At 37.6% G+C, this 72,089-nt stretch overlaps 1 protein-coding gene, 1 non-coding gene and 1 pseudogene across 2 annotated transcripts; all 3 read left to right on the top strand.

Moving 5' to 3' along the window:
• The first annotated feature begins 13,340 nt into the window (after window positions 1-13,340).
• Window positions 13,341-13,447, top strand: LOC133827794 (small nucleolar RNA R71). Its single transcript, XR_009890445.1, has one exon. It is a non-coding gene; the product is annotated as a small nucleolar RNA R71 (small nucleolar RNA).
• A 12,992-nt stretch (window positions 13,448-26,439) lies between these two features.
• LOC133825505 (amino acid transporter ANT1-like) lies at window positions 26,440-29,657 on the top strand (annotated as a pseudogene).
• A 336-nt stretch (window positions 29,658-29,993) lies between these two features.
• LOC133825504 (proteasome subunit alpha type-7-like) lies at window positions 29,994-53,867 on the top strand. Its single transcript, XM_062258435.1, has 6 exons — window positions 29,994-30,080; window positions 30,182-30,190; window positions 31,659-31,688; window positions 31,839-31,952; window positions 52,743-52,813; window positions 53,411-53,867. Exons 1-6 carry the CDS (start codon window positions 29,994-29,996, stop codon window positions 53,865-53,867), a joined length of 768 nt encoding a protein of 255 aa, XP_062114419.1.
• Window positions 53,868-72,089: the final 18,222 nt, after the last annotated feature.

Genomic DNA, 72,089 nt, shown 5'->3' with positions numbered 1-72,089 from the left:
TTAAACCTTAACTCTTGACATTAACCTTACTTACACGTTTATAACCAAATGACTTGATTAGCAAGTCTGAAACTATTTAAAATACACAGTGTAATGGTATTGGATTAGGATGACATTACAAAAACGTATTTAGTGCCAAGGACGACTTACTCACACTACAAACTGACTGGTTAGCAAGTGTTTACCGAGTTTTTCAAAAACTTGAATTATCAAAGATAAGAGAGCAAAAAGAAAAGATTTAAAGAGAATCACACAAGGGTTTTTACGTGGTTGGGGCGTTAAAGAGGCTTACTCCATGAGTCTGTTGTGTTAGAGCTTAGAGAGATTTAGAAATAGAGTCTTCTGCAAGCTTGAGCAGAGTATATGCTTACAAAAGACAACTCGGATCCTCTCTATAGTGCACAACTGGCCCTATTTATAGGCAGTTGGATGTACTGGACTTGGGCCGGACTAATCCGGGCCCAATACGGATGTAATTAGGATTTTCTCACTAACGGAAGCTTAATACAAAGGGTTCTATCAAATAAAATACACTAATCAAGGCCCATTGGGCCAGCTCAAGCATAACCATGCTGTATGACTGACAATAGTATGCAGCTTTAGTCTGGTCCGTGTGGGCTTCTAAGGAGATCCTGGCAATAGGATCCATCGGAGTAGTGGCAGTATTGTTTTGAATAACGGCGTACATTCTGTATGTAACCTCTTCTGTAGGTTAGTTGAGGAGACAAAACATTGTGTTTCTTCGGGTGATGTCAGTGTTGGGAACAGTCTATCATACCTAACCCGAACGCCTAATCAAGGTTCATTTATCAACGTCCTGGTCCATTTACTAGGACCCTGGTTTATTTACCAGAGCTCGGGTTCATCTTCTATCATCCCAGTCCATTTTTAAACTTGGAAACACCCTCCTTATTCACACCTGGACGATGCCTTATATTGGGTCCGGGAAGATGAACTGTGCCTTAGTCATGGTCCCGGATTCCTCGGTGCGAGGATGTCCAGTGAATAATGTTGGCCTTGCTGATATTTGGGTCACCAGGATTCATTCCTTCCCCATCCATTGGGCTCAGTCTGGGCCTCGGATCCCTTCAGGATAGACCATGGACCTAGTGTATCATGCCACCTGTGTAGGGAGGAAACGGGGGTCGAATTTACACCCCATGCCTTTATTTGTCTTCGCACAGTGGAGGCTTGCTTCATTTCCCAGATCAATTTTTTAGTATCCCGGTTTTTTCCCTGGGAAATGGATCCATTTTCGTGGGGGACCGCTTGATGTAAACTCGCATGAAAAGTGTTTGCGCCAATATCCCTGATCAAATCCCAACGGCCTGGTTCGTTTACCAGGAGGTGGGTTCATTTACTTCAAGGGCGCATGGGTGACCCCTGACCTTTCAACTTCATCATGCTACACGTACGTGTTACCCTGTGTAATCAATTTTTCAGTATCCCGGTTTTTTCCCTGGGAAATGGATCATTTTCGTGAGGGACTGCTTGATGTAAACTCGCATGAAAAGTGTTTGCGCCAATATCCCTGATCAAATCCCAACGGCCCGGTTCGTTTACCAGGAGGCGGGTTCATTTACTTCAAGGACGCTTGGGTGACCCCTGACCTTTCAACTTCATCATGCTACACGTACGTGTTACCCTATAATTGGTGCGTCCGTATCACTGCGCCTGATAGATTTGGAGAGACTCTCTTGAATATCGAGTCGGCAGACAGGTGTTAGCATAAATTCTGAGGCGTCCTATCTGTACGAGTGATGCTGATAGGGTAATCAAGTTGATCATTTAATATTTCTGCCTTAATTGGGACCGTCGGATGGGAAAATTTCTGAAATTTCCTTTTTTGGACCGTTGGATCGGGATGGCGCGAATCGCGACTTGGCGAATCCGTGATCCGATACTCGAGTGGGCTAATTAAAGCCCATGCGTCATCCAGGACCGTTAAATGAGGGAAGTCATCCTGAACCGTCGGATCAAGAAATGTGCTTTTGGCTCTATACCCCTAGATTTTCATTTGCAAGTTTACACATTCTGAACAATCAGAGTTATAAAGAGAGCCTTTTATGTCCGAATTCGCCGATGAACTTCTCCGATGACTACTCTATTTTAGTCACCGCTTCTTTCAAACACGCTCTATTTCTGTGCCATCATCTAACAGTGCGATCTCGGTTCGACAATTAGACGAGGTCTTTTGTTGCCTCCACCTGTTCAAAAGCGAGATCTTGGTGACCTTATCACTGAAAATATTACAACCTCCACAACTAGTACTTGACAGTATGTTCTTTGAACCTTTATTTATGTTTCTTCATATTTTTCGTTTTGTAGTATTACATCTGTGGCTATAGGGTTATTAGAGCCAGGGCCACCGTTTAGGGTGGTTTTGTGCATAATAGATTTGTAGAACAAGCAGCCTAGGTCGTTCCGGATCTTCTCAGGGCATTCTAGACTGACTTGGGAAAACTGAGAAAAAACTTTTTCTTCCTAGTTCCCAATCAAAATTCTGGGGATCTCCAGTGATCCCGCATCTAGTCCGGAGGGGACTCCTCCAAGTAGTTTTCAGGAGAGCCACCGTACCTTAACCAATCCTTTTGGGTTCTGGTGCTAATTGCCTGGTTGTTTGCTTCCTTTGTTGTTCCTAGATCATCGACCATGAGCCTTGGTGTTACTCACCACCCGGAGGAATATGTCCAGTCAGCCCCCATCGTCCTGGAAGGACGCAAACCTCCCAGTGGCAACACATGGGAGATGGACGTGGAGAAAAATGAATTTCGGAACTACCAGATGTTGGATGCTTTGGAGAAGCACCTAGGAGTGGAATCGACTCCCTGGCTCTTCTATAATCGTCTGGATAGGAGGGAGGAGAAGGCCCATATCAGCTTAAGCGAGTTCGGGGCATGGAGCATGGGCCACATTAGTGTGGGAGCCACTCTCCCGCTCCATGACTATTTCGCACGATTCCTGAAATTCATGGGGATCGTGCCTTTCCAGCTCCTGCCCCAGGCCTATAAGTTTCTCAAGGGATGGCACATTTTTTGTGTGGCGAAGGACATTTTGGGGCCTACCCCGGTGGAGGTGCTATACTTCTACAAGTTGGAGCCGCAGCTCAACTCCAAGGATAAGACCTGAGACGACTTCTATAGACTAAAGCCCCGTGGCAATTATCTTGCCCCTTACAGCTCCTGGAAGCACCCCACGGATGTCAAACTCTACTGGTTCATGACCTCCAGGTTCCTTTTGGAGCAGAATCCCACGTTGGTGCTGGACTTCTAGTGCATGGGTAAGTTGTCTTCCCCCTTGATCCTCTTCGCTCTTCTTTTTGTTGTCTGCTTCCCACTCACATTCCTGGATAACAGGACCATACACCCAGACTCCTCTCTCCAAGTTGATCCTGGACCGGAAGAATTAATATGCCACTATGAGCGCGGAGGAGCTGGACGTGGGGGACTATATAAACACCGAGAATTTGTGATTGGTTTGGATGTTAGTAGCCAACTAGACGATTGTGGCCCCTAGCCTCTGGGGGTTGCAATGTGAGAGGGACCCCGCCCCGAGGGAGGAGCTGCCCTTCATCCACATCGAGGCCATTGAGGCCGCGACCAGAGCAGATGTGGCGAAGAAGAAAAATGAGTAGGCCCGCCAGACGGAGAAGGTCACATCTGACGAGGCCCAGCCGAACACAGGGGCTCCCAAGGCCAGTATATCAGGGCAAGGTATTTCGATTTTGCTTTCAACTTATGCTCCTCATTTCAAGGACTTAGTTAGGGATAGGCAAATATACCAAGGCTACTTGTTCGGGGCCGTCAGAGAAATGGGGCTTCCACCCCCCATTCTCTTAGACTCGCTGACTCTCATGTACTCGTCTGGGTTCCTTCAATACAGTAATTTCTTGGACTTGGAGGACATGGGGGACCGCATCCATTCCTTCACCTTAGGGTAGTTGAGTCGAGCCCGAATTCTAGATAAGGGTTCGTCCCGGAGGACCTTAGACTAGCTTTTTTTTTTGTCACCACTCGTATATCTTGCTGACCGTTTTCTGTTTGTCTATTTCAGATGACTCTGATATGTCTAACCCTGTGGCCAAGATGAAACAGGTGATGGAGGCCTGGGCGGCCGTGGCGAAAGCATCAGCAAAAAGGCTGCCAAGGGCTTGCCCAAGAGTAAAGTGCTAAAGTTGGTCCTTGGGGACTCGAGGCCAGAGTATGAGGTTGTCAAGAGGACTCCAGCCGCGATTACCACTCCGGCGGTACGCATTGAAGTCATCATGTCTCCGCCTGCTCATCCCCTGATCATTTATTTGGAGCAGGAGCTCCTAGCGAGTCGGGGGTCGGAGAAAAGAGTCGCGGACTCGGCTACTGAGGTGTCTGGGAATCAGGAAAAGAGGGCTAAGACTAAAGATCTTGCCTTGGCTGAGGAGAACTCTTCTGGGGAGAGATTGATCGTCACCCGGGAGATCTTGGAGGTTCCCATGCTTCCTGTCAATCCGGCCCTTCCCTAGGAGGGGGACATGGTCCTCCAGGAGGAGAGGTTGAGGATGGTATCCCAAGCCTGGGAAGATGGCTAGGATAGACTGGAGGAGGTCTACCGGGCCTTAACTGTCCGGTGAAAAGTGGAGTTCGCCGAGCGCCCGACTGCCCTTAGTGCTCCGCAACCGATCATGGACCGGCTCATTGCTGAAACTGGGTTTCGTCCCAAATTAGGGTAGGACACGACCCTGCTTGCCACTGCTCTGTTGGCTTAGGTCGGGATGACCATGTCTACTCTCCAACTGAAATGGTACGCCACCATGGCCAATTGGAACGCCTTGTTCATCTCCCAGGCCATTCGTCACCAAGCCACCGCTGTAAGTTATATGTCCTCATGATCTTTTGCTTTCCATACTTTTTACCCGTATTTTTTCTAACTTTGATTTGTTCCAGGATGCCTTCCTGGCCCACAGGAATGCTGACTTGGTGCCAGAGATGGCAATGAAGCTAGAGATGGCCCAACTGGAGTTGGAGGGGGTCATGAACCAGCGGGAAGCCGTTAGGGAGGCCCTAGTCAAGGAAGATGCTCGAGCAGAGGCCCTGGCCAAGGAAGTTTATCGAGTGGAGGGCCTAGTCAAGGAAACTACTCGGGCTCAGGCTGACTGCAAGGAGGCCGCCCGGGTTCAGTTCCAACTTGAAGAAACTTTGTCCAGGAAGGAAGCCGACCACAAAAAGTTGGTGGATAGCTTGGAGGAGGGGCTTCTTCGTGTTCGAAGATCCGAGGCATCATCTAAGGCCCTCCTGGAGGCAGCTGAAGCCCAATCTTGCCAGGATTGGGAGAAGGTCACTGCTCTTGAATTTCGGATCCAGGCCCTAAACGACCTGCTTCAGCTAGAGGTGAAACGACATGAGGAGGTTCGCCAAGAGAAAGAGCAGGTGGATGCTTTACTGGAGGCCACCTTCGATGAGGCCATCTACATGGCCTGACACAAGGAAAAAAATATGAACCTTCTGGTCCTTCCCGACACCCCCACGAAGAAAGCTGAGTTCGAGGCTAAGGAGAACGCTGACGTGGAGCTTATGGATGGGGAAGAGTCAGATGAAGTCGCTCCAGAGGCATCGGGGCAGGGCGAAGCCTAGGCTTGGGCCTTTAAATTGTACTTGTGGCTTTTTTTGTATCACTTTTATGGACGCGGGTGTGTCCGAGACCAATTTTTCTTATCTGTCTTTCTTTTTTATATATATATATATTTACTTTGTCTCTTGCACAAAATTTTCCCTTTTTCATTCGTTTGTTTTTTCCTCAAAATTTCACTAAGTGTTTTACAAACTTGCATGAACATGAGTCGAATGTTTGGTACTGGTTCCAACGGTCGGGACCATTAGGGAAAAGTTGCAGAGAACATTTGGCTCGTCGGGGGACTCGTGTTCGAGTCCCAACGACCTGGACCACTTTGGACTTGCCAACATAACTTAGCCTTTTTTATCCCGATTTTATAGTTCAAGCTCCAATGGCCTAGAACATCAAAGATTTCTTTTAGGTATGATTTAACTAGTTGACTCGCTTTAATCCTGATGTCCAGGTTCCAACAGCCTGGACCATTAGTTAGCTAATAATTATCATCACATTTATTTGTCCTGATTCTGGTGTTCAGGTTCCAACGGCCTGGGCCATCAGAGATTTGTTGACTAGCTTATTTTGAACCTAGGGGTTAGGTTCCAACATCCTGGGCCATTTATAAGACTAATTTAAAAAAAAAATTAAACCTAAGACTCACGTTCCAATGGTTCCGAGCCATTATGGAGGAAACATGGACATGTAATTTGAGACCACATCAGGTCAACAGATTTTTAGGTATTTCATATTCTCAGACCATGCATATCCGAGTTAGGATTGGGCCTGAGCCGTATTTCCTACTGGGTATTATACCTCCGGACCATGTTTGTCCGAGTTAGGATTACGCCTAGGCCTTACCTCCTTATGGGTTTTTTACCCTCCGGACTATGTACATCCGGGTTGGGACTAGACCTGGGCCTTATGTCCTATTGGGTTTATGTACTCCCAGACCATGTGTGTCCGATTTAGGACTGGGCTTGAGCCTTGCATCATATTGGGTTTTGTAACCCTTGGATCATGTGCGTCTGGGTTAGGACTGGGCCTAAGCCTTTCATCCTATTTTGTTAGGAGTTGGGTTTTTCACCCCCAGTCTATACGGTCTAGACTAGGACTAAACTCTGCGTTTTGCATCCTGTTTTTGTTTTATTTTTATTCTTAGACTTGTTCGTATAGAAGGTCATTGATATCGCCCAATAACTCCTAGGCGGTCGCAGTATTAATCAGACTATGTCGTATCCACAGAGAGGTAAAATACAAGTAAAAAGAAATATTAGTAAATTAGAAATAATAAACTTTGAAATAATGTAACTTTGAAAAAGAATATATATTTTTTAAACATTAGATAAACAAAATCAAGGAATTAGAATCAGAAAGAAAATATGGAAGACATAAGTTTCATTCATGCAAACATATATATATTTTAAAAAAATTGATTCATTCTACTCAACTGTGACAGTCAATATCCTGTGATCCGTGGGGGGAAAGACTGAGTAAAACTGTGCAATCCCTCATTGCTTGGGGAAGGTCAAGTGTGATGATTCTAAGACTGTGTAGGTATGGGACTACACAATTGAAGAGGGCTTAAATGGATTGATGTGTACTACCTATATCAACAAGATGCATCTTCTTTTCGGTAGCCCATCACTTGAGAACTCCAAAGTTAAGTGTGCTTGACCTGGAGTAATCTCAAGATGGGTGACCTCCTGGGAAGTTTTCCCAGGAAGCGTGCGAGTGAGGACAAAGCACGCTGGAAAGACTCGTGTTGTTTTGTAGGGCCATTCGTCATTCCAGGAAACATCCATAATGACGTGGGGCGTTACAAATGGTATCAGAGCCTTGACCCAGCCGGAAGTGTGGCCGACGGGGACGTCGGACTCCTAAGGGGGGGGGGTGATTGTGATAGTCAGTATCGCGTGATCCGTGGGGGGAAAGACCGGGTAAAGCTATGCAATCCCACATTGCCTACGGAAGGTCAAGTGTGATGATTCTAAGACTGTGTAGGTATGTGACTACACAGTTGAAGAGGGCTTAAATGGATTGATGGGTACTACCTATATCAAAAGGATGCATCTTCTTTTCGGTAGCCCATCACTTGAGAACTCCAAAGTTAAGCGTGCTTCACCTAGAGTAATCTCAAGATGGGTGACCTCCTGGAAAGTTTTCCTAGGAAGCGTGTGAGTGAGGACAGAAAGAAAATATTAAATAAATATGGAAGAAACATTAAATAAACAAAATCGAGGAATTAGAATAAGAAAGAAAATATGGAAGGCTTAAGTTTCATTCATGCAGACATATATATTTTAATAAAATTGATTCATTCTACTCAACTATAATTCTACACCATTAATTATAGTTGGAAAATATATATAATAAAGATCACCTTAAAATATGTTCTTAATTAAATTATACTAACTTCTAATTTTAAAAACCTATCATATTATATACCTTATATCGACAAAATACCAACAACAGAATGTAGTAAAAAGCATATAATATAACAAATATCCTAAATTAAACCAAGAGCCTAAATTACATAAGTAGAGCATGACTAGACTTATGTAAAAGACACTAATAAATTTATAATAAAAATTAGAAGAAAATAAATTTAATTATAACAAAGATATAGAAATGAAGAACAAAATAATAAATCAATATATTAAAAATATAATGTAAATCATGACTTTCACTCTAGCATTTCCACAAGAGAATTTAGCCCAAAATAGGCATTGTTTTCACTCAAAGAAATATAAAAAAAATTAAAGAAAAATAGGGAAAATAATGTTTTTCTCTCTAATTATACTCTCCACTTTAATTCTACAATCTGATCATTTTTTTCTCCATTTGGCTCTTTATTTATAATGGAAATAGGACCCAAAATGTGTTAAATCGTGTAGAAAATAGTGGGAAAGTGGCTACAACAACGGATGAAAGTGGGGCAAGTGATGTTGGGTCATGGGGGACAGAAAGGTGACGTGGCAGGAGCTGATTGGCTCGGCTTTAGGCGTGGGAGGAGCATGGGGGACAGCCACTAGGCAGTGGGACGCATGGCGTCTCTTAGTTGGCTCGTCAGGGAGGCGCGTCAGGCAGATGGGACAGCGTCAGATCATGGCAGGTGCGCGTTAGGCGGCAGGTGTGGCAGGCGCAGGGACACGTGGCAGCTGCTGGAGGAATGGTTCGGCTTACTGGCTCGCGTGGCTTTGGGGCAACTGCTGTACACTTGGGCCTGGGCTCGGTTTTGGGCCAAATTTTGTCAAAAATGCCATTTTTTCATGATTTCTTCAATTTTAATTCTTTCTTTCTTCTTTCTTTTTCTTTGTGTTAAAATAGATTTTATTTCCTGAAAATTAAACAAAAAATAAAATTAAAATTAATATTTTCAAATATAAAATATATGACAATAGATCCATGAAAATATTAATTAAAACTTAATTAATTTTAAACTTTAAGACTAATAAAATGATACTTTTGAACACTAATCACAACCTCCAACCAACTTATTGCTAGTCTCTAGCAATTTAAGTGAAATAATAAATGTCAACATGATATATTTTAGGTCAAAAATTATAAAAGAACTTAAGTATTAACACAAAATGTTAGTAACAAGTCAACAAGAGTTATCAAGATTACTTTGAATAAATCTAGAGTTCTGAGTGTGTGCAACCTTATGAATTACACCATATTTTTGCATTAAGATCTCGAAAGAATAGTTGCAAAAATGGGTGCATTGATCACTTATGATAGCACGTGGTGTGCCAAACCTAGATAACACATTTTTCTTTAAGAATTTCACAACAGTTGTGTTATCATTATTTCGACAAGGCACAACTACCACCCATTTTGAGACATAGTCTATGGCGAGGAGAATGTAAAGGTAGCCAGAAGTAGGTGGAAATGGTCCCATAAAGTATATCCCCCAACAATCGAATATTTCTATTACAAGAATTGGTTTTAATGGCATCATATGTCCCCTGGACAAAGCACCTAATTTCTGACACCTTTCTCATGATCGACATAAATTGTTAGTATCTTTGAACAAAGTGGGCTAATAAAGACCACAGTGTAAGATTTTTACAGTAGTCTTTTTCATAGAAAAATGACCACCACAAGCTTCATTATGACAAAAGATCAGGACACTAAAAATTTCATCATCTGGAATGCAACGTCTCATAATTTGGTCGGGGCAATACTTGAAAAGATATGGATCATCCCAATAGAAGTTACGAACCTCGACCAGAAATTTACATTTATCTTGTGCACTCCATGCAGTTGGAAGTTCGCCAGTCACTAAGTAATTAACAATATGAGCGTACCATGGCAACTTAGTGACTGCGAAGAGATGTTCATCAGGGAAATCATCTCGAATGGTTGAGCCATCAGCGGAATCAGAAAATTCAAGACGAGATAAGTGGTTCATACCATGTTTTCAACTCCTTTCTTGTCCTTTATGCTCAGATCAAATTCCTGTAACAGAAGGATCCACCTAATTAAACGCGCCTTAGCATCCTTTTCGGAAAGGATGTATTTTAAGGAGGAATGGTTCGTAAAGATTGTGATAGGTGAACCAGTCAGGTAGGAACAAAACTTGTCAAGTGCGAATACTACACCAAGTAACTCTTTTTCAGTAGTAGAATAGTTCATCTGAGCACTATTAAGAGTTCTACTTGCGTAATAGACAATGAAGGGCTTCCCTTCCCTTCTTTGACCTAAGACAGCCCCTATAGCATAATTGCTAGCATCACACATGACTTTGAACGGTAAGTTCCAATCTGGGGGCTGAATGATAGGGGCAGAAGTGAGTTTTGCAATGAGCGTTCGGAAAGATTTCTCACACTCTGGTGTCCAACTGAACACAACATCTTTTGCTAGGAGGTTTGACAAAGGGCGAGCAATTGTCGATAAATTTTGTATGAACCTCCTATAGAATCCTGTATGCCCAAGAAAAGATCGAATGTCTTTAACAGTCTTGGGGGTGGGCAGCTTTGATATGAGTTCAATCTTTTGTTGATCAACCTCAATTCCTTGTTCTGACACGACATGCCCCAAGACTATGCCTGATGGCACCATGAAATGACACTTTTCCCAGTTAAGTACCAAGCCTTTCTCTTTGCAACGTTTAAGCACAGACTCTAAATTGAGAAGGCTTGATTCAAAGGAATCTCTAAAGACTGTCAAATCATCCATGAATACTTCCATACATTTCTCGATCATATCACTAAATATGCTCATCATGCATCGCTGGAGCATTACACAGGCCAAATGGCATACGCCGGAAGGCTAAAGTAACAAAAGGACAAGAGAATGTGGTATTATCCTAATCTTCTAAGGTAATCTTGATTTGGTAATACCCTGAATAACCATCGCGAAAACTATAGAAAGGATGACCTGCCACACGTAACAATATTTGATCAATGAATGGAAGTGGAAAATGGTCTTTGCGGGTGGCTGCATTTAATTTTCTATAATCCATGAACATGCGCCATCCAGTTGTGACCTTGGTAGGAACAAGTTCCCCTTTTTCATTTTGTACCACTGTTACCCCTGATTTCTTGGGAACAACCTAAGTTGGGCTGACCCATTTACTGTCAGCAACAGGATAGATTATTCCAGAATCAAGAAGTTTCAAGACCTCAGTCTTAACTACTTCCTTCATCGTTGGGTTCAATATTCTTTGAGGGTCACGACGTGGTATAGCCCCGTCTTCCAATTGAATGTGATGGGAGCAAATTAAAGGACTAATACCTTTGATGTCAGCTATCGTCCATCCTAATGCATCTCTTCTATCTTGCAGCACATTGATGAGTTGGCGCTCTTGTGTGGCATTGATCTTGGAAGATATTATGATAGGAAAAGTGTTGTCAGCTCCCAGGAAACACATGCTTAAGACCCTCAGGAAGTTGTGCCAACTTTGGTTGAGGAGCCTGTTCAATGAAGGGGTTTGGTGTTTCTTGATCTTGAGGGAGTTCCTCAAAGATTGGATTCCAAATCATGGTTCTTCTAGCCTGTGAGTGTTTGAAGATTTCAGGGTTGATTTTAGACTCATCGGGCTCAGAACTTTCTGAAATTTAAATGAGGTGATTAAAATGATTAGACGTGTATTTCGCTTTGACCTCTTCCAAAATAAGTGTATCGATCATATATGATTGGAAACACTCATCATTGTTTGGTGGTTGTTTGCCGATGTGGAAAACATTCACTTCTAGAGTCATGTTCCCGAAAGATATTTTCATGAGACCATTCCTACAGTTAATGAGTGCATTTGCTGTTGCGAGAAAAGGTCTACTGAGAATGATGGGAATTTTGGACTCTATACTAACTTCAAATTGAGTGTCCAAGATGAGAAAATCAACAAGGTAATAGAAATTTTCAATTTGAATTAGAACGTCTTCTACTATTCCCCGAGGTTTCTTAACTGATTGATCGGCCAATTGTAGCACCACAGATGTGGGCTTGAGTTATCATAGACCTAATTACAAGTATATTGAATATGTCATGAGATTTACACTTGCTCCTAAGTTTAGAAGGGCTTGACCAAATTTCTGTTCCCCAATTTGGCAGGAAATTGTGGGACAGCCAGGATCTTTGTACTTAGGCGGTGTCTTGTAGTCAATTATCGCGCTAGCTTGTTCTGCCAAGAATGCAGTTTTCTTGACATGGTGCTTTCTTTTAACGGTGCAAAAATCCTTGATAACCTTGGCATAAGCCGACACTTTTTTTTATCACAGGCAACAATGGCAAGTTGATCTTCACTTGTGTTAAAAGGTCTAGGATTTCACAATGACTTTCTAGTGGATTTCAAAGCTTGAGGAAAGGGTGCCTTTACTAGAATGCTTATTGGCACGTCATCATCTGGAACAGGTATTGACGTACTCGTTGTCTTAGTTAATGGTGAAACCGTACTTTGACCACTTCGAGTAGAGATGGCATTAACCTTTTTAAAATTTGTATCTGGAGAGGAGGAGGTTTGTGCCATGTGTTGCCCTTTTTGATGGATTAAAGATTGAGTGAGAAGTCTACCATGCTCTTGAATCGCCAAAGTAGTGTTTAGCTTTGTCATTTGGATTTTTATGTCTTTCATTTCCTCTATCATTTGTGTGAAACAAGATTTGAGCTCTTGAGTTGATGCTATTTGTGTTTGCACAAGCATTTGCAAAGTATTCTCAAGATAATTACTTGACTGCATGTTATTTTGAGGAGTAATGTATGCTTTTGGTGGTTGTTGCTGCTCAGGCCTCCATTGGCTTCCAGATGCTTGGTTTGAATCCTTCCAGCTGAAATTTGGATGGTTGCGCCAACCGGGATTGTAAGTGTTTGAGAAAGGGTTATAAGGCTTCTTGTAATCCCCTAAAGCGTTGCATTGTTCCTCATTTCCTCCTCTTAACTCACCAAGAGTTGGGCACTCTTGCGGTTGATGTTCCGTCCCTCCACAAATGAAGCATGGATCTCGTGTCTCTACCTTTGCAGCCATGTGGATTCCTCTATCTTCTTGAGATTTGAAAGCCTCGAATTGATGTCTCAATGATTAAATTTGGCTTCTGACAATGTCATCTTCCCGTAATTGGTAGATTCCAGTTGATCGTGGTTTGTCCATAGGACTCGATCCATTCCATGTTTGGGAATTTTCAGCGAGATCGCCGAGGTACTCGAAAGCTTCATCGGGATCTTCTTGAACGAATTCGACATTGCACATCATTTGTACGAATTGTCTTTGTCCGGTTGTGAGACCGTCATAGAAATAGATGATTAGATGCCAACTTTCGTATCCATGATGTGGGCATTGATTTATCAAATCTCTAAATCTCTCCCAGACCTGATGGAGAGTTTCATGGTCTTTCTGGATGAAGGTAGAGATTTGCCTCTTAAGGCTACTAGTCTTATGGGGCGGAAAATATTTGGCAAAGACTGCTTTTGTCATTTCGTCCCATGTTTCGATAGATCTAGGCGTTAAGGAATACAACCAGCTTTTTGCTTTGTCTTTGAGAGAGAAAGGAAAAAAATTCAATCTCACAATGTTGGTGACATCAGCTCGGTTGTTGAATGTAGCCACCACCTCTTCAAATTCCCGTATATGCACGTACGGGCTCTCTTTTTCAAACCCATGGAAGATTGGTAAGAGGTTAATCATGCCGGGTTTCAAATCGAAATTTGGCATATTGTTGGGATACATTATGCATGAAGGTGTGGCCGTACGCATAGGATGTAAATAATCCTGTAGTGTTCTTTGTTTGACTTCATCTTGATGAGCCATCATGGGTGGTTCATGAAGTCTCGGTGAATCGGGAGAATTTGAACGAATGGAAGAAAATGACGAACTAGGAGAGTTTTCTAAAGCACAAGTGTGTAATAGTGTAATAAGTATACACCAAAAATGTTCCCAGACCATTTGGGAAGGCTGCCAAGGTACAACTTTAGGCCCAAGAGCTTTTCTAGAACTCCTCGAGGTTCTTAGAAAAGATTGGAGGGTAACGCTAACACAGACCTTATTTAAGAACCAATTTTTCTAAGATAGAACAAGTTTGGTTTTTACTAATTTCCAAAATTACACAAATGTTCTCAATACTTTTTTTAAAAAATTATATGATTTAAAATTTTATGCTTTTATTTTTCGAAAAAAAAACTAAATCTAGAAAATAAATTCTAAACCTAAAACTAAAATAAATAAAATAAAACAATAACAAAAAAAAAATTACTAAGGAAAAATAAAATAAAAGACAAATAAACAAAAAAGTATACTACTTTTTTTTAAATAGAGAAAAAAAATTAATTTACTATGCAAACCTTTAATTGTAGAACTACCTCCCAAGCAACGACACCACAAATTGGTATCGCCCAATAACTCCTAAGCAGTTGCAGTAGTAATCAGGCTATGTCGTATCCACAGAGAGGCAAAATATAAGTAAAAAGAAAGATTAGTAAATTAGAAATAAGAAACTTTGAAATAATGTAACTTTGAAAAAGAATATATTTTTTTAAAACATTAAAGAAATAAAATCAAGGAATTAGAATCAGAAAGAAAATATGGAAGGCATAAATTTCATTCATGCAAACATATATATTTTAATAAAATTGATTCATTCTACTCAACTATAATTCTACACCATTAATTACAGTTGGAAAATATATATAATAAAGATCACCTTAAAATATGTTTTTAATTAAATTATACTAACTTCTAATTTTAAAAACCTATCATATTATATACCTTAGAGCGACAAAATACCAATGACAGAATGCAGTAAAAAGCATATAATATAACAAATATCCTAAATTAAACCAAGAGCCTAAATTACATAAGAAGAGCATGACTAGACTTATGTAAAAGACACTAATAAATTTAGAATAAAAATTAGAAGAAAATAAATTTAATTTTAACAAAGATATAGAAATGAAGAACAAAATAAAGAATCAATATATTAAAAATATAATGTGAAACATGAACTTCACTCTAGCCTTTCCACAAGAGAATTTAGCCCAAAATAGGCATTGTTTTCACTCAAAGAAATGTAAAAGAAATTAAAGAAAAATAGGGAAAAGAATGTTTTTCTCTCTAATTGTACTCTCCACCTTAATTCTACAATCTGATCATTTTTTTCTCCATTTGGCTCTCTATTTATAATGGAAATAGGACCCAAAATTGTAAAATCGTGTAAAAAATAGTGGGAAAGTGGCTACAACAACTGATGAAAGTGGGGCAAGTGATGTTGGGTCGTGGGGGACAGCCAGGCGACGTGGCAGGAGCTGATTGGCTCGGCTTCAAGCATGGCAGGAGCATGGGGGACATCCGCTAGGCAGTGGGATGCGTGGCGTCTCTTGGTTGGCTCGTCAGGGAGGTGCGTCAGGCAGATGGGACAGCGTCAATCGTGGCAGGCGCGCGTCAGGCGGCAGGTGTGGCAGGCGCAGGCGTCTGGAGGAATGGCTCGGCTTGCTGGCTCACGTGGCTCAAGGGCGGCTGCTGTAGACTTGGGCTTGGGCTCGGTTTTTGGCCAAATTTTGTCAAAAATGCCACTTTGTTCATGATTTCTTAAATTTTAGTTCTTTCTTTCTTCTTTCTTTTTCTTTGTGTCAAAATACATTTTATTTCCTGAAAATTAAACACAAATTAAATTAAAATTAATATTTTCAAATATACAATATATGACAATAAATCCATGAAAATATTAATTAAAACTTAATTAATTTTAAACTTTAAGACTAATAAAATGATACTTTTGAACACTAATCAGTCACACCCCCCCAAGTGAGCGAAGACTGTAGTCTTGGGTCACTTGTTCATAAAAAAGGTGAAGACGGATGCGAACTTTATTTCTTTACAATATTTCTCTATGATGTCTTGTACACATCATTTTTATTAAATAAGAAATCACCCTGGGGCATACATTGTTTACAAGAAAAACTAAGAACAGAACCATGCCCTTCTGACTACTGATAGTACTGGTGGAGGTGTTCTGCATTCCAGGCCCTTGGGACCTCTGATCTATCTAGTCGCCTTAAGCGATACGTTCTCGGACACACTTCATTTTGGATTTCATAAGGTCCTTCCTAGTTTGGTCCTCAAACCCCCACTCTTGGGTCTTGGGTTGTAGGGAAGACTCTTCTCAGGATTAGATCAATGCTTTCAAACTTTTGACTTTTAACTTTAGAGTTAAAGTGCCTGGCAATCTTTCCTTGATACATCTTCAGCTGAACTTGGGATTCTTCCCTGATCTCTTCAATGAGGTTGAAAGATTTCTGGAGGAAGGCGTGTTTTGGGCAGGATCATATGTGTCTCGTCTATGAGATGGGACGGCCGTTTCCACTAGGAAGACCGTTTCACATCCGTACACCATTGAGTAGGGAGTGTGTCTTGTAGAACTTCTTTCTATGGTCTGGTATGCCCATAAGACGCGGGGCAGTTCTTCCGGACACTTGCTCTTCTAGGATTGAAGGCTTTTCTTTAGTGTCCCCTTCAAAATCTTGTTTACTGCTTTTGTTTGCCCGTTTTCTTGAGGCTTGGTGACTGCAGAGAAGCTTCTAACAATGCCATGTCTTTCACATAAATCAGTGAAGTGGATGCTATCAAATTGCTTCCGTTGTCAGACACGATTTTGTGAGGGAGGCCATATCGACCACGATGGCATACTTTACCCAACCTTTCCTAGTCGCAAGCGATCCTACCAAGTCGATTCCCCACACTGCAAAGGGCCAGGGACTAGTCATCAAGGTTATCTCCGTCGGAGGGGCTCGCAAGATCTTCGCATACCTTTGGAGCTATTTTCACTTGCGGACATAATCAACACAGTCCTTCTTCATTGTTGGCCAGAAATAGCCCTACCTTAGGATTTTCTTTATAGACTGAATCCAGTTATGTGATCTCCAGAGAAACCTTCTTGTACTTCGTGCATGATTGCACTCATTTCCATCCCGAACACGCACCAGAGGTATCGCATGGTCAACCCATGGCGATAGAGTTTGCCATCCACCATGACGTATCTGGGAGCCTGGTATTGAAGCTTCCTAGTTGTCGCCCTGTCTGCAGGCAACCCCCCTGTGGTTAGGTAGTGGATGAGAGGACCCATCCAGGATGTGGAATAGTCTATGGCGTTGATTGCGGGAGCTTGAATACTTGGTGCGGAAAGGTGGTTGATCGGGACAAGCCTAGAGAGCTCAGCTTCAACATCTGTGGCCAGCTTAGCTAATGTGTCTGCAAACACATTCCTTTCCCTAGGGGTTTGGCAGATGAAACATTTCTTGAAAGATTGGAGTAGCTCCCGGGCTTGTGTCACATAAGCGACCATCCTTTACCCCTTCGTTTGGTATTCCCCCGAGATTTGTCTGACCACCAATTTGGACTTGCTGTAGACTTCTAGAATTATTGCGCCTACCTCCCGGGCCAAACATAGTCCGGCTAGCATGGCCTCGTGCTCGGCCTCGTTATTTGATGCTTCGAACTGGAAAGGTAGGGCGCTCTACAACTGATGTCCTTGAGGGGATATTAAGATGATCCCAGCCCCAACCCCATTTTCATTTGAAGCTCCGTCCACAAAGACCTTCCATAGAGACGCGCCGGGGTCGACGGGATCTTCATCTTCAGTGATCCCGGTACATTCTGCAATGAACTCGGCCAGGGCCTGCCCCTTGATTGCAATCCCGGGGACATATGCAAAGTCGAATTGACTGAGTTATATGGCCCACTTAAGTAGTCTTCCCGATGACTCGGGTTTCTACAACACTTGCCGTAGGGGATGATTCGTTAGTACCTTTATGGCGTGGGCCTGAAAGTAAGGCCTCAGCTTCCGGGACGCAATCAGTAAGAAAAATATTAATTTCTCAATTAGTGAGTATCTAGACTCCGCGCCCAATAACCTTTTGCTCACGTAACAAACCGGGAGTTGGACTTTTCCCTCCTCCCGTACCAGTGCGGTGCTAATGGCGTGTTCGGACACGACCAAGTAAAGGAATAACGACTCCTCATCTACTGGCTTTGCCAAAATTGGTGCCCAAGCCAAATGTTCCTTCAGCTTTGGGAAGGCCTCTTCACATTCGGCCGACCATTCAAACCTTTGCCTTTCGCGAAGGATGTTGAAGAATGGGATGCACTTGTCTGTGGACTTTGAGACAAAGCGACTCAGGGCTGCTATTCTTCCTGTTAGGCTCTGCACATCTTTGTGCTTCTGTGGCGAGGGCATTTTGATCACTGCTCTGATCTTGTCCAGGTTGGTTTCTATCCCTTGTGAGCTTACTATGAAGCCCAGGAACTTCCCGGATGCCACGCCAAAATTGCACTTCTTGGGGTGCAGCTTCATCCCATACTTCCGAATGATTACAAACGCCTCTGCCAGATAATCAGTGTGTCGCTTGGAGGTCTTAGACTTGACCAGCATGTCGTCTATGTAGACCTTCATGTTCCTTCCCAGCTAGGCCAGGAACATTCTATTGACTAGCCTCTGATAAGTGGCTCTAGCCTTCTTGAGCCCGAAGGGCATGACAATGTAGCAGTACACACCCTTGTCTGTCTGGAAACTGGTGTGTTCTTGGTCCGCTATGTGCATTGAGATTTGGTTATAGCTAGAGTAGGCATCCATGAAATTCAACATCTCATACCCGGATGTTGCATCTACCATCTGATCGACCTGGGCAAAGGGAAACAATCTTTGGAGCAGGCCTTGTTAAGGTCAGTGAAGTCGATGCAAGTTCTCCACGCTCGTTTGGCTTTGGCACCAACACCGGATTGGCTAACCAAATAGGATACAATGCCCTGGATGAAGTTGATCGAAGATAACTTTTCAACTTCTTATTTGAGGGCTTTGACCTTCTTTGCCCCTAGAGGTCTCCATTTCTGCTAGACCAGAGTTACAATCTCATCAATGTTCAAGGCGTGAAATATAATGTTGCGGTCAATCCTGGTCATATCTGAATGAGACCAGGCCAGGATGTCCTAGTTTTCTTTCACTTAGGCGACGATGGTAGCCCTGACCTCTGGGTTTAGGTTTTTCCTGACCTGGATCACTTTGGTCAGATCGCTATCACTGATGTACACCTCTTTAATCTCTTCCATGGGTTCTAGTGCCTAGTCCTCTCCTATTCGCAGATCCAATTCATCTTCTTCCCAGACCATCCTCCACACCTGGGGAGGGGGCGGGATTGGATCAACATTCTCCTCCTCAAGAGGTTCTTTGTGGACCATGTAAATTGGTCGGGCAGAGATGTGATAACACTTCTGAGCACTCTTCTGGTCTCCCCGGACAGTTCTTACCCTTCCATTAGTCGCAGGGGAATTTTATACAAAGGTGGCGGATACAGGTGATGGCACCGAAATCGACCAGTGCGGGCCGACAGAAAATAACGTTGTAAGCGGCGGGGTAGTCCACCACTACTAACGTACAGAACTTGAACGAGCCCTGAATCTCATTCCCCAACGTTACCAGCAACTGGATTTTCCCCATTGGGAGTATTGAATCCTCATTGAAGTCATAGATCTGTGTTGAGCATGAGGCCAGATCTGCCTCAGTCAAGCCAATTGCACTGAAGGCCGACTTGAACAGCACATTGATGGAACTTCCGTCATCTACTAACACTCTGGACACCATTTTTTTGGTGATTTGGGCATCGATGACCAGAGTATCATGATGCGGTAAGTGTACGTTCCAGGCTCTTCTTCTGTGAAAGTGATGGGTAAATTCATCAACTTTGGGCGTTGAGCCAGAGTCTGGAACAAGGCGCATACCTCGCGGTTGTGATCGAGTTCGCTGAGGTACTGTTTCTGATCATTCCGGGATGGTCCCCCTAGGTGTGGCCACGTGACCATCTATCCGCGGGGGCACAATTCCCGAGGGAAATGGCATTCTGAGTCTGGGTGCCTGCACAATTGGGGCCCCCTGAGGGGCTTGTGCTCCCGGGCCCGCAGAGTACCATCCCTGGGGAGGTCGTGACGGTCCAGGCACACCCGGGACCGCGAGTTGTCTGAGATCTGTTGGCAGTCCCGGAACTCCCCATTGGTGGAGATGGCCCAGCTTGATCAGATTTTTGATTTCATCCTTTAGCTGAAGACACTCCTTCGTCGTATGACCCACATCTTTGTGGTAGGCACACGTCTTGCTTGTTTCCCTTGATTTCTTTCACCCTTTGAACATAGGGGTGGGTTTCCTATAATGGACCGTACTTCCCGTGGCCAAGTATATGTTCTCTCTGGTGTCCACTAGGTTGGTGTATTTTGTGTATTGGGGCTCGTAGCCCCTCTTGCACTTCTTGGAGGGCTCAGATCAATTTTCTCCTTTCCCTGATCTTTTCCCCTGGGAGGGGTTCACGCTTACCTCTGTTTCCCCCATTAGAGACGGCAGGGCTCCACCGGGTGCAACACTGTATTCGACCGACGGCATACCGTATCCGAAGAATGGGGTGGATTGAGCTGGAACATATCCCGAGGAAGTTGGATCGTAGACCGTTGGGGCTGTGAAGGTGATTCCGTGAGTGCTAGTTGATCCTGGCGTCACCGGCGATTTCAAATAATGGTTTGCAGGGTATTGCATTCCATATTTGGGAAAGGTCTGTGCATTTGGCTGGGGGGCCAGCTTAGCCATCCGAATGCTTGGATCTGGGCTTCTTCCTAGTTGATAAAGCCTTGCGCCCTCCTTATGAATTCTTCGAGGGTGGCCACCTTGCTACGCTGCATGTCATCCCAAAGAGAGGACACAGCTTGAATCCCAGACTGGAGAGTTACTAGGCGCTGTCCATCGTCCACCTTGGTTTATGAGGCTTCCTCCATGAAGTGCTAAATGTAGGCCCTCAGGGTCTCCATGGGGAGCTGCTTGATATTAGCGAGGGCACTGATTTGCATATCCATTCTCATGGCAGCAACGAATTGTTTGCGGAACGCCGATTGTAATCTAGACCAGGATTGGATTAATCCTGGCTTGAGTCTCTTCCACCACTCCTCCGCGCGCCCGTCCAGAGTGATTGAGTAGCATAGGCACTTGCCGTTGTCACAGACGTGGGTTATGATCATCAGCCGATTGTAGCGGGACAAGTGGTCCCTGGGGTCTGTGTTCCTAGTGTAGGCAAACAGGTTTGACATTTTAAACCCCTTTGGTAGCACCACATCCAAGATGTGTTTGGTGCGTGGTTCTTTTTCCTCCTCCTCGAAATCAAAACCTCATCCCTCTTGTTTCCGGACCAGACAGTGTATGATCTTCTATAATGCAGCCAACTGTTCCATGAACTTTCTGGCCATTCCGTCGTCCAAGGAAACCCTTTCGTTTCTCCGGTCGCTGAGGTTATTCCTCAGACCTCCCCCTCGGGGGCAGATCTTTTCCTTGCGGATCTGTTCTTTTCGAGCATTCAAACCATCATGAATGTTCACAAAGGCACTGGGATGGAGACGTTGCTCCCGTCTGGTCTGTCCAGGGACAGTCTGGGGCTTGTCACCCTGCGGGCGCTTCCCTTGCGGATCGATTGGATGATCCCGTCCTGGGATGGGACGCATCTGCTCCTTCCTAGGGAGCTTCCCTGGGTTGGCCCCGGTTTTTGGGATGGGATGAGTTTTCCTCCAGGGGTTCGCTTTTCACACAGGGTTAGCCATCTTGGCTTTCCCTTTTTCTTGAGCCGGGTTTGATGGGCCTTCTTTGGGATGGGGTCCCGAAGGAGGGATCGGTCTTGTGTTTTCAGGGGCGTCGGCCCTAACTAGTGGGGTCGGTGGTTGTGTTCCTGGAGGTGGAACGGTTGGAGGATTGGCTGCCAATCCTTGGGCAGCAATGAAGGCCTGAAGGGCCAGGAGGGATTCTTGCATCTGGCGGGTGGCCTCCTTCTGTTCAGCTACCCTGGCCTCTTGATTCATCTGACCACCTCTGGGTCCTCCTGTTCGGTCTGACCACCTATGGGTCCTCCTGTTCGGGATTCTTCTCTTCTTCAGGGATAGTAGAATCTTCAACATCGTGATTCTGGTATCCCCCTTCATTTTCTTCGTCTTCCACATAGTAACCATCCTCGTAGTCTGCTCCGTCCTTAAAATTCTGGGAATCATCAGGCTTAGGCATTTGATAGGGTGTGTCCTCGGGTTGGTCCTGAGGGAACGGTTGATTGGGCAATGGCTCCCCATTGCCTTGTTGTTATTGGTGAGCAAGATCGAACACAGTGTGTTTGGTGTTCACCATTGTTGTAGATTTTCAAGAATTCTCTCAAGCTTTCTTCGGGCTCTCAATGAAAGCACGAAAATTTTTACCGAGTTTTTCGGAAACTAGAATTATCAAATAAAAGAGAGCAAAAAGAAAAGATTTAAAGAGAATCACACAAGGGTTTTTACGTGGTTGGGGCGTTAAAGAGTTTTAGTCCACGAGTCTATTGTATTGGAGATTCATGAGCTTTAGCAATGGAATTTTCTGCAAGTTTGAGCATAGTATATGCTTACAAAAGAAAACTCGGATCCTCTCTACAATGCACAACTGGCCCTATTTATAGGCAGTTGGATGCACTGGACTTGGGCCAGACTAATCCGGGCCCAATACTAGGACTTGCTCACTAATAGAGGCTTAATACAATAGGTTCTATCAAATAAAATACACTAATCAAGGCCCATTGGGCCAGCTCAAGCATAACCACGATGTACAACTGACAATAGTACGCAACTTTAGTCTGGTCCGCGTGGGTTTCTAAGGAGATCCTGGGTACAGGATCCGTCAGAGTAGTGGCAGTACAGTTCTGAATAACGACGTACATTCCGTATGTAACCTAATCTATAGGTTAGGTTAGGAGACAAAACTCCATGTTTCTCGGGGTGATGTCAGCGTCGGGGACAGTCTATCATACCCAGCCCGAACGCCTAATCCGAGTTCATTTACCAACGTCCCGACCCATTTCCTAGGACCTTGGTTCGTTTACCAGAGCTCGGGTTCATCTGCTATCGTCTCGGTCCATTTTTAGACTTGGAAACACCCTCCTTATTCGCACCCCGGGTGATGCCTTATACTGGGTTCAGGAAGACGAACCGTGCCCAAGTCATGGTCCTGGCTTCCTCGGCGCGGGGATGTCCAGTGGATAATGTTGGGCTTCGTGATATTTGGGCTACCAGGATTCATTCCTTCCCCGTCCATTGGGCTCAGTCTGGGCCTCAGATCCTTTTACGATAGCCCATGGACCTAGTGTGTCGTGCCACGTGTGCGGGGAGGAAACAGGGATAACAATAAGATTGATGCCATTTATGTATAAAATCTAATTTTTCTTATGTGTAACTTACTAGCTTGATTCGTATGTTTATATTAATTTTTCTTATGTATTTATATTGACTACTTATGTATATATATAAATGACATCTTTTAATTAGTAATGATATGTGAATATTTTTCTTAATTTTGATCTATACATTATGTTTATTTAGATAATAATTTATAATATTATGTATATAAGAATATATTATATTATTAAATAAATATAATTTTGTATTGAATATAACCACTTTTAACCACTTTTTCACTTTTATTTTTAAATATAATTTTGTATTGAATATAATAATTTTTAACCACTTTTTCACTTTTATTAGTGAATATATATACATATATGAGAATTTTCTTATAGGGGTTTCACTTTAAGCCTTACCGGTGGAACTCTCAATGTTCTCGACCCGTCAACAGTTTTCGGCGTGATTTTTTTTATGACTATGTATATTGTAGCTATTTAGAGCATCCTGCAAATTTTTCAAAAAATTCTGAATAGTTTACAGTACCGAAAACTAAGTTCAAACATGTTGTTGCACGTGTGACTAATTTTTTTTATGCGCGTGGAAATTAATGTGTTTGAACCTAGTTTTCGGTACTGTAAACTATTCGAAATTTTCTGAAAATTTGCAGAATGCTCTAAATAGCTACAATATACACGGTCATTAAAAAAAATCGTACCGAAAACTGTTCACAGGTCGAGAAACACTGAGAGTTCCACCGGTAGGGCTTAAAGTGAAGCCCCTATAAGAGAATTCTCATTTATATATATATATATCCTTATTTTTATTTTGTCTACCCCATTATTGCGTATACTCAATCCACAATAATATTACATAAAGAAATGGCCCCAAAAAAATCGCCATTAGGTGTATTATTGAATGTTGCCAGAATTTGTTGTTTTTATTTTGTTTCTGACAATTTCATGAAAAGAGAATATTTAACAATATATCAAGTGATTCCAATTGCAACACAATAATTTTGTATAACCACGTCACTACTTATCCCGCTTTGAATCCCTCCTTATCCTTCACGTAGAAGCAATAAAAAACACATGATTGATTTTTACACAAAATTATAATGTTAATATAAAAGAAGAGAAATTGGTAAATATATATATATATACATAAAAGATATATATATATATTTATATTTATATATATATATTTGGAGTCTTATTCCATGTTATATGTCAATTTAGGTATTAAAGAAATAGAATTATTCATTCTTTCTTTAAAATATCTGCTACTTTTACTTTTAATGTATACTAATTAAACAATATTGCTCAATTTATATGAGGTTAGTTTAATAACTGAAATAAATTTAAGTTTTGTTGACATAAATGGTTTACACAATATGCTGAGAAAAAAAGAATGTTGATGTTATCCCGGAAACAAAATAGCCATATATAGTTAAGAGCTTACGCTTACTTTTGCTAAATTAGACAATCTATTTTTAGCTCTTGAAAACTATAATTAAAGCCATGATATTCCCTAAATTTCTAATTTATAGTTAATTCTTCATGAGTTAAAAAAATAAAGCATAAATAAGACAATTATCTATTCAAAATTAAATTCAGTATATAATTATGTGAATATAAAATTGAAATCAATACAACAATTATTCAGTGTGATACTTATTTATAATACCTCTTATAATGCAATTATGGTTTGAGTTTATACATTTTTGGACCATGTGTTTTGTAAAATTGTTCAAATATGTCTCTAAACCTAATTTTGATGTACAAAAAAATTGAATATAACAATGTAGTTCTTAGGCAGAATGGTTGTGTTTTTGTTATGAGTTGTTAGTTTGATAAATTATTGTGATTTTATTTCAAAAAACTCTGATCAAAATTGAATTTATGAGTCTATTTGAATCATTTTACAAAATACATGATCGAAAAAGTAATTTGTTAAAATAAATTATCCAAACATGTAATGAGACAAAATATATGGTCCAAAAAAATACAAACCAGTGTTTTATATAAATAATTATTTTTACGCCCAAATTTAATACGATTAATTATAATGGCCAAAATATAATACCAAGATGTACCATTTAGCCTGATGTGATTTTGAAATTTTTGTGCATTTGCATAAGTTGTTAATATGATATTTGTACGTAATTTTCTTTGTTTATTTGTATGAATAATATATGTTAATCTATTTATGTTTACGGCAAGTTCAACTCTTGCAATATGTTCATAAATCTGAAGGGGAGTTATATTTTTGTCTGGCCAATTTGTACTTTTAATGGTTGTTAAGTTATTTAAATTTTGATTATGTTTAAATAATATGATATTAAAATTTGTGTTTTGATAAAAAAAAACATATATATTACTTTTTTATTTATTTATTGTGTTAGTTGTAATCGGATGTAAAAAGCTTTGCTATGATTTTGGTAAACGAATTGGTGACTTCTGATTTATCACGTAATAGTTATCAAATGAATAATTGTAGAAGTTACATATTATTTGTAAATATGTTAAAATTCGCATATATAAATATTTAATATTATAAATATAATTAAAAATCCAATTTACAATCTACTAAATGTTGTGTCTTGTCTTATTCTCGAAAAATAAAAAAGTTCCTTCATGAAATTTATTTATTTATTTATTAATACAATTGAGGAAAAAATGTGAATACGAAGAGTGAAAAAAATACACTAATGGGGAGTTTAAAAATGATTTTAAATTATTAAAACCACAAATAAATAAAATAAAATAACAACAATTATTGAATTTGTGATTTTGGATATCGAAATCCACCCATATCACAAATAGAAGAAATTATAGAGCAAATAAACTTATAAAGGTGGCCTGATCTGGCTTATTGTTTGAGTGTTGGGTGTTCCCATGTGTCTCGTGTTGGATGCCCGGCCATACCATATTGATTTATGTAACCTCCCTAACTGCAATCTCTTAGCATATAATTCCAAGTACTCTACTCAATCTTCTTGTTTTATTTATTATTATTTTTGTGTAAACAAACAAAACCAAACTATTGAACCCATATTTTAGGTCAGGATGCATTGGCTAAGATATTATAATATACAAGAATTGTACATAACATTCTCACATACATCCATGTCTAGTAGTACACACTACTGCTCTGCTTCACATTTTACTACTGACACAGAGCTCTAGTACTACAAAAGATCGAGATAAGAAAGTATGGAGGGTGGACTACTCAAAACGACGTCATTTCCATTGTTGGAACCGTCGACGACAAGTACTTGGGGAAGAACGTCGGGAACAGCTTCCAAGGTTCAAACGCTGGCTAACATTGTCGTTTCGATTGTTGGGACCGGCGTTTTGGCTCTCCCTTTTGCTTTTCGTGTCGCAGGTTGGCTTGCAGGATTGCTTGCTATTCTCGTTGGTGCCCTCTCCAACTACTATTGCATGCTTCTCCTTGTAAGTATTATTCTTTTTTTACTACGTACGTGTGTATATTAGTAAGGAATAGATACGATATCATATAAGTTTATACCTAACATAATTTATGTAATTATAATGATTGTGTATTAATGTCAATAATCTTACATCTTTCAATTTAACAATTTAAAACAAAATTTTAACTTGTGGTGGATGGGATGGACAGGTCAAGTGTAGGGAGAAGTTGGCATTAGAAGTAGAAGAAGAAGAAGATAAAGATTCAACAAGCAAAAGAACATACGGTGATTTAGGTTATGAGTGTATGGGGACGACGGGTCGTTTTATAGTTGAATCCTTCCTTCTCATATCTTATTGTGGAAGTTGCGTGGCGAATCTTGTATTCATTGGACAGAATCTTTCATCGGTAATCAAAGGCCATCTAAACTCCTCATTCTACATACTTTTTCTAGTCCCACTAGAAATCGGGTTGTCATGGATTAGGAGCTTGTCTTCTATAGCACCGTTTAGCATATTTGCTAATATTTGCAATATACTGGCTATGGGAATTGTGGTTAAGGAAGATGTGGAACAAGTTTTTAAGGGTGAGTTTTCCTTTGATGAAAGAACGACTATAACATCCTATTTGGGGGGTTTGGCCTTTGCTGGAGGCGTGGCACTGTTTTGCTTTGAAGGGTTTGGAATGACATTGTCTATAGAAGCTTCAATGAGAGACAAAACGACTTTCCCAAAAGTGCTTGCTCATGCGTTTAATGGGATAGCATTTTTGTATGCATTGTTTGGATTCATTGGTTACATGGCTTATGGTGATCAAACAAAAGACATAATTACTCTTAATCTCACTCATAATTGGTGGGCTATAGCGGTTAAGGTACTATTTTCCAACTTTGATAAACATCTATTTATATATATATATATATAAATGAGAGATATAGAAAGGTATTGTGATATATGGTTTATCTATTTGACTGGTTTTTTCTATTCTTTTTTATTTAATAAAAAAATTAATTGACAATTTAATAAATGCCCATATACTTTTAGCCTATAAATAAAGTACCCCTCATTCCTCAATAGTTATATTTTTTTTAGTTCATCAAATTTATATTAATATTTACCATATTATTTATATTTCTATATTTGATTTTATAGTATATATTTTTATATTATTTCAATTTGTAAATTATATATTATATATTGAAAAAATGACAAATATATATATTGTAACAAGAATCTATATATATATAAATATATATATTGTAACACAATTTAAAAAAAAAAATGCACTGACAATCTTATCTTTAAAGAGACATTAAAAGATTATATATGATGTGCTGATAGTGAGTTTATTTGGAAGAAAAAAAGTATAGACGCCCTAACATGCTAATAAGTTCAAGACACTCAAGGAAATTAAGACCATCTAATATTAATTTATTTTTGTTGTATTATATTTATCTTTTGTGCTTATCATATTTGATAAGAAAGTAAAACAAAATTATAATACTACATATAATTTCTCATATTTTTTAATATAAGAAATAGAAAAGGTATTAACAAATTGAAAAAAATAAGTTATGAGACAATTTTAAGTGATGATTTAATATATGTGTAAGTATATATAATTTTGAGTGAATTACACAACAATATATAACATTAAATAAAAGTAAAAGAATTAGTAATGTATACAAAAATTATAGTTTTTTATCATAAAAAAAATATAGTTTCCTTACTTATATTATATTCTTTTTTATAAAAATTATAAAATAACTAAATAAATATAATATTTTAAAAATATATATATAATTTTTTAATAAAATCCCGCTATATTTCCTAGTTAGTAATATAATAAAGTAAAAGTTATTATTATTTATATTTTGAGTATTATTTTTCATTTCGCTTTTTAATATATGAAACTACTTATATACACATTTTTATTCTTTAAACATTGTGTAATGCAAAATTGCTGTGAAAACATATCTTCTCTCGTTAGAAATTGCTAAAATATTATCTATACTATTATTATTCCAATCACATATATTTATAAATACCATGCTACATTCAAATAATTATTAAAATATAGGACCCCTAAAAATATATCTATAATACTATTAGAAGTGTGCATAAAGTTTTGGGTATCTCCCATTTTTTTCATTCTAACTTTTGTCTTTTCTTCCTTTTTTCATTCTAATTATTGTCTTCGTATGACTATGAAGGCATATGTCTGAGATAATTTGTTTAAGTAATGATACGTGCACCTAAAATATGCACCAAAACAATATATACAGTGGTGTGTCACTGTTTTTTAAAACAGTAGGTTCTAGTTTTAATAAATGTGATTGGCTAGATTAAACTGCCACATCACTGTGTGTAATGTTTGTATGTATATTTTTGGTGCGCATATCATTACTCAATTTGTTTACCCTATTGAAATTAGGGTTAATAAACTTTGGGCTCAATCTAAATTATGTTGGTAGTTTCGTTAATTATGTAATAAAAACTTTCTCAAAAAATCTGTCAACATGAGGTTATATACACGGTTATATACACGTATCATATATATTATTGTAATAAAAAATGTAGTAAAGAGTCTAGATCTAGGTTCATAATTAATTGTGTACTAATGAAAATTGAATGTTTTGGCTGAATGGGTACAGATGGGCATGTGCTTCGGCCTCATATTCACATTTCCCACAATGGTTCATCCCATCAATGAGATCATAGAGGGAAGGTTGAAGAAGAACAAATGGTTTGAAAAGGTGGACGACAACGATTGTCATTCGTGCCTGAGTTTGATGCATTCGTCTCCTTTTTAGGGAGTACAATCTGTGCTCTTATTTCATTTGTTTTACCTGCCATTTTGCACCTAAAGTTGTTAGGTTCTTCTCTGAATTTCTCCCAAAAAGCCTTAGATTTATTTATTTTGACCTCTGGTATGCTTCTTGCCATCTATGGAATATATAATGCTAACGTTGGTGTATGATTCTTGATCTGGACTGGACACCTTAATTGCGTGATTCGTTCTTGTGATTGTGATTGATCATGATTCACAACATATACCCTATGTATTGAAGAAAGAAAAATGAATGCAAAAAATTGTATTTGTGCTGAAATTCTCTTTGTTCACATGTCTACACAGCTCTATGTCGTATAAAGGGTCGTGTACTAGAAACTGAAGGTGCTTCAGTTGCTAATTCAAAATAATTAACTTACCTTCAACGTTTTTATAATCGTGTATTTTGCTTTATTTGGAGAATGAATCACTTTTTAAATGGGCAATAAAGAAGGGGATATAAAGGGGATAACTGAGGTGGCAAATGTTGATTGAGGATTAGGTACAAATGAGCGGCCATGGAAGGGTGAACTGGTTTTATGGAGCATATGAGGAGGATGGAAGAGTTTTGACCCATGGTAGACGAACTGAAATTGTAAGTTAGTGCCCAGCAAAGGACAGGCCTATGGAGAGAGAATTTGTTGTGGTTCGTGAATGAATAAGTTTTTTCATTTTTTGAAATTGTTCTTAATGAAGGTATTAGAAGTATTGTGGGAGGGGCTGTTGTGTACTACCGGGATTGGAATTACTAAATCTTCCAGGGACAACAACTAATCGATCACGAAACCCAACTGCTTACCTTTTCAATAATTGACGTTAGTGAATTTAGAAGAAATTTGTTTGGGGTGTCCCTATTCTTCATCTTGCTCTATTGAGCTTGGTCCCTGTTATGCGATAGTACTTCATAATCTTTGTTTTTGTTTTAAAAGGACATTGCTGTGTGTTTATATAGGATGCGATAATTGGTTACAATTATGTAATTATTTTTTTTAAATTAACTTTGATAACTAATATATTAATTTTAGAATTAAAATCGAGAATTTATACTTTGTTGTTGTAAAAGATGTTTTAAAGATAATGAAATGAAGAATTTATTTTGTGTATTTTGTTATCCCCAAAAATTGGAGTTCGATGACATGGCAATCAGAAGTGACAAGTGGAAATACATGGTCTGTAAACGACACATTAATAGTCAATAAATGTATTGGCTCTTCGGAGTTGTGATAAAGTGATCTGACCGACCTGGTAGAGTTTCTGTCAGACGGATAAGGATTTTTGACTGACTAGTCAGGAGTCATGACCGACTAGTCAAGTGTTTGTCCGAATAGTCAGGTGTCATGACCGACCAGTCAGATGTTTGTCCGACCAGTCAGGTGTTTGTCCGACCAGTCAGTCATTTTGGCCGACCAGTCAGTCCGTTTTGCTAGACCAGAAATGTGTTTTGCTAGACCAGAGATGTGTCATGTTAGACCAGAAGTGTGCTAGAGGTGTGCTTTGCCAACGAGAGGTGTTTGCTTATGTCCTCAGTAACAGCCTCAACTCGAATCATTCTCAACTGCCGCGGGAATCTCTCAGATATCCCGGAATAATAGTCATATTGTTGTAATATTAGATTTATTTATATTTTATTAATTAAAGTCTGTTGGAAGAACAAATGACCCGGTAAAAGGGAGATATTTATGTACGATCCATGAGCCTATAAATAAATGGCTCATGGCATCATTTGGGGGGATCTGATCTTTTTAGACTGAGAAAACTCTCTCGTTTTGAGATTTTGGAGACTGTTACTTGGGGCATTCTTGGGGCATTTTCTGAGAGGTTAGAGAGATAAAGCCTGTATTCTCTAGAGAGAGAAACTCTATATTTTTCTACTTGCACTTAAGAAACTCAGTTGGCTCAAGTTCATCTGATCTTAAGTGTAGGCTAAATAAATCACAACTCCTAGTGGATTAGGCTATTACCAACACATTGGGGCTGAACCACTATAAAAATTGTCTGTGTCATATTTTTCTCTTGAAGGTTTATTGTCGTTTTGACGTCTACACGTCGTTGGCCAAAAACGCGGTCAACATATTTTAATATTTTTTTGTCGTTTACTGTCATTAATTACTGAAATTTTATTATAAGTGTGAATTTTGTTTTGGTTTAATTTTTTAATTGTGTTTTTATATAGGATGATGTAACTGGTTACAAGTTTGTGATTGTGAGTTTTATAAATTAAATTTAAACAGTAACTAACTTCAGAATCATTTATTTGAATATTTATATTTATGATGTTATAGGTATTTGAATGCATGAGAGAGTAAGGTCGCAAGTTATGAAGTTGAACATGGTTGTGGAAGCAATTAATCAGAGTGACGAGGAGTGGAGAGAATCCACTAAGGAACTAATGGGAATAATGTTGAGAGCCCTTGATTATGTGAGGGGGGTTGTATCTGAATCTCTTGCCACTTGTTTGGAAAAGGAGGTGAGGATTGAAAAGATGAGTGTACAAGATGATTTTTTTAGAAGGAGATAAAGGGGATCATCTAGGTACAAGAGGAGCAAATGTTGTGGTAGAGGAATATGAAGGGGAACATGTAAATATGAGAGTAGTAGATGCTGTGGTACAGGGAGATAAAGGGGAACATTTCAGTACGAGTCAAGAAGATGTCGAGGTAGACGGATATAAAGGGGAACATGCTAGTATGTGTGATTACTATTCCAATGTTCATTGTAGTATTGATATGTACAGTGTTTGGGGTGAGGAGTTGAAGCGGTTGCCTATAGATAATAAGGCTTAGGGCCTTGATTAGGGGGGCGGGATGACAATATATGGAGTTATATGTTTATTTGATATATTTGATTGTGATTATGTGAGTTATATGATAATAAAACTAATTGCGCATGTTTAGGGGTATTAAATATGCTGTGGGCCCGTTTTTTTTATTAGAATGGAAACTTTCGTAATTTGGCCCGTTATGGGCATAAATGTATATATATATATATATATGTGTGTGTGCATATATGTGATATATATGTGTGACCACATTATTCTGTTGGTTTATTTGAGTTACTCGGCACGAGACGATCTCTGAGAGCAGGTTAGCGGGAAAGTCATAACGGGACCCAATACCCGACTTGGGGCAAGTCAAGGGGTATTTTGAGTGTCTGTCATTTAATTGGGTTATTAGGTAATGAGAATGAATAATTGGGGATATATTGGGAGTTAATGAGTTTAGGAGGGAATACTGGAAAGTTTGACCATTTTACCCTCGGGGACTTTTTCGTACCTCGAGCCTCGGGGACGTTTTTGGTACCCCGAGCCTCGGGATTAGCTTAAGTCACTTAAGCCTTAGGAAACAAAAAGAAAGAAACAAAACGTTAAGACTCTTTCTGAATCGACTCCCTCTCTCATCTCACTTTCTTTTTCTCTCTAAGCTTCCTTAAGCTAGTTGTTGAAGAACTAAAGGGATTTTGGCTAGAAACCAATGAATTGAAGGCTAGGGATTTGAATTTGGATAGCTTGTGGCTAGGGGATCATCATTCACAGCTGAGGTAACATTTTAGTCTCTGTGTTTAACTGAATTATGTTAGAAATCATAGTTGTTCTTGAGGTGTTCTTGAACCTTTTAGCTCAAGAATTGAAATTGGTGTTTTGTAGAGTTTTATAACTAGATTCTTGTTGGCTTTTTCTACTGGGAAGATGTTAGAACTGTTGTGGTGATTGAATTATGGTTTTGGGGTGAAATTGGGATATTTTAGGTTGGATTTAGCTATTGGAAAATGAGGAAAATCTGGATTTGCAGGGGCAAGTCGTGGCTTTGTTCTTGAGGGGTCGCAACTCAGCCGAACTTAAGGCCCTGAGAGGCCTCTGTTTGGGAGGTGCGTTGTGACCCTCTTGGGCAGGTCGTGGCCCACATCCCTTTGGCAGAGGGAGGGGGCCTTGGATTAGAGGGGCGCACTGTGACCCTCAAGGGCAGGTCGCAACCTGCCTGCCATTTTTGGCCTTGGGGAGTTTTTAATAACGGGAACCTTTTTCTTAGGGCTTGGGATTGATTCTACTACCCGGTTTAGTGGAATCCCAGGCCTCAGAGGCTAGGACTCAGTTGGAAAGCCTTTATTTGCTCGTTATTGATGGAATCCTATGTTATTGCTAGGGGCTTGGAACCAGGATCGTGCTCGAGGGTCGTCCTTAATTTACGCTACACTTGGACCTGAGGTAAGAAAAATGCACCAAATACGTGTTATATGTGATCAGGGCTTGGCCTGACTGTTATCAATAATTATGATTAGGGCTTGGGCCCCCTGAGAACGTTTATTTTTAAGCTATTGTTTCACCATGTTGATTGATCCTACTTTAATATTCTATACCTGCTTAAGTGTTTCATGTTTTTTGCATGAATTTCGTGGTTAGGGCCATAGGCCCCGTTAAATAGGCATGAGTAGAATTATGAGTTCAGTTACTCGGTGGTGTTATGTGATTAACATACATGCATGCGCATTTTGTTGGGATATGCCTACTCATATCAATTTCTGCATTGAAGTTTGAATACCTAGATCAGGGCTTGACTTATAAGTCAAGGACAACAGAAGCGCGTTGGTCGAAAGGCTTAGGCCTTAATCAGCAACGTACTATTACGTTAGTTGACTCTATGGTCGTTGGAAAACAAAACGTGTTTGGCTAGCTCTATGGCTAGTTACCCAGAGCTAAGGGCGAGGGCCCCAATTGACTCTATGGTCACATTGCTAGGGCATAGGCCCGGGGTTGGCTCTATGGTCAACTGTTCAAGGCAGTGACCCCAAATTGGTCCAATGACCATTTGTTTGTAACAAAATGACTGTATGTGTAGGTTATTATTATTGGACATGGTAGATAAGTATCTGAAAATCTGTATTTTTCAATTTACGCACATCTACAGTTTTCTTGTTGAGCCTTGGCTCACGGGTGCTTTTTGGTGCAAGTAAGGGGAAGGGAAAACTTGACTAGCCATGAGTTGCAGAGCTTCGGTGGCGGTGTGTACATATGCGGCTGCTCGACCACCACGGCCGAGGATATTTTAGAAGAACTTGGGTTGTAGCCCTAGTTTTTCCGCTTAGGTCGGCTAAATGTAATTTTTTTATGTATATGCACCTTTTTAAAAGTTGAGTTGTAATATTTTGGGATCCCATGAATGTATGAAACTTTTAAAATAAAAGTCAATGGTTCCTTTGACCAAAATTTTTAACCCTAACCCTTGACATTAACCATAGTTACATGTTTTAAGCCAAATGACTTTATTAGCAAGTCTCACACAATTTTAAGTACACAATGTAATGATCTTGGATTAGGAGGACATTACAATTTGGTATCAAAGCTGCCAAGGTTTAAGGGTTCCTGAAGACTGGCCGGGCATGTACACTCGCCACTAAAGACAAGGTCGACTCAGGGTTCGGTATTTATTATTGTGTTATGTGTTTAAATGCTTAAACATGATATGAATGTCTTATCTGCGTGCCTTGTTTAGGAAGCATGAGATAATCTGATGGGGCCTGACCCTTGACTACTACATGAATGATAAAGAACGTGCTTATTAGCATCGTTACCGCTTGTGAATGCAAGGGAACCACTTATTAGTGTTATTATTTGTTTATAGGCCAGGAAATGCTTATTATCACTATTAATAATGGAGGGATTAAAAGAACATGCTTATTAACAATGTTATACTTGCGTAAAAGCTTGGATATGTTTATGTGCATTGTTATTTGCTGATGGATATCAAGAAGTGCTTATTAGCACCATGAATGAATATATTGAGTGGTTGCATGCTTATTAGCATTGCACTTGTTTGTTAATCTATTTGATCTTGTAACGTTAGGCGACAAGAGGTATAGTTATTACTTACCTAACGGTCAATTTGATCACTGTAGGGTGGATTAAGTAATAGTATGAATCCTCGAAGGTCAGAGAGGTTGGCTGGCCAAGAGTTACAGGCTAGTGAAGAGAATGATCAGGGCTAGGCCCCACTGCCAGCCCCAGAAAATTGGCAGTAGGTGCTTAGAGAGGCAGGAAGAAGAAATCTGCATCTTGAGACGATAACAGGTTCCAGTAGGGAACCCACAATTTGCGGTACCGGCAGTGATACAGCCAGAGGTACCAGTAGTAGTGCAGCCCCAGGCAGGGGGAGATAGGTGGGAACCCCTATATGAGAGGTTCAGAAAGCAAAACTCTCCACTCTTTGAGGGCGGCTCATATCCATTGAAGGCTGAGCAGTGGATGGCCATGATAACCACCATCCTGGATATTATGAGGGTAGGTGGTAATGAGAGAGTGGCCTGTGCCACTTATATATCTCGGGAGGATGCCTGAATATGGTGGGAGGTGGTATCCCAGACCAAAGCAGTAACCACCATGGAATGGGAAGAGTTCAGAACTTTGTTCAATGAGAAATACTACAACGACGCAGTTAAAGCTGCGAAGGCTGAGGAATTCAGCAAGTTACTTCAAGGGATTTGGTGCCCACTGATGAGACCAGAAGAGAGAGGTTTCTTCAAGGGCTACAACCTATGATAGCCCAGGATGTTCGTATTACCACTGTGCCAGGGTTGAATACCTATGCATAGGTTGTGGAGAAGGCGCTTACAGCTGAGAGCGCAAAGAACAAGATTTGGCGTGACAATGCAGCCAGAAGGGATTTTAGGAGGTCGGGACCTCCCTAGTGATCAGAAAAAGAAGACTCCGGATACAGTTTAAGCTTCAGGGCTAGATAGGAGGCCATGGGGCATACAGATGGGCTGCAGAGTGGCGTTGAGATCTGGAGAGCATTCCCAGAGTGTGCTTGGTGCAGGAGGTGCCATATTGTGGAATATCAGGCGAAGGTCTACTTTGTTTGCGATAGTGTGGGGTATTTGAAGAAAGACTGCCCGAGAGCCAGAAAGGAAGAGCCAAAGAAGGTGGACAGCCTGAAGCCAGCTCGAGTGTTCACCTTGACCCAGGTAGAGGCCGAGGCTAGTCCTTCGGTAGTTACAGGTCAACTTTCTACTGCTGGAACCTTCTATACTTTTTTTATTGATTTGGGTGCCACACACTCTTTTGTTACTATTAGAATTATAGATGGATTGTGTGGACCATGTGACTTTTATCCTGTGGGGTTTTGTACTATGTTGCCTACTGGGGAGTTAGTGGTTTCCAGGAGATGGGTTAGATCACTACTAGTTACAGTGGATGGCAGGAAATTATCAGTTGATTTGGTCGAATTGGTGATGACTTATTTTGATATAATTCTAGGTATGGATTGGCTAGAGAAGTATGGGGCAATGATAGATTGCAAGAAGAAGATGGTTGTTGACGCCATTTTTCGTCAACTTAAAGAAGAAGAGCAATTAAACAAAAGTATACCAGAGGAAATAAAAAATGTAGACTGAATCTTTTACGTGGTTCAGCAATTAAAGTCTGCCTAGTCCACGAGTCTATGTTATTAGCTCTTTGGAATTCTCTGGTAGCTTTCTGGAAGCAATTGTACAGAGTTTTTCCCAAATCTCAATCTTTCGGTCCATACAAAAATGAAGTATCCCACTCTATTTATAGAGGGGTTTTCTGAATTGCTTCCCACATATTTTAGGAAGTTATTCTACAAATCAAACAAAATAATGCCATTAAATGCATTAGTTACTATGTACACAGTAATATCCCATGATATTTGGGATTTAATAACAAATTACATACAATCCCTTCAACATAGGGATTTTTCAACAATAAACACGTTCACACATGGCTAATGAGCTTGGATGATAGATTCACACTCCTTCGAGACCGTTTGCCTATTGCGAGCTCATCACCTTGGTTCGCCTATGTTTCCAACAAGTAATGTTTGACGAGGCCATCTTCCTCGAGCTTACAATACTCGAGCTTTAATTGTCTTGTCAGAGGGCAGGAAATAAATCAAGAAATTTATACAAGTGTTGAATCATTGCTGTTGTGAGTTGCGAGCCTAACTTATAAGCTCAGAGCACCTTTGAGGCTACATAATGCTCGAGCTTACAAATCCGGGGTTGTCACTTACAACTTTAGCGAAACTGTCTCTAACTTGTGGATCACATGATGACTGTGTTAGTCTTGGGCTTACACCTTACGAGCCTGAGCTTTGAGATCAAACTTTTCCCATTCTCGAAATCTGGGTGTAACATTTTGCCCCATCAAAAGTATCAGTTCGAATCCCATGAGAAGAAAAATTTTCAACTGCCCCTTTCAAAAACTGAGCCACTTATTACATTCGAGTGTGGACACACGTCAGTCACGGGTTGCTCAATCAGAGTACTCGAGTACTTTTTCACCATACCCACGTCTATTCGCCTGCCAAATTTTTGCCGCCATCGCCACGTTTGCACCCGACTGTTCGATCAGATACCAAATCCAGCCATCGGTCCAGATTAATTCGACCCTTGATATTCCTTGTGGTCTATAAATATGCCCATTTCATCTTCCTCATTTTACTTTTACCTGTTCACGTTTTGAGTTTCAGAGAAAAAAAACCAGAAACTAAAAAATTTGTTTCACCTTTGCATGTTTTCCAAACCGAAGAGGCAAAACACCCTTAGCTTTTTTGACTCTTTGAGAGCTTCCTTGACACCACTCCTTCAGTCGTCAATCTCATTGTACTCTCAGACGTTTGTGTGTAAGTTCCCGTTCTTCACCCTTGCTCTGTTATTTACGTGTTTTTCTGCTGTATGAATGTGTTTACTAGTGTCTACTTCTAGCTTTTGCCAAGTTGTTCATCTGATATTACACAAACTTTTGATTCAATTTTTTTGAAATCATAGACTTAAAACCCATATTTAGTGCATAAAATGCAAAGATAGGGTTTTTCATATTACGGGTAGTGTGTCGTGTAAGCCAAGAAATGGGGTTCTGAATTGGGGTTTTAATTGCACAAATCCCAAAATTATCACCTTTTTGGGTAACCGTCAACTTTTCCCCTGAAAATTCTAGATTCTTAAAATGAACACACACTTTCCTACTTTCACGCCAAATACACACTCGAAGCCCAAACTTTACAATAGTTCTGGGTTCTTCCTCAAATTCGGCTTGTCTTTTCGAGACCTCGGTCTCGATCGAGCTTACTCCGTGATCTCGAGCCTTCGAGCTCGAATCACCTAAAATCATACTCTGATTTTTTGTATGCCTGGCCTTCACCCTTTTCTTTCTTGCTAGATGTCGCAGAATTCTGAGAAACGGTGGGGGTCACTGCTCACAATCCTTTACTCTCCAACAACTCCAAGTCCTGAATCTCCCTTCACCCGAAACCAGCGATTGATACACGAGCATCGCGTGAAGTGCGAACAACAGGATATTCAAGCCCATTTCCGACGTTAGATCGACGAGATCGTGGAAAGAAAAAGGAGGAAACTTTGGGTCGCAATTTACCTAGATCCAGAACCCAAGCTCCGACCTATCCCCCTCGATCCCAAGCTTAAAGTCACCGTTGCTTTTGACCCTAGTGTACTTTCCTTTTCTCTAATGGAGGATCCTTCAAATCGCCCATCTACCTCGCAAGCTACCATTCCTACCTCCAGGGAGGAATTCTTCGAAGCCAAGCATTATTGGAGCTCGGTGACTTCGATGGGACAAATTCTCACATCCTTGCTCGCCACGGATTAAGACTATCCGGCTCGCTGATGTGCCAAGCTGCTACTCCAAATGAGCGAAGTTTCTACGCCCCAAGTGATTGTCAACCCGACGATAAGATTAAGCTCGCGGCCAGGAGTTGCGAACATATGAAGGCAGGGGCTCTATTGCCCCTGAAATCCTTTTTTAAGGATTTTCTGGATTTTGTTGGGCTCACGTCCTTCCAACTCCAGACCAATTCATACAGGGTCTTGTCTGCCCTGAGGTCGCTATACCACGAGTTAATGTTGGAAGGACCTTCACCAAGAGAGATCCTCTATCTCTTTTGCTTGAAAAGCAATCCTTCTCGAGCTCGGGGAGGAGACGACTTTTAGTATCTGTCGAGCTACTCGAAGGAGAAGAAGATCTTCGAGGATATGCCGAACCATCCTCCAAACATCATGCTAGCCTTCTCCCTCCAAATTTTATTCGCTCCAATGAATTCGTAAGTTCACATACTTATTATTTTTTATTTTGATTAGTGATTAGGCTCGAACTAATGACACGTATTAGTTTCTTCAGCCAATTATCACCATTCCACGCCCTCGAACTCGATGGTGGAGCACAAGAAGGCTCTACTCCAATTGCCTTACGGTAGGCGCTCTCTGTCTTATCTTCTCCATGAAGATAAACTTCAAGCCTGGGACCTTTTGGAGCAGGATCAGCCGACGGACAACGTCACTTACCGCAAGTATACTGAGTGGGAGCACGTACCTCTTCTGACTGAGAAGCTTCCTCCAAGATAGAGGTCAACGAGCTCATGGGTCCATTCCCTAGTGGCTTGTCATCATGAACACCCATGCTCGAGAAATGAAGCAAACGACGAGGCTTCGAGCTCGAGCGGTGGAGGTAATGTCATTTTCAGCTCGGCTATGTGGTCCCCCTCCCTACTAAAGCATAAGCCCAACACCCTGATCCTATTCCCAGATTCCAGGGATAATTTCCATGTATCGTCTAGGGTAGATGAGAGGGTTCATAGGTTTGATAGTTGGTTAGGAAAGTTCCAGACTATGTATAGTTTAAATGAAGTCTGGGATGGGGTCGCCGTTCAATACGGTACCAATGAATATAGGGACCTTTCGAGGCTGCCACCCTTGTATAGGGAAGGGACTCCTCTAGCCTCGTCTGAAGATAGGGGGATTACATGGTCGCAGAGCACATGCTCGGGGGAGAGTTCCAGTTAGGTTTCTTCTTACTTGAACCTTTGTTTCTTTTTAGTAGTTTAAACTGGTTAACTAATATGTGACTTGTATATGCAGGCGATATGGAGTCTGATCTCGACAACGTACTCAACCTTCATTTGGTAGCAAAGCAAAGCAAATGCCCGAGGGCATCATAGAGGGTGGTACAGCCTTCTAAGGTCCCGAAAAGAACTGAGATGACCCCTCCTCCTCCAGACTCTCAGGGCCCGAGCCAAGCTACTTCCATAGACCTCAACATCGGGGTATCTGACGAGATCACCCTTCCCCTGCCTCCTGTCATCTGAGCCTCTCAAAAGACCACATCAGCTCCAAATAAGCTGGTTCCCACTCGAGAGCGTTTATTGTCGATTTCGACTCATTCCAGTGAGTACATGATCGACAATGCCGCGGGGACACACGGAGCCACCCTTGGCTCGGACATTCTGTGTCAAGTGGGCCAAAGGTTCAACAATCTCAGTGCTCCTCAATGGCAGTTCCTAACCACCTGCCGAGACACCAACACCCTTTCTGATAAGGATAGCGAGCTCATCTGCTCGGTAATTTTCTATTTCTACTCTATCATGTTGTCTGTTCAAGTTTATTTGGTATGTTTTCTAACCCAATTTGTTTGTGTATAGGCCATTGCTACATTTTCTCAACTAAACTAAAAGTTGAACAATGAAGTCCATTCGAGCATGTCTTATGCTTAGGAGTTGAAGAATCTCCAGCTCAAGCTCCCAGACGAGCTTAAGGCTACAAAGTCAAAGCTTGAGGCTAAAGACTCTGAGATTAAGGACAGGGAATCGAGAATCAAGGGGCTTGAAGAGCTAAATGCCAAGCTCGAGGAGGAGAAGAAGGCCACATTTGCATAATCGAGGGTGAGAAAGTTCGCCCCCTTGAGAAATCAAGCAAAAGAAGGATCACGTAGTTGATATGGCCATGTATCGAATCTAGGCCACCAATGCTGATCTCGATACGAGCTTTCTTGATACTCTCGAATTGGAATTCCTTGCAAGGTGGAAAGCTCGACTCGATGAGAAGGACGTCGAGGAGGAAGCTGAAAAGGCAATGGAGAAGCCGGATACTGCTGGGGGGATGCACATGCTTCATAGAAGCAAGGCCATGGGCTGCGTCCCGTTAATACTTTTTTTTATGCCCTTGGGGCAATGACAATCTACAGCTCGTTCAGGGGCTATTTTATATTTATTTAGACAGCCATTTATGTATATGATTTTCTTTGCTCGAAAACCTTTATTAAGCTTTTACTTTAACATTTTTGCTTTACATTTCTAAGTCGATATATTTTAAGCATTTAATATTAAAGGTTTGCTTTTATGCTTGTTTGTTCGTACAAACATATCTATCAGATTTAAGCTCGAGTTTCAATGCATTAATGCACAGTTTACTCGATGTATCCATGTCCGATCTTGTTATTTTTCAAGGTCAGACCTTACTTTTACCATGAACTCGAAAGTACTTATATGGTGTGTAAGATAGGTAATTTAGTTATATCCTGCTTTTTTAGTCACTTTTCCTCTTCCTCGAGTATCTCCCCAAGGTTGTGAGGTCGAAACTATCATTTTGCAAAATATTCCAGCTTCAATCTCGACTTAACTCAAAGTAGGTTTATTTATATTCCAACTTTCTGTCGATTAGTTTTAGCTGGTTTGTTCCAAACTTATTTAGCTCGTGTCTGGTTTGTAATCCATACACTTGTAACTTTGGTAATCTGGTTATGTCCAAATCATATTAGCTCGCGTATCTGGTCATATCTAGACACTTATAATTTTGATAATCTGGTTATGTCCAGATCAACTTAGTTCGTGTATCTGGTTATGTCCAGACACTTATAATTTTGATAATCTGGTTGTGTCCAGATCAACTTAGCTCACGTATCTGGTTATATCCAGACAACTTTAGCTCGTGTATACACTTATAACTTCTATGTCGGGTTAATGATTCAGACATTTTTGTTAGTTTACGTGTATACAATATTCTCATGTCGGGTTAACCATCCATACATTTTTATTCTATGTTATTTATTTTTTAAAGCTTATGGTATTATTGTATACCACTGATGCACCCTTAATATCCTATGAGTGTGACCATAGGTTATTGATTTAAGAGAGTTTGAAAAAAAATACAACATTTAGTAAATAAAATAACTTTTAAGCAAAGTTGAATGCTTCATTAAAAAGTCTGAAAAATAAATAAGCTTGATTACAACAAAAGCATCTTTCCTACAATACTGATAGTAAGGTCATAGATGTTTGCCATTCCAAGCTCGTGGTACTAATTCTCCATTTAATCTGGCCAATTTATACACCCTAGGTCGAATAATAGACTCGATCTGGTAAGGTCCTTCCTAGTTAGGTCTGAGTACTCCAACAGACGTGTCCCTTGTAGCCAGGAATACACGTCTTAATACCAAGTCTCAAAATCTGAATTTTCTATTTCAAACCTTTTTATTGAAGTATCGAGTAGCTCGTTGCTGATATGCGACATTTTTCAGTTGAGCTTCATCTCGTCTCTCTTCAATAAGGTCCAGACTTTCTTCGAGCTGGGATTGGTTCGAGGCCTGATCATAAGCATGACTCCGAATTGTGAGTATTTTAACTGCAATTGGCAACATGGCTTTGCATCCATATGCCAGGGAGAAGGGAGTATGTCCTGTGGAAGTGCGAGTTGTGGTTTGATAAGCCCACAAAACTTGGGGTAACTCCTCGGGCCATCTTCCTTTAGCCTCCTCCAACCTTTTTTTCATGGAGCCTTTAAGGGTTTTGTTGACCGCTTCGACTTGACCATTTGTTTGGGGATGGGCAATAGAGGAGAAGCTTTTTATTATTCCATTTTTTTTTCACAGAAATGGGTAAATAAATAACTGTCGAACTGGGTACCATTGTTCGACACTATCTTTCTGGGCATTCCGTATCGGCAGATAATGTTTTTTACCACAAAGTCTAAAACTTTTTTCGAGGTAATTGTCGCCAGGGGTTCGGCCTATGTACATTTTGTAAAATAATCGACCGCGACCACATCATATTTCACTCCACCTTTGCCTATTGGTAATGAGACTATGAGATCGATTCCCCATGCTGCAAATGGCCATGGGGAGGTCAGCATGTTGAGCTCAGTTGGTGGAGCTCGTGGAATCGAGGAAAATCACTGTCATTTACCACATCTTTTGACATACTCGAACGCGCCCGCTTTGACTGTGGGCCAGAAATATCCTTGTCTTATAACTATTTTGGACAAACTATGCCCCTAGTGTGATATCCACAAAATCCTTCATGAATTTCTTCCAGAATTTTCTTTGCCTCAGGTGGAGTTACACATCGGAGTAGTGGAATAGAATATCCTCTTCGGTACAACCTTCCCTCCACAATAGTGTATCTCAGGATCTGATACATCAATTTCTGAGCCTCCTTTGTTCTGCTAGGAGAATGCTGGTCATCCAGGTCAGTTGGGAGTCAATCATCCACATGTCTTCCCCATTAGGCTCACTGATACTGGGGGTCGATAGAGGTTCTATTGGGACCACGTTTAGTGTCCCACATATTTCAGGAAGTTATTCTACAAATCAAACAAAATAATGCCATTAAATGCATTAGTTACTATGTACGCAGTAATATCCCATGATATTTGGGATTTAATAACAAATTACATACAATCCCTTAAACATAGGGATTTTTCAACAATAAACACGTTCACACATGGCTAATGAGCTTGGATGATAGATTCACATGCCTTCGAGACCGTTTGCCTATTGCGAACTCATCACCTTGGTTTGTCTATGTTCCCAAGAAGTGATCTTTGACGAGACCATCTTCCTCAAGCTTACAATACTCGAGCTTGAATTGTCTTGTCTGAGGGCAGGAAATAAATCAAGAAATTTATACAAGTGTTGAATCATTGCTACTGTGAGTTGCGAGCCTAACTTATAAGCTCGAAGCACCTTCGAGGCTACATAATGCTCGAGCTCACCAATCCGGGGTTGTCACTTACAGCTTTAGCGAAACTGTATCTAACTTGTGGATCACATGATAACTGTTTTAGTCTCGAGCTTACACCTTACAAGCCTGAGCTTTGAGATCAAACTTCCCATTCTCGAAATCTGGGTGTAACAATGGTAACCTTTGAGCCCGAGGGTGAGGACCCATTTGTATTCGTTGGCACTGTGCATGGACCCCATATACCTATTATATCTGTACTTAGAGCTAGAGACCTATTTTAGGGGGGGGGGGGGGGGGGGCGGGCGGTGGATACCACTCAAGTCGTGCCAGTGGGACTAGAACAGACCTGATTAGTCTGTGAGTTTCTGGACGTGCTTCCAGAGGATCTGCCAGGGAGATTGAGGTTGTAATTGAATTGGTTTCGGGGACAAAGCTAGTATCTAGGGCACCTTATAGGATGGCTCCAGCTGAGCTGAAGGAACTAAAGATTCAACTATAGGAGTTAGTAGACTTGGGTTTCATCAGGCCCTATTTTTCGCCATGGGGCGCACCAGTTCTCTTTGTGAAGAAAAAGGACGGTTCTCCGAGGATGTGTATCGATTACAGGGAACTGAACAAGTTGACAATCAAGAATAGATATCCACTGCCAAGGATTGATGATTTGTTTGATCAGTTGTAGGGTAGAAAGGTATTCTCTAAGATAGATCTTCGATTTGGTTATCACCAGCTGAGGATCAAGGAAGAGGATATACCGAAGACAAATTTTCTCACAGGTACGGACATTATGAGTTTTTGATGATGTTGTTTGGATTGACGAATGCCCCAATAACATTTATGGATTTAATGAACAGGGTGTTCAAAGATTACATGGACCAATTTGTGATCATCTTTATTGACGATATATTGATATACTCTTGGACAGAGATTGAACATGAGTAGCACCTCAGATGGGTACTACAGATGTTGAGAGAACACAGGCTGTATGTGAAGTTCAAGAAATGCGAGTTTTGGTTGCCACGGGTGACTTCTTAGGTCACATAGTCAATAGGGATGGAATTAAGGTGGATCCAGTGAAGATTGAGGCGGTAAGAGATTGGCGAAAACCGAAGAATGCTTTTTGGTATTGGTAGGGTATTACAGATGCTTTGTGGAGGGATTTTCCAAGATTTCATCATCACTAACAGAGTTAACATACAAGAATAAAAAATTTGTATTGTCAGACAAGTGCGAAGACAGCTTTCAGAAACTCAAGAAGAGTTTGATCACTGCTCCAGTTTTGAGCCTTCCTACAGACAAGCATAAGTTTGTAGTCTATTGTGATGCCTCGAGGCAGGGTCTGGGTTGTGTACTTATGTAGATAGGAAAGGTGATTGCCTATGCATCACGTTAGTTGAAGGAATGTGAGCAGATATACCCCCACACATGACTTAGAACTTGCAACAGTAGTTTTTGCACTGAATATGTGGCGGCACTACTTGTATGGTGAGAAGTGTGAGATATACACTGGCCATAAGAGCTTAAAATACTTTTTCACCCAGAAGGATCTAAACATGAGGCAAAGACAGTGGTTCAAACTGGTAAAGGATTATGATTGTGAGATCCTCTACCACCCTGGAAAGGCCAACGTGGTAGCAACTGCCTTAAGCCAGAAGGGTCCGGGACAGTTATATAGTGCCAGACAGATATCGAGGAAATTGGCTGATGATATGACTAGGGTAGGAATTGAGTTAGTGGTGGGTCAGCTAGCCAACATCACTCTACAGTCTACTCTTTTGGAGAGGATTAAAGAGAAGCAGTTAGATGACCCACAGTTGGGACAGATTAGAGGGGAGGTCCTAGCTAGAATAACTAAGGACTATACAGTGTCAAGCATGGGCTTGTTGAGATGCAAGGATTGGATCTGCGTTCCGATGGACACCGGGATCAGATGGGAGATTCTAGATGAATCTCATACTACCCCTTATTCTCTACATCCGGACACCACGAAGATGTACCAAGATCTGAGAGTTCTATATTGGTGGCCTGAATTAAAGAAGGATGTAACTGAGTATGTGGCAAAGTGCTTGATCTATCAGCAGATCAAGGCTGAGCATTAGAGGGCAACAGGGTTGTTGCAACCTCTGGATATCCCAGAGTTGAAGTGGGAGGACATCACGGTGGATTTCGTGGCAGGGTTGCCCAGGACAGTGGGCCAGCATGATTCTATTTGGGTCATCGTGTATCGATATATGAAATCAGCTCATTTTCTACCAGTGAAGATGAATTACACGGCTGACCAGTATGCAGAACTCTATGTGAGAGAGATAGTTTGCCTTCATGGGACTCCGAGGTCTATTGTGTCTGATAGGGACCCTATCTTTACTTCCAAGTTTTGGGGAAGTTTGTAGAGGGCAATGGGTACACAGCTGAAGTTCAGTACAACTTATCATCCTCAGACCGATGGTCAATCTTAGAGGACTATCCAGATATTGGAGGACATGCTGAGAACATGTGTGTTGGAGTTTGAAGGGTCCTGGAGTAACTATTTTCCCTTGATAGAATTTTCCTATAACCACAACTACCAGTCTACCATTGGGGTGACACCTTATGAGTGTTGTGTGGTAGGAAATTCAGGTCGCCCATTCACTGGGATGAGATGGGTGAGAGGAAATATTTGGGTCCTGATGTAGTTCAAAGGACAACTGAGGCTATCGAGAAGATTGGAGCTCGGATGCTTGCATCTTAGAGTAGATAGAAGAGCTATTCAAAACCAAGGTGGAGGAACGTAGAGTTCCCGGTGGGAGACTATGTCTTCCTTAGGGTTTCACCTCTGAGAGGGTGAGGAGCTTCAGGAAGAATAGCAAGTTGAACCCTAGGTTTGTGAGACCGTTTGAGATCCTAGAGAGGATTGGGCAGGTGGCCTATAGGTTGGACTTACTCCCTGCACTGTCTAGTGTGCATAATGTATTCCATATTTCCATGTTGAGGAAGTATGTGTCAGATGGAACTCATGTACTGAGTTATGAGGAACTGGAACAGGAGGCAGACTTGTCCTATGAAGAACAGCCAGTTCAGAATTTAGACAAGAAGGACAAGGTCCTGAGGAACAAGACTATACCTTTAGTTAAAGTATTATGGAGGAACAGGACTATACCTTTAGTTAAAGTATTATGGAGGAACAGGAAGGTCGAGGAAGCGACCTGGGAGTTAGAGGCGGATATGCAGACTCAGTATCCGAAGCTGTTCAGGTAAAATTTTGAGGATAAAATTTCTTTAAGGAGGGGATAGTTGTAACGTCCCAAAATTACCTAATAAGGCTTAGGGCCTTGATTAGGGGGTGGGGATGGCAATATATGGAGTTGTATGTTTATTTGAATCTAGAGATATTATATATCTAATGAATATTTGATATTATTTAACGAATTGAATATTTGAAGTTCTTGAATTTTTCCTATGGTGATTTTAATGAGCCCTTGGTGGAGATGGAGTTTAATTAATTGGAACGACATGTGTTTAGATGTTTGGGTCCTTCACAATTATTAACGGTGAGGCGAGGCATTTCTTTAAATATTTTACATTTATCACAGAGTTGAATTTAAAATTTAGACATTACTTTAATTTTTTGTTTTACTTATTGTTGAAAGACCCACAATTGCGGTATAGGTACTGAACGTGATCTCTAAGTTTTTAACAGTGAAAAAGTGTTGATAGAGTACTTTTTATAGTGTTTTGGAGAGTTGTTTTAGGGAATTTTCGAGCTTATTTAGTTATGTTTGTGTAATATGATGCTTTTCTTGCCTGTGTTTGATAATATTTCAGGATTTATGGAAAAAATGATAAATGACCATGTTTGGCGTCAAAAATATGTGATTTGGTAAAAAAAAAAAAAGGCATTTGAGTTGCAACATTGAGCATTAGAGCTACGACGCTGCGATTAGACAGAGACCCCAAATCCTGAGAAGTCGAGGGCCGCAAGCATAGTAGAGTCGAGGTGCTTGTTAAGTCAAAGATGAGTGAGTTTTGCAGTCGAGGACATGGGCTGCGGTGCACAATTATGGGGTCGCGGCACCTGAGGTGGTCAATGTGTACATTAGGGAATTTTAAGCAACATTAAGCAACATTATGATGATTTTTTGAAAAGAAAACCCTAAGAAGAGACTCAAGGAACACTTTGTGGAGGCAAAAGCATGGAGATCAACTAGTTCTATCATTCTTTTTCTTTTTCCTCTTTTACTTTCTCTGTAATGATGTTTATATTTAGTTTGGTGGAATTGATTATGTTTAGCATGAACTAATTTTCTTATATTAGATTGTTAATGGATTCTCTTGAAACCTTATGATTATCTAATGCAATTTTTATGAATTTACTAGCAATATTGTGAATTGTTTGACTTGTGTTTAATGCTTGTGAATGCTTGATCACCATTCACTGATTTATATGATTTTATCTTGAGATCTGAGAAATGAAGGATAAATATGCTATATTCAAATAATCATAGATTTATATTGGACGAAAGTACCCGTATGATTTGTGCAGCATAGGAATTACATGTTTAATGCCTGCAATATGTTAGTTTGCCATTGAGATGTAGGATATTGCTTATTGTAGAGAATTATAAGTCCTAGTAAGAATATAATTTACAATTTAATCCGCTATCACAATAGAGATAAGAATTCTTAAATTCACATTAGAGAGGCATAGGTGGATAGTTGATGAAATGAATAAGCATAATTCTTATTCTATTGAATTTAAATTTTAATATTGATTCTCTATTGTTCTATTTTATTATTTTATTACTTTAGTCTTATAAATTTTTAATTCATTCTTTGTTGAATCAATTAGGATTAAAGATGGATTTTTGCTATTTAATAAAAGTCTCCGTGGGAATGATACTTGATTTATCATTGTATTACTTGAAACGATTACATGCACTTGTGTAGTTCAAAATTCTTACAACAAGTTTTTGGTGTCATTGCATAGGTATTGAACGTGATATTTGAGTTTTTAACACTGAAAAAGTACCGTAAAGAATTGCAAACAACGTGGTTCTTGACAACTCGAATGACTATAAGTAAATGTATATTGTCTGGGAAGATATATATTTTTTATTAATCCTTTTGTTACAAGTAATGGAAAAAAATTTAATTTGTATTTCAAATTTATGGCTAGTAAGAGACCGACCCTGGCCGAGGGACCAATTTTTTGCGGTGATTATTATGGGTGATTTTACTGTTGTAAAAGATGTACTTGTATGTATATTAATTTATTAAATTTCTTTTTGTTGTTTCTTTAAATATTGGTTGAGATAAGTTGTTGTATATGTTAAGTGGATAATATTTTTGTTGGGGTTTTATGCCCTAATTAAACCCAATTTCTTTGTAATCTCATTTTATTATCAATAAAAGAATAGAAATCAAATTTTGACTTGGTCAATCACTTTGCTCACATGTTTTATTTTCATGATTGTTTGTTTAATATAAACTTCTATTAAATCCTAGGGATATAGCTAATCATATTTATAGTGACGTAATCATAGTGGAATATAAATATGATTATATGTTCAAAATAAGTTAGTCCACTGATTAGTCAGTGCACAGGATTTACACAGACTCGCTAATCTACGATATGATCTACTTACACAGTGTAGTGTTATGTTCTTTCTAGAACATTAGCAAAGTAGATAAGATTGGATGTATTTGTTACATCGGATTGGACCGATATTGACAGTAGATAGGATAAGTAAACATACCATTATTATCTATTCTAGTCATTTCATATAGTTGACCATAGCTCAATTCAATCTCAATTCCAAGTGGTTAGTATTCTAATTGATTGTATTATTTGAGTTCTTTGACTTGTTCGTTACCAGCTTACCCTATGGACTAGCCCGTACTTACATCTTGGAAACTCAGTATTATAATTGAGTGGGAGTGTTAATCATTGATATGAACATCTATAACTTCTGATAAAGAAGTAAAACGATGGTTTCCTTTTAGTTTGGTTCAAGGTGCTAAATGATAGAGATCTAATTTCAGTAATTAATATTAGTTTACTGAAATATCATTTACAAGGAACTAAGTGTTTTAAGGATAAAATACAATGAGGGGTAAAGCGATATTTTAGTCCCATCTCATTGTAGACAGTCTATAGAGGATTGAGTGACAATTATGGTTGTAACAATGGATAATTGATAACGTATCTATATTTGTTATAAATCGTTCTATGAATTCAAGAGTGCAATTCTAAGTCTTTAGTGGAGTCAAGAGGAATTAATAAGTTAGTAAATTTATTTGTTAAATTTATGATAACTTATTGGAGCTTGATTTCACAGGTCCATGGTCCCCACTGTACCTTGGATAAAATCATCTAGATAGTCTCAATTAATTGATTTCATTATAAAAGTTGACTATGTCAATTTTGGATAGTTTCGCAGAATTATGTAATTTAGAAAAGAAAAGATAAATTATGGCAAATTTATTGATTAAGATAAATTGGTGTCTAAATTAATATATATAAGTTTAAATCAAGGTTCAAATTATAAATTATTAATTTGATAAATGATTTAAATAATTATTTAATTAATTAATCAATAGAAAATAATAAAGCCCTTGATTTTAAGTCCAATGGGCTTATAATTAAATGAAAATTTTCACGGGCCTAAAGCCCATGATAATTTCGACCTAGGGCTGATTATTGGATATTATTTTATTGATATTTAATTAAATAAATGACATAATTGAGTCTATAAAAGGAATGCTTAGTGAGAGTTGAAAACAGATGACAAACACAAGAAGTTTTTGAGAAGATCAGAAGATCTAGTAGGTTTTAGATTCTCTCTACAGCATAAGTCCTTTTCTAAGCCTCAATATTCTTTTCTCTTCTTCTCTTTGTATCTATCTCATGTGTTGATAACTTCCTACTCTAGTATAGGGGATTCTAAAGATACTTTGGAAGGCTGTGAAGAAAATTGAAGAACGGTTTAGTTTCTTTGTGATACTCTACGACAGAAATGATACAAGGGTTAGAGAAAATGAAGGAAGGACTTAATCATTCCACTGCGTATAATGTAAGTGTTTTTACCATTATCTCTATATGAATTCAATTTTAGAAACATGTTCTAGGTTATCTTATATTAATGTGTTTATTGTATGATGTACATAAAAATAAACATGATCCTGTATAAGTTTTCCCAACAAATTTTACCATGACAGATTTTTTTTCTTCTGTTTTCGATGAGTTAGGATGTCATTTGTTCTTGTCGATATTTAAGATTGATAGTTGTATAGTTCAAATATGAGTCTATTTTCTTGTGTGCAATAAGGCACTTGGGGAGGACCTTGTTAATGAGGTGTTAAGTATTTTTTCACAGTTAATTATTTTAAAGTTGTGACAAAAGTTTTATTGGAGGGGTTGATTAGTGATTTTGTTTGCTTTGCAATAGGCTGGTGTTTTGGATATAGAACTTTGCAATGATATTCCCAAAATTTACGGTGTGCAATGGTATTTCAAGAAATTTAAAAATTGATAATGACTGAGTTACCATACCGAACGGGCTTGACTGTGGTATATTTGTCATTAACTTAATGGAACGTCGCATATTTGATTATCTTTCGAAGGGCAAGGTTTGGCAAGCATAATTTTTTTTATCTATATGTATATATATTTTTTACAGTAGAAATTGAGATTCTTCTTAGTTTTCATTGTATTTGTTGGAGTTTGTGTTAATTTTTGTGTTTATCTTAAGTGATAATTGTTTTTTGTAATTAATATCTTTTCTAGTTTGATAGCCAGAACGAGCGGGTTCGATTTGCCTCAAATATATTTAACTTGAACAAGAATACAATAAGAGATAAAGTGAAATCTAAGGCCTTAGGGAGCACACTGTAAATGATTTTGTGATCGATTTGTTATAGTGTTGGATGAACATAGCATTGTAAAGTTATATTTTGTATTGTGGTGGATGAAGGGTAGCGTAGTGGATGCATTTAATATTTATTTTTTTGTACCAATTACACTATAACTCCTTGTAACCAGATTTTGGTTAAATACACTTATGCCTCATGTCACCACAACAAATTTGACTAAATATTACAGTAAAATATTACACAATTTTAAAAGCATTATTATTGATTAGCCAAAAAACTAAATAAAATTAATACTGGCGCCAAATGATTTGTTTTTTGTTAAAACATCCCGCCTTTACTTTTTCCCCACTATTAACTCACATTTTCATTCTCTAAAATCATAAAACAAAAGAAAATTCTCTCCTGAAATGGGTTCTCTCTACCCTAACCTTCATGCCTCACACCTCTCCCCTTCACTCGGTCTCTCTCTCTATCACCTCTCTCTCTCTCTCTCTCTCTCTCTCTCTCTCTCTCGCATGGCCGAAGGATGAATGGAAGGCTACAGAGGCTGCTATGTCTCAGCGATGGGCTTCAGGCAGGGACTGTTTGCCTTCCCCTCGTGTTCTCTCTCAGTCTCTGCAATGGAATGATATCTCTCTCTCTACTTGCAATTACAGAGACGATGTGTGGGATTTGAGAACGCGACGGGGCTTAAAAAAAAGTCCACTGCTAAACTTCAGGACTCCAGGTTCTCTTTCTCTTTCCAAACTGAGTTTTATTTTGGTATTTTCTCATTTTTTTTTTATTTGAGTAGAGTGAGATTTTAAACCTGAACTAGGGTTTTATGTTTAGATGTTTGTAAAGTCTGATGAGGCCGAAACGGTTTGCATTTTATGGGGGTTTGGGTTGATCTAGTTTTTGTGAAATTATGATTTTAGGGGTTTTATTTGGAGTAAGAAAGAAAGGAAATGTAGTGTTTTTTTTTTTAAATGTACTTTTGCTGGAAATTGAAATTCATTGGTTTTGATTTGATCTTGGAATTGGCTCTTTTTTGCATAATCTTACTGAACTTTGATACTCAATTAAGCCCAATAGGTGTATGAATTAATGTTTAGTTTTTGGGGATAGAGGAAATAGAGAGAGATTTAGCTATATCCCTTACCCCATGAGGCATGAGCCTTGAAATTTGGATTATTTTAGATTGTGTAGTTTTATAAGAAATGGAGATTGAACTAGTTAGAGTCTATGTTAAATAAGAACTGGGAGTTGGCAATGCTCATGTGTTGGAATCATTTTATGTTGATGAACAGAAGATTATCTTCTCTCATTGGTTGTTTTTGTGTAGAACGGTGAGGAAGATTGTGAATTTGGATGATCACATTGCATTGGCATGTCCTGGGCTCAAAGCTAATGCTCGTGTCTTGATAAACAAGGTGAGAATTGAATGTCAAAGCCACCAACTTACGGTTGAGGATCTAGTAACTGTTGAGTATATTACTTGCTACATTGCTGGTCTTCAACAGAAGTATACACAAAGTGGGTGTGTTAGATCGTTTGGGCTTTCAACTTTGATTATTGGCTTTGACCCATACACAGGTGCACCGACACTATATCAGACAGATCCTTCTGGGACATTTTCAACCTGGAAAGCAAATGGCACTGGAAGAAACTCTAACTCATTACGTGAGTTTCCTGAGAAAAACTACAAGGAGACAACTAGGCAACAAACTGTCAAGCTCGCCCTTAGTGCTTTGCTTGAGGTAAGTAATAGCAAACGATGCATATTTAATCTAGTTTCATAAAATAAAGGAATCATTAGAAATGATGATTATGTAACTCACCTTTAAGTTTTCAAAATTACAAGAACTTCATCTTAAAACTAAATCCACCTCTAAGTTAAAATACGTTCAACAATTATAGTAAGCTAATCTCAACAGTACGGTTGTCTTCACCTTTCTGTGTCCTCACTGTAAGGTTGTCCCAACCAAAGCTTCCCTTATCCATTATGTGGAATTGAATTGGCAATTATGTGAATGATTTTACAATCTATCTTTTAATATTGAAAAAGCTTCAAATCATGAGAAAGAAGGGACATTATATCATTTACATTTATTCATTTTTAGGACATTATATAATTTAAACGTGAAATTCAAAGCATGACAAAAATTACACTAACAACAAGATCGCTTGGATTTAGTTTTGGTCAAATGGAGGATGGTGTAAGTAGTGTTTTTGCAGTTATTTGCTGTTTTGGGGGAGCTTTGACCTTTGATATGTATGCAATGTTTTTTTGTAATTATTTATGTGTGATGTTTAATCACTAGCTTTTGTCATAGTTTTGATTCTGGTCTTTACTTTACATTTAGATTTGTTAAAGCTCTTCTTCCATGGTGGGTTGTATATGTTTGTGGGAAATTTTATTGGTTTATCTTCATAGGTGTTAGCTTTTTGGTGTTCTACCTCTGTAATTGACTTGGTTAATCATTATAGATCATCTTTGTGTAAGATTTGTATCTACTCTTTAGGCATTTCTAACCTCATTTGAACAATTTTTCGTTAAAGCAATTGATGAAGTTTTCATTTTCATCAACAAAAATAATAATTAATTAAGAAATATGATAACATTTGTTCCTGTTTCGATTAAATTATGCAATTCACCTTGAAGTTTAAAAAATTACAAAAACTTCTTAAATTTATTCTTTAGTACTAGGTTTGGTAGAGAAGAAAAGAGAAAAGAAATAAAGTAAAAAAGTGGAAAGAAAAGAAAAAATAATTATTTTGGATCCAGTAATTTTTTTCCCCAATACCAAACATAAGCTACAGGGAAGAAAAAGGGAGAGGAGTTTTACAAAACCAATGAGTGTGAAATTACTAATTAATTTTAGCACAAAAATCACACATTTTTTTGAATTTCTAGTTGGAAAATGCCTCTTGTGTGAAAATATTACAAAAATACCAATTTTTAGTTTAACTTTCGTATTGCACCCTTACTTGATTCTTAGTATAACTCTTTCTAACTGTTCTAAGTAAAAATTCTCTCTCCAGGTTATTAATTTTTAATTTTATTTTTCACTTGAGAAGTGTAATTTGGTAAGTTTATAATAAAAAAGTAGAAACTTAAATTAAATTAGTTATATAAATAAATATGACTAATTTAATTTTAAATTGGGTATTTACCAAGTTTTTATATTAGTAATTGAAGCCTTTAATGGGTATTTATAAGAGATTAAGAGAACACCCTTATGTTTTATTGGATATCCAATCACTTCCATGTCTTCTTGAGTGTTTGACTCTTCCGTGTAAAGCATTTTTCCTTACTTGGGTATGGTTTTTCTGTGGTGAAGTCAGAACAAAAAACATCCATCTATTGCTCTGATGTTTCAAATTGCTGAAGATGCTCTGTATCATAATGTAAGTTACTTACTAGCTACTGTGGAGTAATTTTATAATAATGTAGTTGTTGATCTACCTCATATTTAATTATTCTCTCTTTTATCTTCCTCTCTTTTAATGATTCCAATCTGATTATATTTGTTTTATATATGAATTTTTTTTTTCCTTTGCTTTGGGTCTTGTTCAGTATGACTCTATTTATTAAACATGATTTCTGATGTTATTCTAATTTAGTTCAAGAATATTTCTTTTATTGCCCTGAATATTGACATTGCACACCATCTATTTGCAAAAATGTTTTAATGATAAAATTAGTGTAACCTTATAGTTTGCTTCTGTGCACGTGGTTGTTTGTTCAAACTAGAATTGGGTTAATTTGAGGTGTTAAAAATTTCATACATATATAATTCTTAGTAAGGAAGATCTTATTTACATTTTTTTTGTGTCTTTTTTTTAATCAATGGTTCAATATTGTGTTGTGAGTTATGGCTTCAAATTTTGTGAGGTGAGTTAAGATCTGTTCAATTTAACTCTTTTATATGCATGGACAAAGGTTAAAATTTTCTTTTATGGTTTTGGCCTTCTTTGTTTCTGTATTTTGTTTAAGTACACCAAATTATTGAATATTTAAGAGTTTAGTTTTGCAGGGTTTCGTTTATATTGCAGCAGTTTATAATAAGTTATGTTGTTTATTTAATTAATAATAGAAATTTAATGAAAGACTTAGCCTTTATGTTGCCTATATTTATTGAGTGAAGGACAAATTACGACAGTTTTTTTATTTGTCTAAGGCTATTTTTTAACATGTGAAGAGTTCTTTGAAATCATTTTTATTGCAGTCATGTTGCACCATGTTTAATGGTATACTTAAACTTAATTGAGTTGGCACATGTAAAATGAATCCCTTTAGAATCTAAATAGATAAACATTATTATATATAATGTAAATGTTATAAAACTAATACTAATAAAAAATGAGATTTATTTTGTATAAAAATGTTTAAAAAAATGAGATTTCTTTTTACTGGTATATTTTGGTGTCATAGTGGCTGAAAGTATTGTGATTGGATTAATGAAAAAATATGTCAGTGGTTGAATTAGTATTTTGACTTGATACTGGATTGAACATTGGTATTTTTATTATCTTCTTATGGCAGAATTAGTGCCTTGATTATCTTGTTTAGATTAGTCTTTTTGTGTCCAGGCTGACTCTATTTTCTCATTCTTATTTTCTTAGACATTTAGATTTCAAATGTTTACGAGTTTGTACATGAGAATGGCCTCAAAATCGTATAAGTATAGGAATTGAAATGCTATGATTTTTTCACCAAATTAGAGTGTTGGAATGATTTTCTTCCTGAATTGGTCTTACTGCAAGATTATTAGGCTCAATTACTTCCTGCTATCTTTTTGTTCATTTTCTGTATTGCATCTAGGAATCTGTTTGATATTTGTGTAATAACCTCTTGCTTTCTATCTCACTCTGTTTTTGTGAGTTATTGTGTGACAGTTTGTACTTTCGGGCACCAAAAGGATATCTGATTCAGTTTTATTATCATTATGTTTTATCATTTGGTTTGTGTTTTATCATGATACCATTTCGTTTTAAGAGTCTCACGATAATTATCATGCAATCAAGGGAAACCATCCATGACAATTGTTGATTCATTTTTTTTGGTAGTTCTATTTGTTCTATTTTACAGTTCACTATCAGGTATGAATTTGAGTATTAATCATTTAATTTCTTATGTAGTTGAGCAAGTGGATGTCACAATTGTTGATTCATTTTTTTGGTAGTTCTATTTGTTCTATTTTATAGTTCACTATCAGGTATGAATTTGAGTATTAATCATTTAATTTCTTATGTAGTTGAGCAAGTGGATGTCACAATGGAAACAAGAGCATAATGACTCAACTTTTTTTTATGTACTCTTTTAGTTTACTATTAACTTTAAGTTGAAGCATTAATTATTCAAATTTTGTTGTAGCTAAGAAAATGAACTCGCAACAAAGACAAGTGCACAAAGGATGATGAATTGAAGAATGGAGCAAGTTTCATGCATGGTTTAATTTTGTGTATCTTGTAATGTTTCTGTTTTTCATTTTTGAAGTAAAAATATTCAAGATTATAAAACTTTATTATGTTATGCTTTCAAACTTAAGTTAGAACTGTAAAGAACGCCCTAGCTTAATACTTGCAAAACATTCGCATAACATAGTTTATAAAAGAATACCATTCATTATCAAAGTCTCAAGGGAACTTGTTTAAAACCATGCAAGTTGGCGCCACAAGTTTTAAAATAAAACATAGATTTTTATGCAAAGTTCAAAGAAACCAAAAATTAAATAACTGAGTCCCACTGATAATTTAGGAAAGTCTCTTAAAAACAAAACATAATTTAAATGGCGTTCTACGTTGATCGTTTTTCTGTCCATAGGATTACCCCACGCCATACACCCCATGATGAAAGAACTCCTCACGTCACCACGCGTGCCATAAAGAAATCCTATTTGCTACCTGGAAGGAAAGTAAGGGGGTGAGCTAAAAGCCCAGTAAGGAAGTACAAACAAATAAGCAAGTAAGAATACAACAAATACAAACACTAACGTTCATCTAAAACATCAAAGTATGTCTTAACATAATCGTAACATATCATCATATCATAACATAATCGTAACATATCATCATATCATAACATAATCGTGACATATCATCATATCACAAACATACAGCATACATGATGAGCATGGATCTCTAGTTGTCCATGTCACCCTATGAGGTAAACAGGAGATCACTAGTCCTTGAATAACCTCGGCGCGTCCGCCCTAGGAGTTACGTCTCAATGTCCTTAGTAACTCGTTCGATGTATCTGACATCGAAATCTGTTTGATGTATCTAACATCGTAATCTGTTTGATGTATCTGACATCGTAACTGGTTTGATGTATCTAACATCCATACACATATCACATTCAACATATCATCACATTATGACATTCATAATTCAGAACAATTCATTCATACAACAATCTTACCATTCATAGCATAAAATCATAGAATCTATCTAACTTCATTACCTCAGGTCCAAGCTAAGAAATTTCACAATCTTTCAACGAGCCTATATCATAATCAAAATAACATTTCTTAGGTTCATAAAATTACTATTTTGCCCTTCCACACAACTTATGTAATAACAGTTACACAAAACATGCAATTATCGCCATAAAAGAATAATGCTCGTTTTACCCATTTTACTAGCATGATCGTTTTATAAAAACCACATAGTTGAATAATAAACATAATTTTGGACATAAAAGTGGATTTGCATGTAACATGCATACGTGGGAACATTGCGTAAGAGAAATGTTTTCAAAAACGATAATTCTTCATTTCTTACTTTTATTATTTTAAAATCAATAGACATATCACATGCTTTATTTTTCTTAAAATTTCTAAGTTGATTAAATTTCTCAAAACATTATTTTATTTTATAAAATTATTTTATTTTAGCTCAAAAATAAAATATGTGACAAATTTCATTCATTAATCTCAAATTACAAAGAATTAACCAAAAAGCTTGGATTTAATTAAAATGCCTATTTTTTAATATGTTTCTTTAGAAAAATAAATTTTATCATTGTGTTACATAAATGATGTGAAAAATATATTTTTAAGTGTGGAAAATATATTTTTATTTAAATTATTTAAGACTTAGTTTTATGCAACAAAAATCCATATGTGACAATTAAATAACAATTTTTAACATTTTTAAAACAAACTTTCAGCCACTATTTATTTTCTTAAAAAATCACAAATAAATAGAATCTAAATATTTTTCTCAATCAAAACAAGGGAAAATCATAACTTATCAAAATATGCATTCATACCATTAAAAATACAATTTTTCAATATTACCATAACTCAGGAAAAATAATTTGTTCCAAAAACTCATCACATTCATTTTAGTGAAACTCACTTCATATTTTCTTACAAAAATTCCAGCAACTATTTTTTTATCATTAAAAATCACCATATTCAATTTAAAAGCTCATATTTTCTCAAAAATCAATAAAAATTCTGTAGGTAGTTATTTGAGTAAAATATCATTTTAATGAGACTTAAAATCCCCTTTTTAATTTCATAAAATTAACATAACATCAAGGACATTACTTATGCATGCAAATCATCTTTTTATCAAACTTTTACCCAATTATTTACAAAAATCAGCAAGCTTAATTTCTCATGAAACTCATCTTTTATCCCAAAAATTTCACATAAAATCATACATGTCCACAATCTCATCATACTCTTATTATATACATGATTCTAATATTACTAACATATTCACATGAAATCTTATAAAACTATCTTTTTTCTATTCCATTGAATCTACACATGAAATCCAACAACAACCACCATGGCAATAGCATACATAAATTCATAACACCATATCTCATGAACATGCCTTTACAAAAACCCTAACATAATTCTTATCATATTTTTCTACAATCATCATTTACCATTTACATAAATCAAAGATTACAAAGATAACCATAGCAATATAAACACAACATATATCCTCATTATAAACCCTATCAAATCCATTCCCTCAATCATACCCATGAACCCTTTTTAAACAAATCATATTCTCAAAAATATACAAATCATAATCATCAATCCTACAATAATCAACCATTAGCATCACCATCAAAAACCTCAAAGATAAACCCATCAAAACCAATATATAGGCTAAGAAAGACCATTACCTCTCTTGATTGTAAAATCAAGAACACTTTAGCAAGAAAACCTTGTCACCTATAGAGGATTTCCAAACACCATATACCCAAAGAAAGAAACCACAAAATTAACCTTAGATTAGAGAAGAGGAGAAGATCCAAATGCACATATGTGAAACACTAGTTGATAGATTCTTACCTAGGGTTCGAAACCCTCTTCTTCTTCTCCTTCTCTTTCTTTTCTTCTTCTTCTTCTCTAGAAAAATATGGCAGCCCTTGCTTTCCCTCTCTCTAGCTCGCCTCCCTCTCTCTCTATCTCCTCTCTAGGTCATGGCCAAATGGCCTAATCTCTTCTTAATCCCCTTTTTAAATTCTCATTCCCATAAAGCCACTATCAAGAGGAAATGGTAAGTTTCCTTTCTTCCCCATTTTCCTTTAATTCCCTTTCATTTTTCATTTTATTTTTTTTATAAATTAATTCAAATAAAATCTAAAATAAGGAAATATAAAGTGTGTAGAAAATCTACACATGTGTACCATGCTACCATGCACTAGCACACACTAAATCACTAGGGTGCATCACTATCTACCATGCACCTTAGTGCATTCAACCAAATCTCACATAATCACATCAATTGTCACACTTATTTAAAATGTAACACTAATAGTAAAATAAACATGTTACATAATTATTCACTTATTAAATTAATTAACCAAACAAACAATTAACAAATTTAAATTCAAAAGATTATACCAAACAATTCTAACAATTAAATAAAATAATAAACAATCAAATAAAACAAATAATCAACTAAATAAAATAACAACACTTAAATAAAACAATTCATCACACTTAACATTTAAATAAAATAAATCACAAAAATTTAAATAATAAAAAAAAAAAAAAAAATTTGGTGCACTACAAGAACTAAGATCTCATGAAGTAGACACATTCATTGTTTGAATTAGTTATTGTTTAATGTAATACTTATAGTTTATCAATCTATTGAGAATTACATTTTATGATTAATTTTGATTTTTTTTTTATCAAAATACAATAATGAAAATCTTTTAATTAAAAAAAACCTTACAAGTATACTTATCAAAATAAAATTTAAAATATATTATCCACACTAAAGTAACAAAAATTTATTACTATAAGCGTAACAAATCTTTATGATTTATATAATATAACAAACTAAAAACGCTATCAAAATAATCAAATGTAACACTTGAAAAGTGTTATGCAAAAAGTATAAGATTAACTGTCAAATTTATAACCAAATACTCTAACTAAATGTTATAATTTGAATATTATAGCAACTAAAAATGTGTTATTGAATAGTTTAAGATAACATCGAACATAACATTCAAATGCTGTTATAGAAAAGACAGGACTTTTAATAACATGGGCTATGTTAGCGTTTTCAGAAGTGTTATCAATAATTCCGGTTAGCAGTTTTTAAGTTTTATGAATACTGTTTTTTCTTGTAGTGTGTGTTAGACTTGTAAATTGTAAACTTATTGAATGTAATTACATGTCCTATGGGGTTTATTAGGTTTATTGACCATAATCATTTTATTTATCTGTGTCCAATAATTTTGAGGTTCTTTTAATAGATTATGGTGTAACAAGTTACAACAATCGTCTTTTTTAAAGTTCCTTGGTGTAATTATTCTCATGTTTATATCAATTATAAATTTTACTAACTGGTTCCACTAATTGAACCTGAAGTGGTTGTAAAGTATTGCAATCGATTGTAACGTTTCTTGGTGTAATTATTCTCCTGTTTATATCAATTATAGATTTTAGTAATTGGTTACACTAATAGAACCTGAAGTGCTTGTCAAGTATTGCAATCGACTGTAACCAGTTACAACTATTACAATAGTAATCTTTTTAAAGTTCCTTAGTGTGATTATTCTCCTGTTATATATCAATTATAGATTTTAGTAATCGGTTACACTTTTAGAACCTGAATTGCTTGTCAAGTATTGCAATCGAATGTAACCAGTTATAACTATTACAATCTAGTTGTTCATAAGGACAAGTGCAGTAAGGTTGCCGTAAAGGATGAAAAAATTACAAGTTATAATTTGGACAGAGTTGTACTCTTTCATCCTTTTTCAAGGACCATTTTCATTGCAATTTTTAAGTTCACCACTAAAAATCAAAAATGGAAAGCAAAAGAATACACAATCAATTTAAAAACAGTTGAGGTGTAAATAACATTGCTAATCTTCATTTGCTCCATATGGTTGACCCCACCATGCTACCTGTTCTTTATGCTCCATCATATGTAATGTGTCTTGGTTGTTTCGGGCTCGTCCATCAACATTGTTTGCGTCAAATCCTTCACTTGATCCTTCGTCTCCTTCGTACCCAAACCCAAGGAAGTCATCAAATATTCCATCGTTATCATCACTTAAATTCACAGCAGCAGCCCCCGTCATCATTTTCTGATCTATATGACTCGTCGAGGACATCTTTATTGTTTTTCTTATATTTGTAAGTCGTCTTGTTGTGGCCTAGCCTCTTCCAGTTGCTGCATTTTCTCCGCCCTTGTCCATCACTACCTTTGAGAAGAGGAGTCCCTTCGCTCTTCATTATTGCTGGATTGTGGATCTTATATTTCCTGCGTGTGTGCAATTGAGTGACATTTGATTCAGGTGTTCTGTTGTGTTCTCTAGCCAATTGTTCTTGCTGTAACGCCCCCCGTTTCAGGCACATATGAGTAGCTATGAACGGGGAAATGTATATGGATATTATTAAAAATAATAATATGTGCTTGAGAAGAAAATTTCATGTTGCAAATGTTAGCCAAAGTGTGTAATGTGCATTTTGGTGAGCACAAACCGAGCATTTCGGACTTGGACTGAAATGAAAACCTTAACCGGGTAAATTCTCGGATAATTGTTATTTCAGAAGCATAATTATGAAAAAATAATATTAGGCATTAAATTATTGGATTAATTTATATTAAGGTAAAAAAGTTTGATTTTTGTGAGAAAAATCTCTAGAAATGTAGTTTTGTGAAAAATGCACATTTTAGGCAAAAATAGGATTTTGGATAATTAAATTATTTTGAGTAACAAATACTGGAGTGTGACCACTTAGTGAAATCTCAATTAGGAAAACCAAGAAAAAAATTACCACAACCGTGACTTTTTGGTGAAAATTACCATTAGACTAAGATTAATTAGCTTAAGTTACATTAATTAGGAAATTATTCAAAGGGTTTTTGGGCTTAAAAGGGGTGGAAGCTAGAGAGGTATAAGTGTCTTTTCGGGTCCATTTTAACCACCTACAAATGGGTAAAAAGTAAAAAATTCTTCATTTTTCACAAAGACTTTTTCTCTAAAAAATTTATTCTCTCTAAATTTGCCCCCTTCTCTCTAGTTGGTTGAACACTCTATAGCTCATTCTTTGAATTTTTCTTCAAGACTCTCATTTAAATACTTTCTCTCTCATCCTCTTTCTTCTACACCCCTAGTTCTAGGTCACTTGAGTTTTGTTTGAGTTAAGGGAAAGGCTAGACTTTCAAAGGTCATAAGCTAAACTCTACCATGTCAAAAATTGAGTTTTGGTTAGTTTATGCTCTTATATATGTTTGCATATTTGTGTAAAATGACTTGTGGTCTTTTGGGGAGTACATAAATATATATTAAAAGCTAAGAAAAGACTTTGAAGAGTTATAGGTCACCTAAATCCCAATCAAGATCATCAAGAGGTATATGGTCACCTCCTATGAGTTTTGTTTAAAAATTATTGTTAAATCGACCTTGCTTAATTTATTTGATGTGTTTAAATTAAATATTGGGACTGTAATAATGCTTATTTGTTGTCTGATCATTCGTGCATGGGTATTTGGATATTTGTTAGGGTTGAAATCCAACAATCCACAGGTAAAACCATGATCTTTGTAAGAAAAATATTTAAGCCTTGACTTCCAAATGGTCAAGTAAAATGTGTACCAATCTAATTATAGATTTTTTTATTTTCATGTTGAATTTTAAGATATGTAAATATTAATAGTGTTTAGAAACGTGCAAAAAGGATTTAAAATGAACAAGATATGATTTTTACAAAACTTATGTGCAATCTGAAAAATTACTTTTAAAAAACTAGATAAACAACCAACTTTGAACTACGTTTTTCATGGCCAAATTATTGAATTTTTGGCTAATTTTTGTAATAAAATAATTTTTTTATTGGTAAATCAACTTGTAAAATGTCAAAGACAAATGATGAAAAAGCTGAGAGTTATGGGTTTTCAAAGTTACAAAAAATTTATGGAAGCTCAAAATAGCTTCTGGATAGCAAAGTTTGGGAATCCGTCTAACTAAGTGAAAATGGTTCAAATGACCTAATTTTTGTTATGAATAACTTTTGCATATCCTAGCATAAACCTAACAAATTTCAGACCTAAATAATGAACCAAAATGATTTTATGAACTTCCAAAATTCACTAAAAAAATTGCTCTTTCTTTAGGCAGTTTTGTAATAGGGTTTTTGAAAATAATTTTCATCTAATAAAAATGATTAGTTTTGAATGAAATTTGGAAAGGACCATCTTGGAATATCCAAGTTTATTTCTGCAAAGATTTTTGACTTTTGGAGCTATAGTTTTTAAAATATAAGTTCCTAAACTAGGGTACTTATAACTTAAATGTATAAAGTTTTCACTCAAGAAAATAATGAAAATTTTTCAAAGTATTTGACTAAGGGATGTGTTTTAGTTTTAGTAATTATTAAGGTAGGTGTAACCCAATAACTAAATTAAGATTAGTCTGAATATAAGAAAGTTACTATTTTATTAATTTGGTTTAAGAAAATTTAAAAATTGGTCCAAAACCCAAAATTTTCCAAGGCATGAACAAAAATAATCTTTTTAACTAAAATCCACATTTATATTAATTTAACTTAACTAATATAAACCCAATCAAAATTTATTATAATTCTTTCTTAACTAATTAATTCAATTTAAATTACCAATCTTTATAAATAAAGTGATTTTACTAGAAAATATGGGATTTTTGGTAAAAAAAAAAATCAAAGAAAGGGGTAAAATCGATTAAGCTTGAAAGCTTTCGAAACTAAGTTTTTCCACCTAGGCTCGATAGAGAGAATGGATTGGGAAATGTTATACAAAGCCGACTTTCAAATAAGTAGACTTGTTAAGGGAAGTTTTCCCAAAACTTTTAAATGTCGTTATGACTTAAAATGTGTGAGGATGAAAATACCTTTGGTAGGTATTTTGTTGTGACCTTAATGCCTAAAGTAGAGTGCTAATCTACTATAATGCCATAAGTAATTCGAGTACACTATATGTTAGTTACAATGTTGGCTAACAAAGCATAATTCTCCGAGAAAAGATTTTTTGCATGTAGCTAAGGAAATTCTGTAAGTTGGTTTATTATTTTCGTGTCTGCAACACGAGTTAACTAGTGTATTGCTTTCTAGAATAAGGGCTTATATGCTAGTTATAAAGATAGGGTTCATTTGGAGATTGTCTCTAGGCTTGCTTACGCGCCACGTGAGATATTATGTATTGGTAGTTCGAGTTTTGCCCGAGACCTAGGAGATAAGTATACCAGGTAAACTTAGGAGTCTGAACGATCCTAGGGGTGATTATGCTCGATTAAATTATGTTAGTTCCTTTTAATTCGGTTCAAAATCGTAAGAATTGGCCAAGAGATAAGTATACCAGGTAAACTTAGGAGTCTGAACGATCTTAGGAGTGCTTATGCTCCAGTGTGATTTATTATTATTTGGTCCGGTTAGCTATCGTGACATTTAGCCAAGAGGTAAGTATACCAGGTAAACCTAGAGGTGTCAAGGAGCCAATATGGATCCACCTACTCTGTTCTTTGTTTGAGATTATCATCAATGCCCTAGGTAACCAATGGTTACGCTCAAGAGGGATTTTACAACTAGACATCAGTGCAAAGACTCCAGTCTCCACTGCGTTGAGAGCTATGATGCTAGGGGATACTTAGGCAACTACCGAATTGGCTTTTAGGATCAATTTTGTTATTGATTATTATTATTATTACCTTTTTTTCTTTTGCTTTGCTCTGGATATTTTTCTGCAGAATTCTTATGCTTCACTCTTTCTGTTTAAGGTATTGTTATACCGACAGAACGTTTAGGCATTCTTGAAATTATTTGGTTATGGCTTGTATTTATCCGGAGCCCTGAGTGTGGTAAGCTGCGTGTTGTGAGGATAATGATTGTGGCATTGGTTCCTATTACTTGTTTTTATTATATGTTGTTAAATTGACTTACTAAGCATTTTCACTTACCTAGTTGCTCACGTTGTAGGTAAAAGCTAGGAAAAGTTGAACCAATGAAAGTGTACACGTGGCCCGACCTTGGGGTGTCTGCACTTTCAAATGAACGTCTTTATTTTTTTAAAACTATGTTGGGTGCATCACCATAATTTTTAATACTTTTTAAATTTTAATATAAATATTTTTAGTCTGTGCACACCTTACATTAAAATTATTTTTTTCAAGATTTTTGAAACCCTTTTAAATGTTATAAATGACTTTAATTCCGCAAATTTAGTGTTAGTATTTTTGGGTCGTTACACTTGCAAACTTTCAAGTAGACTGTCCAACTCTATCTTTATATGGTGGTGGTGGAGTTCTTCATTATGGGAAGCAATGTATGATATGTTATTCACCTGATGAGTCAAATCGATGAAACAAGATTTTTGTGCATCCTTGTCAAAATCACAGTCAAATATACATTCAATCATTGATACAACTACTTTCCTGGCCTGAAGAGTCCACTATTTCACTACAAAAAGATTTTGGGAGGGACTTTGTAACAATAGTGTTTAACTCGTTAAGCGAGTCATTTGGACTCAAAAGTATAATTAGGGTTAAAAAATTATTTAGGTATTAAAAATTTTTGTCAATGAAGTTAAACTTTTCATTAAAAATGTTTGAATATATACAAGGGATCCCAAAGGTTTTAAATCAAAATACAGGCATAGCAAAATAAAAGAACTAGCTGACCTAAAACATCTCGATCGTGGTGGCCGAGCAGGCTGAGTAGTACAAGCTACCCCTACAGCTCTCCAACTCATGGTTGGTCCAGCTTTCCTTTGCCCTTACCTGCACCATAAGGTACCCGTGAGCCAAGGCTCAACAAGAAAATGTTATATTATTTTATAATATAATGTTATATTATATTATAATATAATGTTTTAGATTAAATAAATGTTACAAAGAGTGTCACATATTGTAACATATAATAGAGAGTTGCAATATTTAGATATATGAGAAATATCCAAATATGTAACATATTTGGTGTTACAAATTTGTAACTTCCAAATATTACCCTTTATTGTGTAAATTTGGTGTTACACAATATTGAGATGAATTTCATAAAGCCATATGTGAAATAGCTGTTAGAGATATGATTTTAACCCCAATAATGTGTTTTGGGGGTTACAAAATCAATTGAGAGGTTTTGGAACCATTTGGAAAAACAGCACAAAATTTTGTGCTGAAAATGATCAGTGGTCGCGGCCTGTGAGACAGGGAGTAGTGGCCACGGCCACGGATGTCCCTGGCCGCGGCCACAGGCCAAAAACTGACCATTTTTTTTTCTTCAATTTTTTCAATCTTTGTTGAACGGCTCAAAAAACCCAAATAACTCCCAAATCTCATTTTGAATTCCATAAAAATCCAATTAATCATTGGTAACAACCATGGGGGTTGGTGGAATTTGAAATTCGAAGGGTGTCTCTAAACTCTATAAATAGGAGCATATTGCTCACTTGAAAGACACAACTTTTCTATCCACTACAGCACTTGTCTAGAAACACCTTGAGGCTTGATTATTCTAGAAAGCATTTCCTAAAATCTGTGAGAGATCCCTTAGTGCTTGAGTTAGGGGGAAATAAGCTTTTGGACAAAGGTTTCAAACCTTGTTCAAGTTAGTGATCCCCAACACTCTTCACTTTGGGTGTGTGAGTGAGAGTTTCTAATTATTTTGTTCTTGTTCTTATTTTCTTCTATTGTTTTTCTTCTTATCATTCTTGTTATATTTACTTGTACCTTTGCTTAGGGTTGTAATCTTATCTACATCTGTCTTTTTACTACCTCAAGTTTATTTGTATCTTTTTGTCAAAAGGTGTATATTATATTTCAATCATCTTCTTCTTCTTTCTCTATATTTATTTGTATTTTCAGTTATAGAGTTGTAACACTCTTGTTAATCAATCATTATGTATTTGTAATATATTGCATAGAGTTGTATTTTCTTACCATTTCCATTGAGGCAAATACATATTTTCCTAACATTCAAAAGCTTATTCTTGTTTGTTTCAATGGAAGGTGAAACCATCAAGATAATGAATCAAAACCTAGTGAGGTTGGATAGGTTTGATGGGTCCAATTTCACTAGGTGGCAAGACAAGGTGAGATTCCTTTTGACCACTCTCAAAATCGCCTACATTCTAGAATCCACTCTAGAATCTCTCCCAACGTCATCCGACGAGGAATCTCCCGAGGAGGTGGAGAAAAGAAGGAAGAGGGAGGAGGACAATCTCCCTTGTAAGGGTCACATCCTCAACGCCCTTTCCGATAGACTCTATGACCTCTACACCGAGACCAAATCGGCCAAGGAGATATGGGATGCACTTGAGACAAAGTTCAAGGCAGAAGAGGAAGGTACCAAATTTTTTTTGATATCTCAATACTTTGATTTCAAATTTTTTGGTGATAAACCTATTCTTCCTCAAATACACGAATTGAAAATAATTGTTAACAAATTGAAAGTGTTAACGACTGAGCTTCCCGAGGCCTTTCAAGTTGGTGCTATAGTGGCTAAATTACCACCAACTTGGAAGAGCTATAGAAAAAGAATCTTTCATAAAAATGAGGATTATTCTTTGGAGGAAATCCAAAAGCATATTTGAATCGAAGAGGAATCGATATGTAGAGATAAACTTGTGGAGGGGTCTAATGGAGAGACTTCCAAAGCAAATGTGGTGTCACAACCAAAACATCCCAAAAACAACGGGAAAAAGGGTAATGAGAAATCCTTGGTTCCAAAAACCAACACAAAGAAGTTTAAGGGCGAGAAAGATCCTTGCTTTGTGTGTGGGAAAAAGGGTCACTATGCTAGAGAGTGTACGCATAGAAAAGACCAACAAGGACCTAAGGTGAATGCAACTCAAGAGGAAAACATAGTTGCTACCCTTAGTGAGGTGAATGCGGTCCAAGGCAAGGTGAAAGGGTGGTGGTATGATACATGTGCCACCGTCCATGTCACCTATGACAAATCATTGTTCAAGATCTTTGAAGAGTCAAAGGGCAACCATGAGATTCAAATGGGCAATGAGGGCAAATCCAATGTACTTGGCAAAGGTACCATTGAAGTCTTTTTCACCTCTGGCAAGAAAGTTAAATTAGTGAATGTACTTTATGTTCCCGAAATGAGTAGAAACTTGGTAAGTGGTGATTTTCTTGGCAAGCTCGACCTTAAAGCTGTTTTTGAGTCCAGTAAACTTATACTTACCAAATCAAATGTATTTTTGGGAAAGAGGTACTCTTGTGAGGGTATGGTTAAATTGTGCACCAATGATGTAACTTTCAATGTTATCAATAAAAATGCTAATTCCACCTATATTGTTGAGTATGATTCTTTATTTTTATGGCATCTTAGACTATCGTATATAGGTTTTTCAACCATGAAAAGAGTTGTAAAATGTGGTATGATTGCATGCAATATTAAAAACTACGGTAAATGTGAAACCTGTGTTCAGGCAAAAATGATTAAGATACCATTTCCTAGTGTAGAAAGATCATCTAATTTACTAGATCTAATCCATAGTGATCTTTGTGAATTAAATGGTGTTTTAACTAGAGGTGGTAAAAGGTATTTTCTTACTTTTATAAATGATTTTAGTAGATATACCTATGTGTTTCTTTTAAAGCATAAAGATGAAACTTTTGATGCTTTTAAATTATATAAATTGGAAGTTGAAAATCAACTAAATAAAAAAATTAAGGTGCTAAGAAGTGATAGAGGGGGAGAGTACTTCTCTAATGAATTCAATACATTTTGTGAAGAAAGTGGTATAATTCATGAGTGCACCGCACCTTATACACCGCAACACACTGGTGTTGCCGAAAGGAAAAATAGGACTTATCTAGAGATGGTAAATTCTATGTTGGTGTTTTCTAAGTTGAATTTCATCTCATGGGGTGAAGCGTTATTATCAGCTTGTCACATTCTTAATCGAATACCGATGAAGAAAAATGAGATATCTCCATATGAGTTATGGAAAGGAAGAAAACCCAACATAGGGTACTTAAAAGTGTGGGGGTGTCTTGCACATATCAAGAAAAAGGAACCTAATAGAACAAAGTTAGGTTCAAGAGCCATAAAGTGTGCTTTTGTTGGTTATGCCAACAATAGTAAAGCTTATAGGCTATTAGACTTAGAGTCTAATATTGTGATTGAATCTAGAGAAGTTGAATTTTTTTATAATATGTTATGTGACAACAATTCTCAAGCTTCAACATCTCTAAAGGAGAATTTGTTATATAAGAACAATTCTCAAACTTCTACATCCAAAGTTGATTCTCAAGAGGAGAATTCTCAAAAGAATGTAAAGCAACCCTTTGAACTTAGAAGAAGTCAAAGACTTAAAAAGGAGAAAAGTCTAGTAGTGGATGAGATAAATTCTCAACAAATTTCATTCTACATGGTAGAAGGAAATAAAGAGGAAGCATTAGGAAAATCCCTATTGTACTTCTCGTTGATGATGATCCTAAGACTTATAGAGAAGCTATGCAATCGAGAGATAGTGTATTTTTGAAAGAAGCCATCAATGATGAGATGGATTCCATTCTTTCCAACAACACTTGGGAATTGGTAGATCTCCCACCGGGGTCTAAGCCAATTGGGTGTAAGTGGGTATTTAGGAGAAAATACCACACTGACGTCATTATCCAAACCTTTAAAGCTAGATTAGTAGCTAAAGGGTTTAGGCAAAAAGAGGGTATCGATTATTTCGATACCTATGCGCCTGTTGCAAGAACAACTTCTATAAGAAGTTTGTTCGCTTTAGCTTCTATACACAACTTGTATGTTCATCAAATGGATGTCAAAACGATATTCCTTAATAGTGACCTCAATGAGGAGGTCTATATGGAACAACTTGAAGGGTTTGTCCAAAATATGAACATAAAGTATGTAGACTTGTAAAATCCTTATATGGATTGAAATAATCTCCTAAGCAATGGCATGAGAAATTTGATCAAGCCATCATGTCTAATTGGTTTAGACATAACAATGAAGACAAGTGTTTGTATTCCAAAACTTGTAAGGGTTATGTGATCATTGTTGTGGATGACATGCTTATTCTAAGTGATAACATGAAAGGGATAGAAGAAACGAAGGGGTTTCTATCATCGACCTTCAAGATGAAAGATCTTGGAGAATTTGACCTGATATAGAATTTGCGGTAAGTAAACTTAGTAGGTTTACAAGTAATCCAAGTGTGGATCGCTAGAAGGCGATTGGGAGAGTCCTAGGTTATCTCAAGAAAACCAAATGACTAAGCTTTCACTACTCCAAATTTCCTTCAATCTTAGTTGGATATACAGATGCTAGCTGGATATCCAATCTTAAGGACAACTTGCCCACAACTGGTTGGGTATTTACACTTGGTGGAGGTGCAATTTCTTGGGGTTCCAAGAAACAAACATGTATATCTCATTCCACTATGGAAGAAGAGTTTATAGCTCTAGCTGCTACCGGCAAAGAGGCCAAATTGTTAAGGGATCTATTGATAGAGATACCCCTAATCAAAGAGAATGTATCCATTATATCGATACATTGTGATAGCCAAGCGACATTGCACTACTA

Source organism: Humulus lupulus, chromosome 3 (genome assembly GCF_963169125.1).
Source record: "Humulus lupulus chromosome 3, drHumLupu1.1, whole genome shotgun sequence".
Taxonomy (NCBI): domain Eukaryota; kingdom Viridiplantae; phylum Streptophyta; class Magnoliopsida; order Rosales; family Cannabaceae; genus Humulus; species Humulus lupulus.
Note: the sequence above shows the minus strand (reverse complement) of the source record. Positions and strands in the feature narration are given on the sequence as shown.

What these genes read in the sequence shown, in the direction of transcription:
- LOC133825504 (XM_062258435.1), top strand. Translation starts at nt 29,994, where the DNA reads ATGAGCGGCCATGGAAGGGTGAACTGGTTTTATGGAGCATATGAGGAG. An exon ending in CTGGTTACAAGTTTGTGATT is followed by an intron (nt 31,689 to 31,838) that starts GTGAGTTTTATA and finishes GCAATTAATCAG; the next exon opens with AGTGACGAGGAGTGGAGAGA. An exon ending in GCTAAACTTCAGGACTCCAG is followed by an intron (nt 52,814 to 53,410) that starts GTTCTCTTTCTC and finishes GTTTTTGTGTAG; the next exon opens with AACGGTGAGGAAGATTGTGA.